Source organism: Brassica rapa, chromosome A03, assembly GCF_000309985.2.
Source record: "Brassica rapa cultivar Chiifu-401-42 chromosome A03, CAAS_Brap_v3.01, whole genome shotgun sequence".
NCBI lineage: Eukaryota > Viridiplantae > Streptophyta > Magnoliopsida > Brassicales > Brassicaceae > Brassica > Brassica rapa.
Genome location: NC_024797.2, coordinates 13,734,367 through 13,804,724, shown reverse-complemented (window position 1 = coordinate 13,804,724; position 70,358 = coordinate 13,734,367). Strand labels below are relative to the sequence as shown.

General features: G+C 35.0%; 10 protein-coding genes across 12 annotated transcripts in view; 6 read left to right on the top strand and 4 right to left on the bottom strand.

Annotated features, from left to right (window-relative positions):
* Positions 1–211, top strand: part of LOC103860094 (phospholipase D gamma 1) — a 6,758-nt gene extending 6,547 nt beyond the window's left edge. Inside the window, exon 10 of the mRNA XM_033286130.1 lies at positions 1–211. This exon is cut by the window's left edge and continues 1,490 nt beyond it. The gene's annotated coding sequence lies outside the window, so the exon portion shown is untranslated.
* A 1,887-nt stretch (positions 212–2,098) lies between these two features.
* On the top strand, positions 2,099–20,364 carry LOC103858610 (phospholipase D gamma 1). Of its 2 annotated transcripts, XM_033286137.1 has the most exons (10): positions 2,099–6,851; positions 14,233–14,352; positions 14,436–14,630; positions 14,739–14,990; positions 15,081–15,149; positions 15,249–15,396; positions 15,463–15,611; positions 15,704–15,868; positions 15,943–16,140; positions 16,349–20,364. In XM_033286137.1, exons 1-10 carry the CDS (start codon positions 6,018–6,020, stop codon positions 16,640–16,642), a joined length of 2,424 nt encoding a protein of 807 aa, XP_033142028.1. In that variant the 5' UTR covers positions 2,099–6,017; the 3' UTR covers positions 16,643–20,364. The 2 variants fall into 2 exon arrangements, with proteins under 2 accessions (XP_033142028.1, XP_033142027.1); XM_033286136.1 differs by having other exon boundaries at positions 15,943–20,364.
* A 6,419-nt stretch (positions 20,365–26,783) lies between these two features.
* On the top strand, positions 26,784–32,546 carry LOC103860093 (F-box protein At4g00893-like; the record flags this gene model as incomplete). The annotated part of the gene is made up of 1 exon (XM_009137699.2): positions 26,784–32,546. A coding segment is annotated over one exon (1,047 nt), but the record flags the coding sequence as incomplete, so codon positions are not given.
* LOC103858609 (F-box protein At4g00893) lies at positions 30,395–32,579 on the top strand. Its single transcript, XM_033286193.1, has one exon. The coding sequence runs from the start codon at positions 30,442–30,444 to the stop codon at positions 31,426–31,428; it is 987 nt and encodes a 328-aa protein (XP_033142084.1). The 5' UTR covers positions 30,395–30,441; the 3' UTR covers positions 31,429–32,579.
* On the bottom strand, positions 32,485–34,296 carry LOC103858608 (heat stress transcription factor B-2b). The gene is made up of 2 exons (XM_009135996.3): positions 33,594–34,296; positions 32,485–33,512 (listed from the first exon to the last, which is right to left on the bottom strand). Exons 1-2 carry the CDS (start codon positions 33,879–33,881, stop codon positions 32,850–32,852), a joined length of 951 nt encoding a protein of 316 aa, XP_009134244.1. The 5' UTR covers positions 33,882–34,296; the 3' UTR covers positions 32,485–32,849.
* A 1,921-nt stretch (positions 34,297–36,217) lies between these two features.
* Positions 36,218–52,478, bottom strand: LOC103858607 (putative F-box protein At4g11580). Its single transcript, XM_009135995.2, has 3 exons — positions 40,154–52,478; positions 39,522–39,917; positions 36,218–39,441 (listed from the first exon to the last, which is right to left on the bottom strand). The coding sequence occupies exons 2-3, from the start codon at positions 39,905–39,907 to the stop codon at positions 38,916–38,918; spliced, it is 912 nt and encodes a 303-aa protein (XP_009134243.2). The 5' UTR covers positions 39,908–39,917; positions 40,154–52,478; the 3' UTR covers positions 36,218–38,915.
* A 258-nt stretch (positions 52,479–52,736) lies between these two features.
* LOC103858606 lies at positions 52,737–56,355 on the top strand. The gene is made up of 8 exons (XM_009135994.3): positions 52,737–53,308; positions 54,219–54,281; positions 54,370–55,086; positions 55,176–55,307; positions 55,396–55,479; positions 55,568–55,627; positions 55,727–55,813; positions 55,905–56,355. Exons 1-8 carry the CDS (start codon positions 53,003–53,005, stop codon positions 56,127–56,129), a joined length of 1,674 nt encoding a protein of 557 aa, XP_009134242.1. The 5' UTR covers positions 52,737–53,002; the 3' UTR covers positions 56,130–56,355.
* On the bottom strand, positions 56,180–62,635 carry LOC103860092 (putative cysteine-rich receptor-like protein kinase 31). Its single transcript, XM_033286241.1, has 7 exons — positions 61,131–62,635; positions 60,773–60,901; positions 60,554–60,675; positions 59,716–59,926; positions 59,391–59,628; positions 59,160–59,313; positions 56,180–59,082 (listed from the first exon to the last, which is right to left on the bottom strand). The coding sequence occupies exons 1-7, from the start codon at positions 61,954–61,956 to the stop codon at positions 58,843–58,845; spliced, it is 1,920 nt and encodes a 639-aa protein (XP_033142132.1). The 5' UTR covers positions 61,957–62,635; the 3' UTR covers positions 56,180–58,842.
* Positions 62,636–62,939: 304 nt separating this feature from the next.
* LOC103858605 (putative cysteine-rich receptor-like protein kinase 32) lies at positions 62,940–66,359 on the bottom strand. Of its 2 annotated transcripts, none has more exons than XM_033286147.1 (6): positions 64,631–66,359; positions 64,405–64,526; positions 64,067–64,304; positions 63,768–64,005; positions 63,525–63,678; positions 62,940–63,445 (listed from the first exon to the last, which is right to left on the bottom strand). In XM_033286147.1, exons 1-6 carry the CDS (start codon positions 65,595–65,597, stop codon positions 63,122–63,124), a joined length of 2,043 nt encoding a protein of 680 aa, XP_033142038.1. In that variant the 5' UTR covers positions 65,598–66,359; the 3' UTR covers positions 62,940–63,121. The 2 variants fall into 2 exon arrangements, with proteins under 2 accessions (XP_033142038.1, XP_009134241.1); XM_009135993.3 differs by having other exon boundaries at positions 64,094–64,304; positions 64,631–66,353.
* Positions 66,360–67,093: 734 nt separating this feature from the next.
* On the top strand, positions 67,094–69,580 carry LOC117132591. Its single transcript, XM_033287307.1, has 10 exons — positions 67,094–67,503; positions 67,604–67,702; positions 67,788–67,835; positions 67,913–67,981; positions 68,068–68,142; positions 68,239–68,307; positions 68,902–69,036; positions 69,135–69,203; positions 69,297–69,383; positions 69,461–69,580. The coding sequence occupies exons 1-10, from the start codon at positions 67,102–67,104 to the stop codon at positions 69,578–69,580; spliced, it is 1,173 nt and encodes a 390-aa protein (XP_033143198.1). The 5' UTR covers positions 67,094–67,101.
* The last annotated feature ends 778 nt before the right edge of the window (positions 69,581–70,358 follow it).

Genomic DNA, 70,358 nt, shown 5'->3' with positions numbered 1-70,358 from the left:
AATAATATATACTAGTATTAACCCCATGCTTCGCATGTGAATATTCGTACTTTTAAATAAAAACAAACTTCAGTTTCATATATAGAACTAAAATAGCATGTATAGTTAACTTTAAACTGTAACTGTTAAATTGATTTGAAATTAATGGAACTAAAATAAATGGAATGATAGGAATATAATACAACAAAAAATGGAATGGAATACATTTTATTCATTCATGAACAATTTTTTTATGGAATACTTTTCTTTCTATTTTATCAAAATATTTTTGGAATTGGTGAAATAACCATTCAATTCCATTTCATTTATATCAAATGGTATTTTTTTTTTGGAATCAATGGAATCCACCATTCCACCATTCCACATCATTCCATTCCAAAATATTGTAATCCAGTTGCACCTTTAATTTATTAGAAGGAGATGCATATACATAAAAGTTTTCTTGTTTACTTTTGTGTCTTGTTCTTTCAATATTTTTTCTAATTCTTAATTTGCAAACTATGCTTTACATATTATAATTCATTCAGCATCTTTTTGTTTAATTCATTCAGCATCTATATCTAAAAAATATATATATATATCGAATGAGAACAGTAAAAAATCAGCATGTAACATAGAAACATCATCCCATGAAAATACATAACACATGGAGATACAAAATGAGAAGCATGGTATTTTTTTTTCCCTTCCAAATTTCGGGTTTTTAACCATTCTTTGAAGTTATATATATTTCGAGAACAAAAACATCAAAATTTTACCTTACTGAATATATCAAATTATTGAAAAAATTGATTGTCTCCGGTGCCTATTATTCCTGGCAGTCAAGACTCAAGAAGATGCAATAGAGTTGAAAAACGAATCTCTTATTATGGTATATTGATATATCAAACATATGAAAACGCATAGTGCAATACTTTGCTACCTTTGTTGATGATAAATTTTTGTTTTCCAAATTTATATAAAGCTCTGAAACAGGAGTATAACTAGTTTATAAGTACTTTGATGAAAAAACTATTTTATAAGTACAATATTTGATATGGAGACAAGAAATGATGATTGAAACTGTGAGAAGATAAATAAAAAAAAAACAGAAGAGTAATGATGGAGTTGAGTTGATCTATCGTAGGTTGCACTTCCCACCCGAGAGTTAGGTCTGTGTTTTTAATAGACTCGAGTTTAACCCTTTTTCTTTTGCAAAAAAAGGTGGAGTTTGAGGAATAATTTAGTCTATTGAAAATATATATAGAAGAAGAAGACAGTTTGATATTGTGGTCAATTGAAACGTGGGATGAATGTTTTTGAGAGAAAATACGAATTTAGGATGTTGCAGAAAAATAGGGAGAAAATTATTTTTGAATGAATTAGAATTTTTTTTTGTAAAGTTATGCCATGTGTCGTAATTTGATTAACTAAGTGACTTGTGATTTTGTATATAAAGAATATACATATATAATGCTTCACTGCTTCCAATATTAAAAATCACTTCGATTTGAAGAAGTGTATTTCTGAGATTGTCAGGATTAAACAACATATTAGAAACTACATTTAAAAAATAATAATTTGTATACATAAACTATATACATTAAAGTAAACACATAAATCAAAACCAATACCTTTTGTTTATTTAAAATCAGGTTTTTGGTAACTAAATCAAAACAATAATTTTATTTACTTTATATATTATATAGTTAAACTTCAATGACATTGACATAGATATATATAGTATATTTTACTATAAACATTTATTTATAAAACTTCCACTCATATTATTTTATTAATATTTGTATATTTGGTGTAACAAAATTTAAAATCGATAATCAGAAAATTTTTAATGTGAGATTTATCAATACACATTTTAAAATTAAAATATAAAGATCTCAATAATTTTTCAGTAAAATTTTTGAAACTAACATATTTATATATTTTATATCGTATATAATTTTGTTTAAACGATATTAGTATATATACATATACATAATTTGAATATCTATTAATAAGACTTCATATTCATACGATTTATGATTATTTGTGTCTTGCTTGAACAATAAAAATTAAACCATTGTTGACAAATTTTTTAATGTGTGACTTTTACCATTTTTAGTAATTAATAGTCATTTTAAAAATTTTAAAATATAAGAAAAATCTAAATTTTTATTATATATTTAATGTGATTTCTTAATTTTTTTTAATAATATAAAATTAAAAAAAAAGAGCGGATACAAAAACTATTATCAAATATATATTATTCGTAATCATTGATTGTCATATATATGTTAATCGTATTAGACTTCATATCACACAAATCTTAAAATTACATTTTTTCCAATTCTATAAATTTATTTAACAATCCCAAAGTCACATTTTCTCGTCAAGATAAAATTATGTTTTGTGCCAATATCGTCAAAATAGATATATTCCAGATAAAACCACAAAATTGTATTATATATAAAATAACATAATTATATTTTATCACAATTAAATTTTCAGTCAAAACCATTAAATCATATTTTCACTAAAATAGTACACATTTTTCGTCAAAATTAAATAATTTTGTTTTCCATGTTTTGATAAACAACGCAAGTCTAAATGCACATTTTTGTTTTATTTGATAACTTATATCATGATCTGTACGACAAAGCAGATTTTATTTTAGATTAGAAAACTTATAAATTAATTTAATGGTGTTTAGTGTTAAGACAGTAGTTGTATACTATTTATTTTTGAGTATAAGTATATATCATACTAACTACAATTTAAATAAATTCTCTTATGCTCTCGATATCTAATCTATTAAAAGAGAAGTACCAATTGAGACTAACCCTTAAACTTGCACAATATTTACAGTTTAATGCCATTGAAATAATTAAATAAACCTACTTTTAAGTAATCTTTGTCTTTTCCAAAATTAATGAAGTAATAATTACTCTTAATTTTATGCTTTTCATGTCTTTTAAAAAATTAATAAAACATTTCCTAAATTAAATTCACAATCAATTAAATATAAATCTTTTAACTTATCTATATCATATTAATATTATAAACATTCATGAATATGAATAATATACACAATATATTTATGTAACAACATAAATTACATTTTTGTCTTATTTTCTCCCACAATTTACGTTACTCTTCTTTTTTGAACAAATTCTTCTTCTTACCAATATAAATATATTACATGCACCATTACAATTATTTACAAACTTACCATGTATATAAAATAATTTATTAGACATTCTCATTAAATTTTGATCCACAAAAAAACAAAATACAACATTTGAATTGATGCAAGGATCATATTCTAAAAATGGTGGTAATACAATTGACGGTTTACAAGATAAAATAAAATTTAAAAATATAAACTATAAAATTATTATGCTTATAAATTTTATTAAATAATTATTTAACACAGGTAAAATTTTAAAATACATATTATCACTTAGACAAAATAAATATTTATTTACAAAAATAAAAGCAAACATCTACAAGGTCGTGGTTTAAATGTACACAAATTTAAACTCATTTATAATTTCTTATCGTTACATCAAATTTTATTTTATTTTTAATCTTAATTTGTATATGTTCCAAATTTCATAGAAGTTTAACAATCATTTTATTTTTTTACAAATATTATAACTAATGTTTCATTTATAAATAGCATACTAATTCATAATTGTCTATTTTTATACTTTTCATTTAAAAATTGTGTTAGCTATATATCTTAGACATGGATATTATTATATAAATGTTAGATTTTTTATATAATACCTAATATCGGTGATACATTTTACGCTAAAATATAAAATTAAGTACAAATATAACATTTACATTTAAAAATATGACTACATTAACAAATATATCATTAAATACAAACACAAATTAAATATTCGCGCGGTCGCGCGGGTCAAGGTCTAGTTTCCATTATAACATAAAGTTAATATTTTTAATTGATAAAAATGTATGTAAATTTTATTCAATTAGCTATATAATATTATATAGCTTTATTTTTGTATATATATTTTTAATGAAATCATTCAGATTTGTTTGAAAAGAATTGAGCCAACAAAAAAAGATATGGATATAAGTAGAGATTTGCCCCAATGGATTTTGTTAATTATCCATTTCTAAATTGAAGCTCATCATCTTACAGTTTTTCACGAGGAACAACAAATAAACGTTTGTGTAATCTTTTGTTTTTGTTTATGTCGGGTCCGAGCAGATTATATGTTGTTACAATTATATAAGCTATTTTTATAGACTTTTAAAGCGCTAGAATATTTTTTAACAAATGTTTTAACATTTTTATTTTAGTGTATTTGAATTTTGAGGTTATTAGATATAAAATCATATAACATTATTGAATTCATTTTTTGTTATTTAAATTTTCGTTTTGAATTTTAATAAATCTCCGTAACTTATTTTATTAATTCTATGATATATTTTGATAAATTTATTTGATGTCAATTTATTGCAATTTTTTTACGTACAATATTTAATTTAATATGCAAGTTTATTTAAATTTAAATGATGGTAAGTTTTATTTATGAAAATATAAATACAATAATCAATAAATTTAATTTATTCGATATTGATTGAAATCATTTTGTATTATTTAAACCTGCAAAAAAAGTTATATTTATTTTGATTTTTCATTAATTATTTCAACGCTTTAGTGAGTTAAAATGTTTTATATTGTTTGGACACAAGATTAATTATTATGTTGTTTGGAAACATAGATAATAGTGTAATATTATTTCCATAATTACTTTATAATGAAATGGTATATTTAATTTAAAATGCTACAAGAAAAAGGTTGGGTCTAAGAAAATATTTCATTTTTAATAAGAGTGATATATACTCATTTATGTAAATGTAACCAATTCCATATACGACTGGTCTTTCGTTTGAATCATAATCCTATGGCCATTACATAATCTGGCTCTAATACCATATTAGTGATGAGCCTAAATCATACTCAAAAGCTAACTTAATAGTGGATGATTGCTCATACACTTATATATTACCCAAAGACTGTTTGACTAAACGATGTGCGACATTTAATAAGCCTTATCAGAATACCACAGCAATATAGACCACCACATAGACATGAAACTGTTTTTGTGGAAAATCATATGTTAGGCTAAGTCATGAACTCCGATAAAAGTTAGATGGATTTCTGACCTAAAACTAATTGGTAGTAAATACACTAGTTCTAGTCCATTATATATTACTCAAGTATTTTACATATTTTCAATATGGATCTTATCTCCAACGTCAATACCATAAGATATCTCAGCTCCTACGGTATTAGTGATGAACCTATATAAGATTAGATTAATGTTATCCAATGATTACTTATATAAGAAATCTTAAAGCTAAGAGAGGTGTTATTCAATATATACAACTTTTACTACAAGTGGACATTTAGAATTAGTGTTTAAGCTCCAAACGTTATACTATTCCTGTTATAATTAATAAAATAATATTCTGATGATAGTTTACCCGTATATAATATAAAGCCAACTATCAGATGACATCTTATAAAACAGTTTCTCATAGAAGAGATTGAATCTCTCGTGCGGGAGACCTCTTCTTCAGTGCTATATCTTTCCTATTCCTTCTTACTTTTTCATTTGTTTTGATATTTTTATTAAGAGAATCTTGCTTAGAACTTTCCAAGTTACGTTTGTTATTATTATTTTCTTGACCTCCTCATGTTCGTTTTTTTTCTTCTGATAATTTGAATTCACTGTATCGTTCATACGATTTAAGTAATGTTTTACTGAGTCTGGACCACTGTTGAAGTCTGTCATTGGCTACAGTTTGAAAGGCCAACAACGTACTGCTCACTGCTTTGATTCGTCTATTTATACCTCATAGATTTATTCTGAATCTGTATCTCAAAGGTCTCAGTGAACTTTTTCTTTGTTTTGTGGGCTTGACTCGAGATTTGATCCTTTTCTTATTTATTTTTTCCCCCGAATTTTCGGTGCATCATTCGGTTTATACCGAGACCAATGTCAATGGAAGGGTCAAGTAACGCTTCTTTGAGGGTAGTGTTGTTACATGGTAACTTAGACATTTGGGTGAAGGAAGCTAAAAATCTTCCTAACATGGATCGTTTCCGGAGGTACAAGAAGAACAGTACAAGTGATCCTTACGTGACTGTCTCTATCGCAGATGCAAAGATTGGCACAACTTTTGTGATCGACAACGATGAGAATCCTGTGTGGATGCAGCATTTCTATGTACCGGTGGCCCACCATGCTACGGTGGTTAAGTTTGTGGTGAAAGACAATGACCGTTTTGGATCAAGGTCCATAGGAGATGTTAGAATCCCAACCGAAGAGTTGTGTTCAGGGAATAGGATGGAAGGGTTGTTTCCGATACTGAACACTAGTGGGAAGCCATGTAAAAAGGGTGCTGTGCTGAGTTTGGCTATTCAATACACTCCAGTGGAAATGATGAAAATTTACCAAATGGGTGTTGGTAATGAGTGCGAAGGAGTTCCCGGTACGTACTTCCCTTTGAGGAAAGGCGGTAGAGTTACTTTGTATCAAGATGCTCATGTTGAAGACGGGACACTTCCGAGAGTGGATCTCGATGGTGGAATGCAGTATATACATGGAAAGTGCTGGGAGGATATGGCTGATGCGATTAGACAGGCAAAGAACTTGATTTATATCACAGGATGGTCAGTTTACCATCCGGTTAGGCTGGTTCGTCGCAATAATGATCCGACTGATGGTGTATTAGGGGATTTGCTTAAAGAAAAATCTCAAGAAGGTGTTAGAGTGTTGCTATTGGTGTGGGATGATCCATTTTCAAGTAGCTTTATGGGGCACAGAACAGTAAGTGCCTAACTATGTATTATGTTTCTTTTAACATTCTCTCTTTTATTAATAGTATCTCTTATAAACTATAGTAATAATAGATTGAAGCTGAAAAAAATAAATAGATTGACTTCTGGATATATCCAAAAGGTTATGTAATAATAGCTTGTTCTACAAGTAACCAAACTAGTCCAATCTTCAGGGTCAGCTTCGGGTCATGCTTGGTGAAACATTTGCAACATGCTCCCATTATAGATCCTCATGAAGCAAAAATCCAAATAAATTATATATTTTAAATATTTTTTAGTGAACATATAAATCCCACATTTGTTTTGTTGTTTTATTAACTTAAAATAAAATAGAGTTTTATCCGCGCGCCCGCACGGATATTTTATTATTATTATTATTATTATTATTATTATTATTATTATTATTATTATTATTATTATTATTATTATTATTATTATTATTATTATTATTATTATTATTATTATTATTATTATTATTATATGTTTTAGCTTTTTAGTATTAATCACTTAATTGTTTAAGTTTCTATTATAAATTTGTATGCTATTAAGTTTTGACATTTATTTGTCTTCTTCAATGTGGTTAGATTCTGAATTTATAAGTTATGAGTTATGTTTATTTTTTGTTTGGGTTATTACCTTTTATTCATTTTATTTTTATAATTATTAAAATTAAAACTTAATTAGAGTAATAAAAATACTGTTGAGTTTTATTAAAATATATTATATTTTGATTTAAGGTTATATATAAATTCAAGTTTGATATTGGGATTTGTTTAAAATAAATACATAACATAAACATTAAAAAATATAGAGAAATTTCCTAGGATACTTTTTTAAAATTTTTGTCACAAAAATAACACCCAGTGAAGAAAATGACCAAATTAAGTTTTTTTTTTTTTGATGAAATTTCAAATTTATTCATCCTTTTAGGGAATTAACATTTACAAAAGAATAATATGGCTATTTTAACTACTATGACTACTTTTCTATGCTATATGTAAGCTGGAAAATTTTGAAAGTAAAGAGCCCATCTACATGGTGAGCAAGAACCATCTCTGGAGAAGCCCTGCATACTTATGTTGCCCCCTATATTTGAGAGACGAGATGCGATTTCGCATGGTCTTGTCTATTGTAGCCCGCATGGTCTCAACTGTCATCCAGCTTGTGTGATGTCTCCTTGCATTTCGCTCGCGCCAGACATGATAGATCGTCATTTGAAATAGCATTTTGATTAGGATTGTGTCGAGCGTACCAGCGCGTAGGGTCTGTAGATGATCTAGTGTCAGCTGCCAGTCTGGATCTATATGAGGGCCGAGGATGCGATTTGCCAAGCTGTGCCAAACTGTGTAGGAGTAAGGACACGCAAAAAACAAATGATCCCTTGTCTCATCTCGTTCACCACATAACGTACATCCTTGTATCATCCCCCAAGAGCGCATCCTGTCGCCGGTTGATAACCTGTTCTTGATAGCAAGCCAGGTGATAAAGGAGAACCGTGGAACCCCTTGCACAAACCATACGACTTTACTCCACCCAACCTTACCCTTACTTACTCGAATCTGTTCCCAAGTTTTAGAGCTGGAGAATTCATCGTGATATTCATCATCATCTACTCTCCAAAGCACTACATCACTACCCAGCTGAGGAGCAGGAACCGGTTCTGCAACAATGGCTGCGTGGAGCTCGTGGTAATGACGACTCCGCTCTCCTCGTATTGCCCAAGCATTCTGCTTCACTGCATCACTGACGGTGGCACGACGAGGTATTCCAATAAATGTAGTTACTGCGGCCCCAGTTATATCAATCAAGCGCCCTTTGCCCAGCCAGTTATCAAACCAAAACGAAGTTGACTGCCCGTCCTTAACCTCCACCTTAAAAAAACCATATGCCATATCTCTGAGCTTGAGTAGTTTCCTCCACATCCAAGACCCTTTTTGGGTATCCCTTACATCCCAGAAGGAGCTGTTTCTAAGCAAATAGTACTTAATCCAACAAACCCACAGTGAAGTAGGCTGAGTAAATAGGCGCCAGATCAGTTTTAGAGCGAAGACCGTAGAAGAGTCTCTCAGCCTTCGTACTCCCAGGCCTCCCTCATCTTTTGGGTAGCAAAGATCAGCCCAACTTACTTTAGCTTTATGAGTTTGTGTGGGAGAACCTGACCAGAGGAACGCACCACACATACTCTCAATTGTGTCAAGGCACTTGACTGGGAGAATAAATGCAGAACTCCAGAAATTAACCATACTCATGACAACAGAGTTGATGAGCTGAAGTCGCCCAGCATAGGAGAGGGCTTTATTGGACCAATGCAGCATCCTACTACGCACCTTGTCTATAAGTGGCTCATAATCCAGTGGAGTTAGAGATTTAGTCGTTAAAGGCATGCCCAAATACCGTATCGGAAGGGTTCCTGTACTGATTCCCAAAGCCGTTGCCTCTTCAAGCAGTGGCTCCACGTCAGGTCCTGATGCGAATATAGTTGATTTAGTTGCATTGATATGCAACCCTGACATAGTCGCAAACTCTGTCATGACCTCCATTACCCCGTGTAGAGACTCTACTGTGCCATCTGTGAAGACCACTATATCATCCGCAAAGCTCAGGTGAGTCAGTTTAACTCCCACGCATTGCGAGTGATACTGAAACCCGCCTGCCTCTGCTGCCTTATTTAGTAGCTTGGATAGTACGTTGCTCAATATTACATAGAGATAGGGAGAGAGCGAGCATCCCTGTCTTATGCCCCTTGCACTTGTGAAGAACCCCTCAAGACTGCCATTGACTGAAACCGAAAAAGCTGCTGTAGATATACAAAGACGGATCCAATGGACAAATTGTAGTGGCAGACCCATAGCTTTCAACACTGAGGTAATGAAAGACCATTTAACCGTGTCGAAAGCTTTGGAAATGTCAAACTTAATTGCACTCCTTTGTGAAGTGGTGGGTTTGTGATATCCATTCACTAGCTCCGAGGCTAGCAACACATTCTCCAATAGAAGCCGGCCAGTGATGAAAGCGCTCTGATTTGGTTCAATAGCATCAGGGAAGAGAAATCGCAATCTATTGGCAAGTACCTTGGATATGACCTTGTACAGTAGGTTGCAACAGGCAATGGGGCGGAAGTCCTTCATCTTCTCAGCGTTCTCTATCTTTGGTATGAGGGTAAGAATAGTCGCGTTGATTCCTGATGGTAGAAAACCGAAAAGAAAAAAGGACTGGATTGCTGTGATGAAATCCTGTCCTATTACTTTCCAAGCTCCCACATAGAACTCCTTGGTGAATCCGTCTGGTCCTGATACCTTGTCATTAGGAAGTGCCAACAACGCTTCATAGATTTCTTGGGCCGTAACAGGAGCTACTAATCGCGCTGATGTTTCAGTGGGACATCGGTACGTCAGTAACTGATTCAAGGAGTCTACCGAGATCTCCTCTGTTTGTTCCTGCGCCTGAAGAAACCTTTGGAAATGGGCTACAGCTTCTCTCTTGATGTCGCTTGCTGTAGTGAGAACAGCCCCTTGCTCAGTCACCAGCCTACGAATCATGTTGCGGGCAACTCTGATCTGAACAGCTCTGTGAAAGAATAGTGTGTTATGATCTCCTGCCTGGAGCCATCGGATACAAGCTTTCTGTCTGTAGAATTTCTCCTCTATGCGTGCCAGTTTATTCCATTTATCTGAAGCCTCTGCTGCCTGCATAAAGTTCTCAGCAGAAGGGTCTATTAGTACCCTGTTTTGACACTCACATAGCTCCTCAAATGCTTGCTTAGTTCTGTTAGGAAGGTCACCATAGTGCGTACGGTTGAGGGTTCTTAGCACTGGCTTCAGCAGCTTAAGCTTCTTGTGAAAATCAGACAGGGCAGTACGGGAGTGATATAGCCGAGATGAGATATTCCAAGATTCCTGGATTGCTGGCAGGAACTCTTCATTTTCGACTAGGAAGTTGAAGAAGCGGAATGGCTTCCTCGTTTCATCCTGAATCCCCGTTAGTTTAACCAAACACCGTGCATGATCAGAGACTCCTCCTGCGTCAAAATATGCATGGGAATTGGGGAACAGACGCAACCAATCTTCATTGACCAAAGCTCGATCTAACTTTTTGCCTATGGGATCCTCATCTCTCTTGTTCCACCAGGTAAACAGAGCACCTCCGAAAGCCAGATCAACTAGAGAACAATCTGTCAATACCTCTTGAAACGCCCGCATACTTGTCTGATCACTTCGATAATCCATACTTCGGGAATGTTCAGCTGAAGACAGCGAAACGTTATAGTCTCCCATCAGGATCCACGGTAAATTAAGATGTGCGTAGGCTGCCTGAGTTTCCCTCATCTCGCTCCATAGGTGGTTCCTCTCAGACGCTGTGTTAAGCGCGTAGACTGCAGAACAGATGAATTGCTCACCTGTGTGAGGGATTTGGACAGCACATGTAATCATCTGTGCACTTCGGTGCAGCAGTGTAACAACCACTCCATCTGACCAGCAGAACCAAATTCGGCCAAGCTGATGATATCCATAGTTCGTAATCACATTCCAGTTTGGCATCGCAGCATCCATGCACTTCTGTTGGTTCCCCTCCCGAACCCTCGTTTCCATTAAACAACCAAAGAGTGGTTTTTCTGATTGGATCCAACTCCGGAGAGCTCGATGCTTGCGTGACATATTGAAGCCACGCATGTTCCATGAGAAAAAGGACGTCATAACTTCCTAACGGAAGTTTTTTTGGGATTGCTTTGTCGACCGACAAACTTCAGATCCTTCGCTCGAACAATCCTCTGCTTTAAAGCCTTATGATGCGGAGAGGCTGCAGTTTTCTTTGTTCCTGTTGCCAAACGGGGTTTTGCACGCCCCGCTTCACCAGTTATCTCACCCTCCTCTACATCGTTTTCACCCTCCTCTTGATCATGGTCTGCTCCCTCTTCATCAATACCCATCAATGGACTGAACCGAGATGGAGAAATCACTATATCAGCATCCTCCACCAGTAGCTTCTCACCCATGCTACTCTGCTCTGGTGGCACAGATTCTTTACGGGCACTCTCATAAACCTGCTTCCAACTGCCTCCCTCACCTGCTGGAAAACTCTCTGTTGTTGGCTCGGAGAGAGTGATCCTCAAAACTTCCATTGATCTGGCTTCCTTGGGGCTAGAAATGTCCCCATCTTGAATGGTTCTTCCTTGTGGCAATGCTTCCAACTCCTTCAAAAGGCCCAGCATACCTCCTGTAGAACACGTAGGTTCCACATCTGGGACTTGACCATATCCGATATCCTTCGCAGCCTCTTCCACTCGCTGCAAAATCTTAACATTGTTCACTTTGCATTCCGAACCCTTATGACCCCATCCTTGACAGACGTTGCACCGGGTGGGGAGCCAAGGAAACCCTACTGCAATCTCTCGCTTCAGTCCTTCTTTATCCTGAAACACAATCTTCTCCACTAAAGGTTGATGCAGATCGATCTCCACCAGGATACGAGCCACATCCAGACGAGTACAACGCTCTGTTTGTGGGTGGAGTTTGACAAATTTCCCAACTGCTTTGGTGAGACACTTCAGCCCTTTGTGGGAAAAGAGACCATTCGGAACTCCTTTTAGATCAATCCACAAAGGCATAGCAGAGAGATCAGGCGGATTCAGAGCCGATTCCGGTGACCACTCGTTGACAACAAGCGGCACATCTGAAATATGCCAGTACTTCTTATTGATAACACGAGAGCGCATCTGGCTGTTGTCGATGCGAAACAAGACCGTGTTCTTGTCGATGAACTGCACGTCAATCTTAGATCCGGCTTTAGGAGATGACCAGATCCGATTAACAGTAGCGTGGATTGATCCAACGTGTGGGGCGTCACCGATGAAGTAACCCACCACGAAACTCTTCCATAAGAGCTCAGACTCATCGAAGATCGCGTCAGGAATTTGGATCGAAGCCACTCCTCCAACGATTTCAATCTCCGGTTGCTCTTCTGATGAACGGTTTTTGGTCCAGGGGGTTGCGGGCTGAGTAGGGGGAGAGGCGGAGATGCCTTGTTGATCTGCAGGATGCGAATCAGTTGCTGGGGCGCCGCCGCCGTCATCGCTAGGGTTTTCGCCATCGCCTTCTGTCGCCATCGCTTTTTTAATTCATCAAATTAAGTTTTATTAAAAGGTAAAAATGTATTTTTACCCTAGGGTTAACTAATAAGACTTAAGATTTAGAGTTAAGGGGTAGGGTTTCGGAGATATGACCAAATTTTAAAAAATAAAAAATAAAATTTTCAAAATAAAAGAGGCTATTTTGGTCATTTTTTTTATTAAGAGCCATTTTGTGACAAAAACTAAAAAAATGTTATTTTTTAGAATTGTCCAAAAATATGAGTAGATATTCAAAAAATATAGTTAGCCAATAATTTAAGTTATTGAATTTGGCCATTTAGCAATGATTTAAATTTGGTCCATATATCAGAATTACAATTAGATATGGATCATTTACTTTAATCTAATGTATTATTTTTTTTATGGAAATCTAGACTAAAAAATATCAAATTTGAATTTCACATTTGTCAATGAGAATATATTGTAATATAAAAATTTAAGAAGTATTCCTATTAGTTATCTACATAAATTATACTTTGTTAGATAATGTCTACATAAATAAATAAATAAATATATATATATATATATATTCGTGATTAATAGGAAGATATTCATTAATCTTAAGAATATAACATAATTTTTTTCGAATTTGAGGACTGTCTATAACCCGAGTAAAAGGAGGCAAATTGATTTTTGATGAATATTGTGAATTGTCTTGCTTAATGATTATATTGTGGTTTGTAAAGTTGACCGAACTATTGAATTGACATCATTAATTTGTTAAAGTTGTTAAAACCGGTGGTTTATTGAAGTTGGTATAGACGTAACGTTTGGTTAATTGTTGTTAAACTTAAATCTGGGTGATTTTATTTAAATGTTAAACATGATTTAGGCTAATGGCATAGACTTGTAATATTTAATGATAATTGAGGGTTGATTTCTATTTGTACTTTAGTTTTAATAGATTAGATAGATTAATGGGCTAGACAACATACACCAATTTAGTGACCTAGTAAATTGAAAAAGTCCCTAAAACTAAAAACCTAATTCAATAGATGTGGACTATGGAACTAACAGATTGTTTTTGTGAGAAACTTGTATTTTATCAACTGTTTAGCACTTTTTGTTTAAAAGTATTTCTATGAGTTTTTTTTATTATTTCTTGTGTATTATATTGTCCCTTATTTTTAATTTTGTTTCGAACCTCCAAAATTACATTACAGGGCCAACCCTGCCAGTCTCACTTATGTTTGTTACACAAAACTTCTGCTGTTTTAATGAAACTGATGTTTGTGGTATGCAGCGCGGAATAATGAAGACAAGCGATGAGGAGATTCGCCATTTTTTCAAGAACTCGTCCGTGCAAGTTATTATTTGTCCTAGATCTGGTGGGAAAGGTCACCACAGCTTCGTTAAAAAAACTGTAAGATGCTTAATAATTACTACGTCACTGCTTAAACTCGTGTATGTATAGTTTAATCATCTGAACGTCATTGTGATGATCAGGAAGTTGGAACTATCTACACACATCATCAAAAAACTTTGATTGTAGATGCTGAGGCAGCTCAGGGCCGAAGAAAGATCATAGCGTTTGTTGGAGGGCTAGACATGTGCAAAGGACGTTTTGATACTCCTAACCATCCTCTCTTTAGGACATTGAAGACGCTCCATAAAGATGACTTCCATAACCCAAACTTTGCGGTAACCATTCAAAGAATATATCATGTTTGGTTTCCGTTTTTGGAGTTTAAATATTATTGTTCTTGATTCGTGTACATAATATTTTATTCATATTCATTGACGGATTAGACATCTGTGGATGATGGACCAAGACAACCGTGGCATGATCTGCACAGCAAGATTGATGGTCCAGCAGCGTATGACGTGCTTGCTAATTTTGGACAACGTTGGCTAAAGGCTTCAGAGAAAAGGCACAGGATTTCGATACACAGATCGTCTTCTGAGGATGCTTTGCTTAAGATTGACAGAATTTCAAATATCATGGGACTATCAGAAGCCTCTTCTGTTAGTGATAATGATCCAGAGTCTTGGCATGTCCAGGTAATTCAGAAATATGATGGGACTATAGTCATATGTGGTGGTGACAAAATGATCAATCTCATTTCTTTTCCATGAACTAATTATCTTTAGGTTTTTCGTTCCCTTGATTCAACCTCCGTCAAAGAGTTTCCAAAGAACTCAAAGGAAGCTAGTGGAGAAGTAATTAAGCACAACTCTGAATATATTTTAACCTTGTCATATCTTCTATAACCAACAATGTTGCTACTCTAAATATACTAATTATAAATATGTGCACAGAATCTTTTATGTGGGAAGAATATACTCGTAGACATGAGCATACACACGGCTTATGTTAAGGCCATAAGATCTGCTCAGCATTTCATCTACATCGAGAACCAATATTTTTTGGGATCATCATTCAACTGGGATTCACATAACGACGTTGGTAAGAAAACTGTAAGCTTGTGAAGGAAATTAAATATAATATAACCAGGAGTTTCTTGAAATGCAGGTGCTAATAATCTGATCCCTATGGAAATCGCACTTAAGATTGCTAGTAAGATTAGAGCTAGGGAGAAGTTTGCTGCTTATATTGTCATTCCAATGTGGCCAGAAGGTGATCCAACGAGTAAGGGTATGCAGAGCATTTTATACTGGCAGGTAAATACTTCTTTTATGGTTTGCTGAATATCATCTGACTTGAACAACAATCTTGCATGCTTTATACTGGTATGTTTTCATCATCTCTGTAGTATAATACCATGCAAATGATGTATCAAACTATCTACAAGGCACTTGTGGAAGCTGAACTTGATGGTCAGTATGAGCCACAAGACTATTTGAACTTCTTCTGTCTTGGAACCAGAGAGGTTGCTGATGGAAACGTTAACAACAACGCAAAGGAAAATCCCACACAGGTATATGTATATAGATGACTTGTTCTTGGCTTTATTGACATTTTTTTTCTCTCTAAAACAACGAAATAATCCAGGTGCAAGCTTTGAAGAGTGGAAGATTCATGATATATGTGCATTCCAAAGGTATGGTAGTGGACGATGAGTTTGTCTTAATTGGTTCAGCGAATATCAACCAGAGATCCTTGGAAGGAACTAGAGACACTGAAATCGCCATGGGAGGGTATCAACCACAGCATTCGTGGGCTAAGAAAGGTTCTCGTCCTTGTGGTCAGGTAATAAAATTTCGGCTTCACAGGCTTAGAACTTTAGTAGCCACCACAATATATTATGAAATCTCGAGAATTATGAGATCTAGATTATATTTTCTTGTAGTTATTAGGAAAGCTAGAATTCACGTAACACAGTCCCCAAAATACAAATCTTTCTTCCCAGGTTATGTGTCTTCTAAAACATGGTTGCGTAATTCCCTATTTCTTGCAGATCTTTGGATACAGAATGTCTTTGTGGGCGGAGCATCTAGGGTTTCTAGAGAAAAGTTTCGAAGAGCCAGAGAACATGGAATGCGTGAGACGAGTTAGGCATTTGAGTGAGCTTAACTGGAGACAGTATGCAGCAAAGGAAGTCACAGAGATGACAAGTCATCTTCTTAAGTATCCAGTTCAAGTCGATAGGACAGGTCAAGTGACTTCTCTTCCTGGATGCGAGACATTCCCAGATCTCGGTGGGAAGATTATAGGCACGTTTCATAGGATCAAAGAAAACCTCACCATATGAAACTTATTTGGTTTGATTCGATTCATATGCAATATCTGCACATGAACGTATCAATGCCAATCTGAAACATTTCTTGCCATTTAGTGGTGATAATAAGAACAAATCCTCTCTAACCCAGAGGAATCTGAATATTCGCATTTTATGTCGTTCCTGGCTTTTACTTCTATGCTTTTGTGGGTTTTTTTTTTTACTTTTTCCGTTTTGTTTTGTGTAACCGAAAATGAAACATTAAGAAAATAATTTTATGTAATAATGTATTATTTTGCTTGTAGTTTAATATTTAATGTTGTATTTGTATTTATAATTTATAATTTTAATGTAAGATTTTATTAATTAATATTATTATAATATTTTTATATATGTGCTAGTTATTTATAAAAAAAATATAGATTTATATTAATTATGAAAAATATAAGGACTATAGTGTAAATTACAAATAATTTTAAAGTTAAATTTAAAATTTTGATTTTGGAGAAAAACACCTTGAAACTTCAAATATTGTATTTTGCAAACTCTATAATAGATAGTCCTTTAGAGATGCTCTTATACCAGTACACATCAAACCATAAATTTCAAAATGAATTTATGATGAGCAGCTCCAGTGACCGGGGAGCGAACTTCTCCTTAGACATTGGGCGAGTTGGTTTGCTTGCTGCTTAATTGTTGTCGGATGTAGGAATCAAATCCTGTTGGATGCAACATTTTTGCCTTAATTTTGACTTATGTTAAGTCGTAAATAACTGCCACATCATCAATACATGAATGCTTTATAATACGGTTTGACTGGAATTTTGAATTCGTGGATTAAATTGCAAAAAAAAGAATTACTATATTGAATTTTTTTTTCAAAAAACATTTAAACGAATTTAACCGAAACGGAGTCTATAAAGGTGAACCTAAAACCCAAAAAACAAATCTTACATAAATTAGGGTTAATTTGTGAACTAGCCATATATTGCATGTAAATTAAGTAACTAGCTTTGATTTTGACATAATCTAATATCTAACATTTATACCATAAACTACCCGGTTTTATCCTTTATTTTTGCAGGTACCAGGTAAAAAGGTGGAAAAGAATAACGTGGCCAGTAGAAAAAAGAGTGAGCCACGTATATTTTTATTGACCACATACATATCCACGGAGTTCTATTCTAGATAAAATAGTATAAAATTATAACTTTATCTACAACCCTTAAATAAAAACATATCTCAAATCCAATCCTTAGAAAACTTATTTCAATCCCACCCAACCTCTATACTAAACTCTAAACTCTAATTAGTAAATCCTAAACCCAAATCTAAACCATAAAACCAAATATAAACCATAACTCCAAATATAAGCACAAAATCTAAATAGAATTGAACAAAAAAATAACATAGTACATATTTGTAAAATTATAAAATTACATGGAAGAAGTTATTACTGGCCTCAACCATACTCCTTCACCTTCTAAATACTAAACTTTAAACTCTAATCATTCAACCCTTACCCAAATATAAATCCTAAACCCCTAAATACTAACCCAATCCTAATCACACCTCAACCCCTAAATCCTAAACCCTAAACTCTAATCACTAAACTTAACCCAAATATGAACCCTAAACCCAAATATCAAAATTTAAACCTTAACCAATGTTAACCCCAAAATTTCATAAACTAAACATAAATTTTAAAAAGCCAGTAAGATGCATTACCATTCTACATGAGGCATATAGAATAGAAATGGTAAAAATGTAGTTACAATCTAAAGATCATCTTAACATATTTTTCAAATGCTGATATGGTCATGCCTTCATGAAAGGTGATAATGCTTGTCCCAATGCCAACTCCAATCGTACATAAACTAAACCCTAGCAACTATCACTAAACCCTACATAAAAATGTAAACCCTAATCTAATGTCAACTCCAATCTTCCATAAACTAAACCCTAACCACTAATCACTAAACCTTATATGGAAATATAAACCCTAATCCAATGTCAACCCCAATCTTTCATAAACTAAACCCGCAAGTAACATGTATGTCCATTCTACATGAGCCTATAGAATAAAAAATGTGAGAAACAATATAGCACAATACATATATATTGTTCAAATTTTGAAGTGTCTATGATTGTAGGGATATAGGTAATGCTTAAACCAAATTCAGATTGTAGTGGCGAAAGAAACGAAGACTAACGGCATTAGAGAAAAGAGGTGGAAGAGATAACATCATATATGTATCATTCCCATTCAACGTCACATTGTATTCTGTTTTTTTTTGATGTCATAATAAATTTTATTCCATTTACGTTCAATATATTATTTCTCTTTAAAAAATCATATACAGACTAATATAAACCATATATAAACACCAATACAAAATTCATATCAATAGAACATGAAACAACAACAAACAAGATTGAACCCTCTCTTTAAAGCATCAAATGAAATATAACTTACTATATAGTACATTATATATTAATAAACATGGCAAATAAGAGAAGAGTCAAATTTGAAAGAAAAACAATATGTTCCATTTCATAAAATAGTATAAAAGTACTATTACCTTTCCAATTCATCTATGACAAACCTGAAAAACAAAATGAAAATGAAGACACACATTAGTCTACAAGTTGGAAGGAAATGAAAGCATATGAGATATGCTACTAGTATATGAATTACTTTATGCTTAAGTTAAATGTTTAGTTATGTTAATTCCAAATAGCCTATGCGAGTAAAAAAGTAACATGTGCAATTAGAATTGAACCACATGATATAATATATAATTTATAGATATGGAGTGGAACATATGGTCTGATGGAATGGAAAGCGAATAGTATATTAGTTATGATATGATTTTTCAGAAATAGCAGAGGAATGAAATGGCACATAACCAGTCTCTAAAACTAAAATTTTCCATTTCAAATAGCACATGTTCCATAAGATATTCCATTTCACACATAACTAAACTTGTTTTATCGCAAAAGGGACTTTTCATTCCAAAATCACAATCCCCCCTTTGCAGTGAAAAAATTTCAACCCTAAATCAATTTGTTTACCCCAGCTTACCAGATCATGGATGCAACAGAAACAATAAGTTAGATTTATCAACTTAGAATACATTAGGTCTGAATCTATTTCAAATAGGAGAGCTGACATAGAAATAATAGAATCTATGGCACAAAACAGAGAACTTACAATATTGCAACAGAACTCACCGTAATCGCCGATATAAAGGAGATCTGAGAAGAATCAACTTGGTGAAGTTGGAGAGGAAGGGTCTGTTACTAACCACTGCTACAACTTTAATACCGTTCGATGTCGGATGATGGCACAAATGGAGAAAGTAAAAGCAGACGGAGGCGACGTTGTGGAGAGAAATATGTGAAGTCGAGTAAGGCACGATTTATTTTTGTGTGATTAATAATTAATATTTTTAATTGTTTTTGTTTGCAGGTTTTGCCGGTAAGATAAAAGGACAAAATGGTAATATTATATAAAAGCCACACCATGTATAGATGTATTAGGGAAAATGGTCATGTAGCTAATTAGTGTTTTTTTCATAGCTATACAGCCCAATTCCCCCATAAATTATGTATATCAATTTTGAGGATTTTTCTTACAAATTAATATTAACCAAATAAATATTAAACAAAATATTTAACTTTACAATAATAAAAATCATCAAAAACAACAAACCTGATTACATAAAACTATATTAAAAATCTAAAATAAATAACTGCACGGGCTTAACTCTAGTTCGTATATATATTTGGAACACCAAGACATCTGAACACACACAACAAACCCTAATATTTTAGATTCTCTACAGATTAATATGCAACCAGCTTTGTCCCATCAAACACCACCGCCATCTCCGGCCATGACGTCACCCTCACCGTCTTCATCCACCGTCTCCAGTAAAAGGTTCGTTACTCTCAAGCAATTCTTACAAGATATTATTCAGTTGTATTGGATTTGAGAAGCGTGATTAAGTTTTTAAATCTTTTCAACGAAACCAACGTATTTGTATTCTTCAAAAAGAGAAAGAGTGTTTATGTGTGTTTCTTATTGTATTCCCGTTTTAGTCTATGACCTTGAAGTATATTACAGCTTTCGCTTTGAGAGGACTTTGATAAAGTCACAAACTTTTATATAATCTGAATTTTATTGTTTTGTAGATCAAAAACTAAGAGCGAAGAGGCATTCAAACCTGTTGGGTTCCTTCTAGATGGAGGAAACCCAAATGGGTTTGGTTGGTGATAACCAAACTTGGTGATAGGCTATTGATATTAGTCCATGAGATTAGTATTGGGCCTTGGAGGTTATTAAGGTTAGTGAGACACATATATAAAGTCTCTTAACCCAGTTTGTGAGAAGAGACACAACACAAGAAAGAAAGAAGAGTACTCAAGAAGACTCTTGACACAAAAGAGAGAAAAGGAGAGAAGAGACAGATTTTCGTCTGGGTTTGTCAAGGCAGGTTTGGAGGGTCAAACGGATCCTGATCGGACTGATATTTTGTGGGAAGTTTCGTCAGTCAGTGGGTTAAAGGTTCACCGAAGGGATTTGGATTCTAACGGTTGGATCTTCTGTTGTCTGGATTTTCGTGAAGCTGGTCGTCACAGTTCTTCAGTGGTGATGTCTTGAGTGTTTGGTAAATCCGACGGTGAGATCTTCTCTGATTGAGCTGATATTTGGCAGAGGTGTTACTGACTTGTTCATCTTGGATTTGTACGGTGGGATTAGTCTCTGGTTGCCGGAATACTTGTGAGCTGAGGTCGTTTGGTTGCTGCCGGTTTTGAAGCTTTGTGTTGCTCTCTTATTGTTGTTGTTCTTGTGTTGGAGATAGCTCTTTGAAGCTAGTGTCTCTGTTCTGTTCAGGCTGTTGAACAGGGAGGACGTGGTTGTACTCACATACATTTATATAGTGGATTGTTGAGTGGACTACGGTCCCGTGGTTTTTCCTTCTCACATCGAGGAGGTTTTCCACGTTAAAATTGCTTGTCTCATTTTATTATTGCTTATATCAAATCCTGCAACTGTCGAAGTATTCTCCTCTCAGGTTCTCACAAGGTCAGGAGAAACACGACCGCAAAGTTCCGCTGCGCCGTGTCCGTTTTCTTATTTCCCCAACAGTGTGGGTTCAGAGCTAGCGTGATTTGCTTATCTGATCCCAACAAAGTGGTATCAGAGCTTTGGGGTTTGATAACTTCGGGTTATTGTTGCTTGTGAGAATGATGGAAAATACGAGCAGGATGATAAGCTTGAATGGTGCTAATTATCATCTATGGAAGGGCAAGATGGAGGATCTGCTCTTTGTTAAAGAATTCCATGTTCCAGTCTTCGAGGAGAAGAAACCTGAGGAGAAGACGGATCAAGAGTGGAAGCTGCTGCATCGCAAAGTGTGTGGGTTGATAAGGCAGTGGGTAGATGATAATGTGTTGCATCATATTGAGACTGAGACGGATGCTCGTTCTTTGTGGAAGAAGCTGGAGCAGTTGTATGCTAGGAAGACCGGAAACAACAAGATGTACATGATCAAGAAGTTGATTGAGCTGAGGTATCAGGAGGGAACTCCGATGACGGATCACTTGAATGCGTTTCAGGGATTGCTCAACAAGCTGTCTGATATGGGCATCAGGTTTGATGATGAGATTCACGGTCTATGGCTTCTCGGTACTTTACCGGATTCTTGGGAGGTTTTCAGGATGTGTCTTTGTAACTCCGCGTCGGAAGGTGTCATTTCGATGGATTCAGTGAAGAACAGTGTTCTTAATGAGGAAGCAAGAAGACAATCGAATGCTAGCAGTTCGCGTTCAGATGTCTTTGTTACTGAGTCAAGGGGGAGGAGTTCGAGTAGAGATCCCAAGAGGGACAAGAACAGGAGCAGGAGCAAATCTAATAAATTTGCTAATATGGAGTGCTATTTCTGTCACAAGAAAGGGCACATGAAGAAAGATTGCTGGAAGTTGAAAAACAAACAGCAAGGTAATCAAGAAGAAAAGGTGGATCGGGTGACTGTCACCGAAGATCAGTTCCTCATTCTTCTTGAGGGTGATGCCATTAATGTCGCATGCCAAGACACCAGTTGGGTGATTGATAGTGGAGCTACTACTCATGCAACTTCACAGCGGGATTTGTTTTCTACCTATACTACGGGTAATTATGGTTCCGTGAAGATGGGAAATGATGCGATGGCTCAGGTTGCTGGCATTGGTGATATATGCTTGGAGACTAGTCTTGGGACTAGGTTGGTGCTTAAGGATGTTAAGCATGTTCCTGACATTAGGATGAATCTGATATCAACGGGAAGACTTGATGATGAGGGTTATTTCAGTTTGCACGGTGGTGGTAAATGGAAGCTCTCTCGTGGTTCTTTGATTGTGGCTCGAGGTGAGAAGTCTTCATCCTTCTATTGGATGCAGGCTAAGGTCTCCAAAGATGCAGTTAATGCGGTGGAGAATGATAATGCCATGGAGCTATGGCATAAGAGACTCGGTCACATGAGTGAGAAGGGAATGACTGTGTTGTCTAAGAATGAGGTGATTCCAGGAATCTCTGGTCTGCACCTGCAGAAGTGTTCGCATTGCTTTGCGGGAAAACAACACAGGGTATCTTTCAAGTCTTCTGCGCCTTCTAGGAAACCCGAGGTACTGGATTTGGTACATTCAGATGTGTGTGGTCCAATGAAGACAAGATCTCTTGGCGGCGCATCATATTTTGTGACTTTCATTGATGATCATTCAAGGAAGTTGTGGGTATTTCCTATGAGGACGAAGGATCAGGTGCTGGGATATTTCAAGCATTTTGTGACGTTGGTTGAGAGACAAACGGGGAAGAAGCTGAAGTGTATCCGCAGTGATAATGGTGGAGAGTATCTTGGACCATTTGATGCTTATTGCAAAGAGCATGGAATAAGGCATCAGTTCACGCCACCTTATACTCCACAGTTGAATGGGTTGGCTGAAAGGATGAACAGGACGATTGTCGAGAGGATGAGATGTTTGATCTCACAGTCAGGCTTAGCGATGACTTTCTGGGCAGAAGCTTTGAACACGGCGGTTCATGTGCTGAATTTGTCACCAAGTGCTCCATTGGATGGTGATGTTCCAGAGAGGGTTTGGACTGGTAAGGATGTTTCTTACAGTCACTTGAGAGTCTTTGGGTGTAAGGCATTTGTTCATATTCCCAAGGTTGATAGATCGAAGCTTGAGATGAAGTCGCGGCAGTGTGTGTTCATCGGTTATGGTCAGGATGAGTTCGGGTACAGATTTTATGATCCCGTTGAGAAGAAGCTCGTAAGGAGCAGAGATGTTGTGTTCATGGAAGATCAAACAATTAAGGACATTGACAAGTCCAAAATTCCAACTCAGGTTTATGAAGGTTTGATCGATATAGAGGCTACTCCTTCTACATCAGTCCACGGTGAGGTTGAGGTTGAGGTTCAGAATAATACACCCGGTGCAAATGCTCCCGCACATGAAGATGGCACTGGTGATCATGGTGACGATCATGGTGAGACACCAGCTGCTGAGAACCAACCTACTGTTGTGAGAAGATCCGAGAGAGGTCTTAAACCGTCGACAAGGTATGATCCTAGTGAGTACGTTTTACTTACTGATGGGGGAGAGCCTGAAAGCTATTATGAAGCTTTGGAGGATGAACACAAGGATCTGTGGTTTGGAGCCATGGATGAGGAGATGGATTCTTTTAAAGAGAATCACACTTTTGAGTTGGTGGAATTGCCTAAGGGCAAGAAGGCTTTGCTTAATATGTGGGTGTACAGAATTAAGCATGAAGATGGAAATAAGCCACCCAGATACAAGGCTAGATTGGTTGTGAAAGGTTACAGCCAGAAGAAGGGGATTGATTATGATGAGATCTTTTCTCCTGTTGTGAAGATGTCATCCATTCGGGTTGTTCTTGGATTGGCAGCGAGCCTTGATCTAGAGGTTGAGCAAATGGATGTGAAGACTGCTTTCCTTCATGGTGATTTGGAGGAAGAGATCTACATGGAACAACCGGAAGGCTATGTTAAAGAGGGCAAAGAAAATTTGGTTTGCCGCTTGAAGAAAAGCCTTTATGGATTGAAGCAAGCACCGAGACAGTGGTACATGAAGTTCAAGTCTGTTATGGGGGAGCATGGTTATGCAGAGACTGATTCAGACCATTGTGTTTTTGTGAAGGTGTTTGGTGATGATGATTTTATCATCTTGTTGCTGTATGTCGATGACATGTTGATTGTGGGCAGGAACATGGAAAGAATTAAGGAGCTAAAAGAGCAACTCGGGAAGTCCTTTGCCATGAAAGATTTGGGTCCAGCGAAACAGATTCTCGGTATGAGAATTGCTAGAGACAGAGGTGAGAAGCTGATTCACTTGTCTCAGGAGAAGTACATTGAAAAGGTACTTAAAAGGTTTCACATGGACAAGTCTAAAGTGTTGAGTACTCCGCTTACACCACACTTAAGACTGAGCAGTCAACAGAGTCCAAAGACATATGAGGAGAAGGAAGATATGGTGAAGGTTCCATATGCTTCTGCAGTGGGTAGTTTGATGTATGCCATGGTCTGTACAAGACCGGATTTAGCCTACGCCGTTGGAGTTGTCAGCAGGTTTATCTCCAATCCGGGGAGAGAACATTGGAATGCTGTGAAGTGGATTTTGAGATATCTCAGAGGGACTTCTGATCTGAAGATTTCTTTCGGGGTTAAGAAGCCTTTGCTGGTCAGTTTCACTGATTCTGACATGTCTGGAGATGTTGATTCTAGCAAGTCTACTTCGGGTTACTTGGTAACATTTGCGGGTGGAGCTGTGGCATGGCAGTCAAGGTTGCAAAAGTGTGTTGCATTATCTACCACTGAGGCAGAGTTCATTGCTGCAACTGAAGCTTGTAAAGAGTTGTTGTGGATGAAGAACTTCTGTGAAGAGATCGGTTTCAAGCAAGAAAAGTATGAGTTGCTTTGTGATAGTCAAAGCGCTATTTGTCTCGGGAAGAACTCTACATTTCATTCGAAGTCGAAACACATCCAGAGAAGATATCATTGGATACGAGATGTGGTTGCTTCTAAGGAAGTGGAACTTGCAAAAGTTCATACGGATGATAATGGAGCTGATATGATGACAAAGTCTTTGCCGAGGGGGAAGCTTGAAGTATGCCGAGGGATAGCCGGAATGGCTGTTTCCTCCACCTAGTCGGAGGGGGAGTTTGTTGGGTTCCTTCTAGATGGAGGAAACCCAAATGGGTTTGGTTGGTGATAACCAAACTTGGTGATAGGCTATTGATATTAGTCCATGAGATTAGTATTGGGCCTTGGAGGTTATTAAGGTTAGTGAGACACATATATAAAGTCTCTTAACCCAGTTTGTGAGAAGAGACACAACACAAGAAAGAAAGAAGAGTACTCAAGAAGACTCTTGACACAAAAGAGAGAAAAGGAGAGAAGAGACAGATTTTCGTCTGGGTTTGTCAAGGCAGGTTTGGAGGGTCAAACGGATCCTGATCGGACTGATATTTTGTGGGAAGTTTCGTCAGTCAGTGGGTTAAAGGTTCACCGAAGGGATTTGGATTCTAACGGTTGGATCTTCTGTTGTCTGGATTTTCGTGAAGCTGGTCGTCACAGTTCTTCAGTGGTGCTGTCTTGAGTGTTTGGTAAATCCGACGGTGAGATCTTCTCTGATTGAGCTGATATTTGGCAGAGGTGTTACTGACTTGTTCATCTTGGATTTGTACGGTGGGATTAGTCTCTGGTTGCCGGAATACTTGTGAGCTGAGGTCGTTTGGTTGCTGCCGGTTTTGAAGCTTTGTGTTGCTCTCTTATTGTTGTTGTTCTTGTGTTGGAGATAGCTCTTTGAAGCTAGTGTCTCTGTTCTGTTCAGGCTGTTGAACAGGGAGGACGTGGTTGTACTCACATACATTTATATAGTGGATTGTTGAGTGGACTACGGTCCCGTGGTTTTTCCTTCTCACATCGAGGAGGTTTTCCACGTTAAAATTGCTTGTCTCATTTTATTATTGCTTATATCAAATCCTGCAACTGTCGAAGTATTCTCCTCTCAGGTTCTCACAAGGTCAGGAGAAACACGACCGCAAAGTTCCGCTGCGCCGTGTCCGTTTTCTTATTTCCCCAACAGTGTGGGTTCAGAGCTAGCGTGATTTGCTTATCTGATCCCAACAAAACCGAGTTTCGCTGATCTTCCATCAAGTCTTATGGAAATAATAATGTCTCGTCTTGTGTTAAAAGATAACATTTGTGCATCTGCTGCTTGCAAGTCATGGCTTGATGCTGGAGTCTTTGTTCGTGTAGTGGAAAAGCATCCTTGGCTTTTTTACATGTCTAGACGTGGACATTCACTTAAACTCGTCGATCCATTCCAATGGAAGTCGTACACGCTAGAACTGCCAGAGATAGCTAAATCAACTGTGTGTTACTCAAGAGAAGGCTGGTTACTTATGCATAGATCCAACTCAAAGGACATCTTCTTCTTCAACCCTTTTTCTCGGGAGCTAATAAGTTTGCCTAAGTTTGCGTTTCCTTTTAATGAGATTGCATTCTCTTATCCTCCTACATCGGATAACTGTGTTGTGGTAGCTTTAAACTTTAACGTGCAGCATCGTGTCACTACTATCAGCACTTGCCATCCTGGAGCAACTGAGTGGATTGCTAGTGTCTTCCCTGCTAACTATCAACAGTTTTCTATGAAGACCAAGATTGTCTATCACAATGATCGATTTTATTGCTTTAACGTGGGAATAGAGAGGTTGTTTTCCTTTCACCCATCTTCCCGTACGTGGAGGTCGTATCCTCATGCAAATTTAGATCCTACTCTGACACAAGATTGGTACAAGAAAAAACATTTTTTGGCAGAGACGAAAGGAGAGCTGTTTCTCATGTTAACAAGCTTAAATGAGGAGCCAATGGTCTATAAACTAGTCTCTTGGAGCTGGAAAAAGATGAGTCCTAGTGAGCTTGATGGCTTGACATTCTTTGTCAGTTTTTATAACTCTGAGTTAGGAACAAATCTCCCATGGGTGAGGAACAACGTATGTTTCTCAAGGTTTGGTTACAATCGCAGGCATGTATCCTACTCGTCTGACCAAAGCAGGTACAATCCGTCTATTGAATGGAACAACGAGTTAGAACTTTGTCCTCCTCAGAGCCTCTGGATCAATCCGCCCAATAACGTTTTAGACTATTTGTGAGAGCTTGCGTGTAAGATTTATTAGTTTTTTGTTTCAATTTCTAAGTAATTGTAGGCCTGGGAGATTCCTAATGTAAGAATGCTTTTAGATATTAAACTTGTTTCATCTTAAACAGACGAGGTTTGTGGACAAATTGGCTATGGAGATAGCATATTCTCCTCAATTATTGGCTTGAGTTTCTAATAATTTGAAAATAACCAATTTTTTACTTTTATTGTTTCAGTTTTTTAAGAAATACACTTAAGAACCTTGCAATGTGGGTGCTTTTAGACGGGGTATTTCGTCTTCCATTTGTTGTAACAATTTCTTTAGAAATTTTGAAGCTTTTTATTTTCATTTTTAACAGTATTCACATTTCTTAAATCAAAAAAGCATAAGAAGATCTACTTATGTATTTTATCAAAAAAAAAAAAATCTACAAAAAGATCTACTTATGAAAGAGAAAAAAAAGGAAAAATGTAAGCTGTATAGATAAAAAGAATCAATGGTGAATTAACAAGTACAAAGATTGACTTTTGAACGATATATTCGTGTATATATATTTTTGGAGATATATACGAAAACTAATCCTAGGAGTTTAGATTAGGTATTACCATACACGACAACCGTTGCCCCGTCAGGCACCACCGCCGTCTCTGTTCATGACGTCACATTTGCCTTCTCCGACCATCATCCCACGTAGATCGGTGGCAGAGCCGTGCTCATCTTATCAATTTTAGGTCATTGGTCCTAGACCTCTTCTCACATTAGTACATTTTGGTGCTTCCATACTCATAAATTATATAATCAATATATAATAATATAATAAAAACTATAAATATTTCTTAATATTTTTTAATAATATGACAATTTCTACTTAGTTATTGTGAATATTAATTTTATTGTATATTTTTTATTTTGAATGTCGAAAATATTTTTTTGCATATAGTTTGAATTTGTATATACAATTTTTAGTTGTAACCAAAATATAACTTTTGCCATTAATTTTCATAAGATTAATTTTTTTTAAAAATAATTTTAAAATATAAGATAAAAAAATAATTTATTTTCTGGTTCATATTTAAAAAAATTAATACGTATATTTGATATAAAATAAATTATTTTTGCCCTAAATTCCTAATATGCTTCGCACGGCACTGATGGGTGGGTTAATTCATGAACTTTTTGCAAGTTATAATTGATATTAAGTTGAACTGGATTTGGAAAAGTATGACAAAGTTTTTATATATCTTCTAATCTCTGACCTCCGGTCGGCCAAAGCTAATGAGTTTTCTTTTTCACGTTTGTTCACTTTGGTCCGTGAGCTTTTATCTTTCTAGAAGACTGGTGTGTTAATCTCTTGGAGGTTCAAAAAAATTGTTTACTGACCTGTAATTATCACATATATTTTATTTTTCTACCTTCACTTACATGATATTTCCAGATGCGTAATGATAAGTGTTTTTTAATGATATATTTATTTTTTAAAAAATTCTATGATAACCCTAAAAAGTTTTTTCTTTAATATCAAAATAATCAAAACAGATTTTATTAAATAGTAAATATACACTGATATCTCTAATGCTAAAAAAAAAAGATTTTTAAAAGTAAATAAATACTAAAAGTAAAAAATAAATTTTAAAAGTAGTTTCTATAAAAAATTGGATTACAAAATAAATTATTTTGATAAAAATTGAATATTATTCGAAAACTATAAAGAAAATTATTATTTTTTATTATTATTATTTCTTTAGCTAATACGTATTTTTAAATATCTATAAACAAAGTGTACAATGGTTTTGTACTTCTTTAATAAAACTCTTTTTGATCATTTATCTTTTTTTAGTATATTTTGGTGAAAAAATATATTTTAAAATTATTTAAGAGAACTGTCTTTATAAATCAATTATTTTAAACAGGCTACTATATATGAGCCACAACAAAACCCTAGAAAATCTTCAGCGATCACCCCACCACAGTCGACCACCATTTCCCGTCAAATACCACCGCGATCTCTGGCCATGGCGTCACCTTCTACGTCTACGTCTTCAACCACCATCACCCGTAAAAGGTTCGTCACTCTCAACGAGTTCTACAGACTATAATATTCAGATGTTGAGCAGGACTTGTGGTCCAGTGGCAGTGGACGGGTCTTAGATGCAAACACATTCCAGGTTTGATCCTATTTCTGAGGAAACTAAGTCACATTGTTCTGTTCACTACGGGTTGCAGATATGTCCATATGAAAACCCGGGAGAGAACCTGTCGTAGGCTGCACCTCTCACCTGAGGGTTAGGTCTGTGTCTTTATAGACTCGGGTTTAACCTTTTAAGAAAAAAAAATTCAGATGTTGTGTATTTAACAAGTTTGACTGACTTTTTCATCTTTCTTGGGAAAATTGTTTTGAATGTATTTATTGATTTTTTGTTTACTTTCAACTTCTCTATGATATTAATATATTTTGAAACATATTTGATAAAGTCTCAAACAAACTTTGTAGACAAATTTGATGACGTCTCACACTTTTGCTTGATTAGAAGTTCATTTGTTGTTCTGTAGATTCAAAACTCAGAGCGAAGAGGCATTGAAACCGAGTTTCTCTGACCTTCCATCAAGTCTTTTGGAAGTAATAATGTCTCGTCTTGTGTTAAAAGACAACATCATTGCATCAGCTTCTTGCAAATCATGGTGTGAAGCTGCAATATCCGTTCGGGTAGTGGAAAAGCATCCTTGGCTTCTGAGCTTCTCTAAACGTAGCAGTTTATTTGAGCTCCACGACCCGGTACAGTCGAAGTCGTACACTTTGAATCCGCCAGAGCTAGCTGAGTCAACTGTGCGCTACTCATCACACAGCTGGTTACTTATGCACGCATCTACCACAAAGGACTTGTTTTTCTTCAACCCGTTTACTCGGGAGCTCATAAGCTTGCCTAAGTCTACGCTACCATTCCAGGCAATCGCATTCTCTTCTCCTCCTACATCTGATAATTGTGTTGTGGTAGCCTTAAACTTTATGTTGCGGCATCATTATGTCACTATCAGCACTTGCCATCCTGGAGCAACTGAGTGGATTACCGAGGCCTTCCCTGCTGCTTTACTATATTATATGAAGAGCAAGCTTGTCTATCTCAATGATCGATTCTATTGTTTTACCTTTGGTGGAGACTCCTTGTACTCCTTTCACCCATCTTCCAGGACATGGGTTTGTCATGAGGATGTATATCACTATCATCAACTGCAAGGTGGGTGGGAGAGGAGAGAAGCTTTCTTGGCAGAGAAGAAAGGAGAGCTCTTTCTCGTGTTTACTTGTGGCAAGGAGAAGCCAGTGGTGTTTAAACAAGGCTATTTGCGATGGGAGAAGATGTCTAGTACTGAGCCTGATGGCTTCACAATCTTCTTCAGTTCTTATCACTCTCAGATGAGGACTAATCTTCCATGGATGAGGAACAATCTCTGCTCCTTAAGGTTTGGTAACAAACGCATGCGTTGTCTCTCCTACTCTTTTGATAAAAGCAGGTACAATCCACATAAGGGAAGTCTGAGCTGGCTAGAACTTGTTCCTCGTCCCAAGTGCCTCTGGATCGATCCGCCGGATAATGTTTTAGACTATTTGGGTTGATTAGTTTTATTTCTTCAAATAGAAAAAAGTAGTCATCCAATACTGTTTTGTTTCATCCAATATTGTTGTTGTTTTTTTGTCTGCTTTTGTGAAAGTCTTTTTTTTTTTCCTTACTTTTTTCTTTTACTTGATAAAGAGCTGGGCTAGCCATAGCAAGTTTGGCTCATTTTACACTATTTGTTCACCCACACAAAGTTTAAAGGAACTTTTAACATTATTATGAAGGTTTGGGGGTTCCAATAACAAAAACAGTCTTCTGGAACAGAGAATTTATTTTGACATGGTGAGCATGTAAATCTTTGAGGTTAAATATAAGGCTGTGAAAGCTAAAACAAGCTTCATAAGGAATGAACTGGGCATAAGGAAAGAACAAAACCTATCATGAACACCAAACCAGCTCTACTTTGGTTACTGAAGGAAAAAGCAGACGAGAGAAGAAGTGGTCATGCTCCTCCATACAACGCAGTTCAACTAATCACGCTTCAGAATTGATTATGTAGTCTTGGATCCAAGGAAGCAATGTGTCCCTACGTAAACAGCTGTGTAATATTATTCTAGGGTTTCTAATCATTATATAGAATTTTATTGTAACACCGAAATGGAAACTAATGAAAAGCTATGAAATATTAACTTCGGCTTCATTATCTTCAAGCTTTTAAGCTTTCTCTGCTTTACTCCTTTTTGGGAAGTTTGTGTGCACAGGTGAACCATCTCTTCTAGAGAGCGCAATTCTGAAAAAGAACAAGCTGAAGGAAGATCGTTATTTAAGTTCTCTAGTATGTCCAAGGCAAACCATTGTGTACGACATATATTCAGGTCTCTAGTATTTTCACTTCAGGTAGTGCTTGGTGTGATGATCAACTTTAAGACTTACTATCTACATTTGGAAGTTCAGTTCTCTACTTATGATAAAATCTGAATATGTTTACATCATTTTGCAATGCCTAGGTCCTCGATAAGACGGGCACGCCTCCATATTCTTAAAGCGCCAGTACGAGCTTCCTATGACATTAGATAAATACCAAATAGAACACAATGAGACTACAACAGAAAAGGGCTTGACCTATATCTTCTAATCTAGAATTAAAAAAAAATTCATCATCATCATCATCATACAAGTAGACTACAAATAAAACACCATGAGCCTATAACATGAAAGAACTTTTAACTAAAAAGAACATTGCCAATAAATCTAACAAAACCAGTGCTTTGTGAAGATCCAACTTCGAATCTACATGTGTTTATCTAATATCATGCCAAGCACCTCCATCAGGTGGAGCCAAACGAGCCTGAATATTTTCAGTTCCATCAAGAAGAAGATTCAAGAAGCAACATCAGGAACACCTAAGGATAGTAGGATCAGTGCATTGGTACCCACTAACCAAACATTGCTCCAAGTCATGGCAATGGCTTTGCCTTTCTCACTTTCCAAGTTCAAGCCATGGCCCATTGTGGTCAACAGAGTTATTCTCCTCCATTGGCTCTGACTTATCATCGGAACCTTGTTCTTCTTCCTCTTGGTTATCATCCTCTTCCGCAGCAGCAGCACCCAACTCTTGGTCTCTTCTAGCTCGCTTCACCCCAATCGAAACACCAAACAACCTCGGAGTCAAGAGCTTCAGACCAGCCCCTGTTTCTATGGCTTCTTCACTCATCTCTTGTCTCTCCGGCATCAGATCCAACGGTTTCACACAATCCGCTCCACCCGACGTGAAATTCGACATCAGCTTGTAGATGTTCGAATACAAGCCTTTAAGCTTTGTCAGCTCTTGACTCAACTGAACATTCTCCTTCCTCAACCGCTCGTTCTCCTCCATCAGCTCCGGCGCTGTGGTGCAGCTCGTCGTCCTCTGCAGCGCCACACCAACCGATCCTCCTCCTCCTCCAGTACCAGCCGGCGATGAGTTGGAAGAAATGACCTGCTCTTCTCCAGAGTTAGACGGTGAAAGAACGTGAGCTAACACCGGAGCAGCCGCCGGCAGAGAGATTTTCCGGCGTTGAATATCGCGAAGCAGAATCTTCTCACCTCTCCGGAAACAGTCATTAGAGAACTCCCAACGATCGGGAACCAATTTTCGAAACCCCTAAACCGTAATAAACCGAGTCAGACTCAATTAGTAAACCGGTATTGAGATTCATACAAAAAAAAAAGCGAAAAGACTCACGTAAGTGTTGAGCTGGCGGACGAAGCTGGAGAAGTTGTTGTGTTTGAAGTATTTGGGGAGGAGATCTCTCGCGAACTCAGCTGCTTTCCACACGATGAATGTTGAACCGTCCTCGTTCCACGAAATCAATTCGTCGTAAACCGGATCATCTACAAGCTGGTACGTTTTCGTTAGAAACGGCGTCGGTATTGACCTCTGCGGTTCTCCACCTCCACCGCCGCCACTGCTTCCTCCACTATTACCGGCGCTACAACCGCCGCCAACCTCTCCGGTTTGTTCCCCCGGCATGAGTTTTAGATCCACACAACCACAATAACCTGAACCTTTTTTAAATTGGTTGCTTGAAGAAGCTTCGAATCATGAGCAAATCCGAATTACAGATAAAAAAGACAAAGATAATAACTCTTTTCGCTTTCAGAAAACCATTAAACCAAATCCGAAACACTCAGAAAATAACTAACTCTATGTCTTAACGCAATCTTTTCAGTTTCCACCAACCAACAACGAGATTGCCCTAATCCAGAAGGACTCCGTACGGATCTCAAACGTGAGAGAGAGAGAGAGAGAGTGTGTTCTAGAAGGTTCTCGCAAATACGGAACGATAAGAATGAGATAGAGAGGATGAGAGACCACAGATCGGAAGTTCCAGAAGGAAACTAAAAATGAGAGAAAAGGGTATAATGGGAATAAAAAGTGAGGGGTCTACAAGAAGGAAACGAGTCTAGGAATGTGCGAGAAGAGCGTGTGTGGGTTACTTATTTTCCAGAAGTTTCTTATTTCTTCACTTCCCTTTTATGTCCCTCTTCTCGTTCCATTTCACGAAAACGTTTAATTACTTTAAACGTTTTTAGTAATTAAACCCCTCAACTAAAGATGATTCGTAAAAAACCCCTCAACTATAAATCTTGTGAAATAAACCCTCAACTTTAGTTTCGTTAACATATGTTATCCTCCGTCTAAAAAACCGTGACGGAGGGTGACATATGTTAACGGTTTATAAGTTGAGGGTTTATTTCATTGGATTTTTAGTTGAGGGTTTTTTTTATGATTCATCTTTAGTTGAGGGGTTTTATCACTAAAAGTCATTAAATGTTATTAAATTATTTATTATCATATACATTGTTTTAGGATTTATAAGCCTTTAAAACTAATTTATAAATTTTAATATATTATAAAATTAATTTATACATCTTAAGTTAATAATTTTCAGCACTACTTACAACTTATTATAACTTTGAAATATTAAATTATTTGATATTTGGCAATAGTGATATAAAAAAATTTGTGTGTTTATATCGTCATTGTCAAATATGAAATAATTTATAGTTTCTAAGTTATATTAAGTCTTAAGTAGTGTCGAAATAATTTATCCATAAAGTCAATCTTTCTATTTAGAGTATGACGCATTTTTTTCTATTTTCATGATTTATGTCATCCGGCTCATACTTCCCCCCTCTCTCCTTCCAAAATAATACATGATTATTTTTATTCTCATTGATTTCGGAATAACTACGTTATATTTTTATTTTCTTGATCAATAATATATTTGAAACATAAAGTAATACAATAAATCAAGAACAATATAGGAAAATAGGAAAGTATGAGCCGGATGACGAAAATCATGAAAAGAAGAAAAATATGTCCTACTCCAAATAGAAAGATTGACTTCATGGATGAATTATCCTCGACACTAATTAAGACTTAATATAACTTAGAAACTTTCAATTATTTGATATTTGACAATGACGATATAAACACACAATTTTTTTATATCACTATTGCCAAATATCAAATAATTTAATATTTTGAAGTTATAATAAGTTGTAAGTCGTGTTGAAAATTATTAATTTAAGATGTATAAATTAATTTTATAATAGATTAATGTATTAAAAATATAAATTAGTTTTAAAGGCTTACGCATCAATCTAAAACAATGTATAAATGATAATAAATAACTTAAAAACCCGTTAATGACTTTTAGTGATAAAACTCCTCAACTATTTTTGAATCGTAAAAAAAACCCTCAATTAAGTTTTCAACATTATAAACCCTCAACTTATAAATCGTTAACATATGTCACCCTCCGTCACGGTTTTTTAGATGGAGGGTAACATATGTTAACGGAATTAAAGTTGAGGGTTTATTCTACAGGATTTTTAGTTGAGGGTTTTTTTTACGATTCATCTTTAGTTGAGGGGTTTAATTACTAAAAACCCTTACTTTAATTGATATAAGAAGCGATAGCATCTCCGAATTAATAATGCAAGTGGAATCAGTCCTTGAATCCAATTAACAAAACCTCCATTTTCATCCGTCAGACAGGTTTTCTCATTCCGTCCTGTACTGCAGCGGATTAATCATCAGATCACACCGGACCTGTTACGCGTAGACAGCGGTTTTCAAAATATCGACCCAAACCCGTACCACAGAATATATAGGCCTTTGCGAACCGTCCCGTGAGACGCCTCCTTATCAAACCGCCTGCTACATATTCTTTCATGAATGTTTAAGTAGAAGAGTTGTGTAAGAGAGTTGAAGAGAACTCATTAAGTTTCACTAAAACCTTATCAAAATCAATGACACAAAACTTCGTTTGTGCTTGCGTTTTTGAGTTAAAAGTCTTCTTTTGTTATTAGCATAAGCTTTTGTTAAGTTTGAATCTGATTGAGTTGTTGTATTTGTAATAATTTGGCTCAAGTGTTATATATTTTCATCAAACCATCTCTCTTTTATTATTTGGATTGCAAAAAAAATTGTGAATCACTTTGCCAAATTATACAAGTGGCGTGATATACAACTAACTTTTTTCCTAAACAACACCATTGTAACCATTTTTATTAATTTAAGAAAAACATCACTTCACAGTACTGAAAACAAAATCAATCAACTTAAACAAGAAATATCACATTGTAATAAAGCAATTCATAGTTGTGTATAATAAAAAGAGAAAACCAAATCAAAACACCACAAGAACTCGAATCGTCATCGCTGGAGCTCGAATCATCATCACCAGACCTCTTTATGTTTTCTGGGAGAAAATTCGCAAGAATCGCTTTTTCTCACTTTCTTTCTCATTTTTCAGGTAAAATAAGAAATGAAAAAAAATGCGGGTTCATATAATCCCGCATAACCTGTTTTGGCCATCCCGCAAAAACCCAATCCCACAAAAACTCGTCTCGCGAGGCTCGAAAATTTGCGGACCTAAAAAACCTCGTCCCAACACCGTCCCGCAACAATACTTTACGATTTAGGTCCGCGGTCTAGATCCATAATTTTCATCTCTACCTCCATTGTATAAGACCGCCATATACATAACATAATACACTTACTAATGACCAGAATGCAAAGTATTATTCGTTTATGACTTGCTTTGTATGCCAGAATCGAGTTAAGCTCAAAGACAATCATTTATAGTACTTTTAGCTTTGAAAACTATATTTTCAAAGCCAAAAGTTTTAGTTGTAAACTTAACATGTAGTATAACTCCTGTTTTTCTTTGAACAAAAATTTCACCAAAATGCTTATACAGTTATTTTATTTCACTTATTATTTGTATATATTTAAGGATTTTTCGTCCTCATTACTACAAAAGGAGAAATAATGTTTTTCTTAAAAGTAAATAAGATAAAAAATAATGTTAGGACAATTCTCTCAAGTATATTTTTTAAGTTTTTTTTTCACAGAACATGAGCGAATTTCAGTCAAAAGACAGAGAACTAGAGATGGTCCCAGCTGTATGTTTATAGTTTAAGTTTTTTTCAATAGTTTTTTCTCAAGGAATATATATGTTAAAAAAGTAGTGTAAATTATGATTACTATCTCTAAAAGCAAGCAATCAAGAACACTCTCCTATGTATTTATTAAAGGTCTGTAAGTGCTTTCAATATTGTAAACTATAATTACTCTCTATAAATATTTGAATGCTCTAACAGATTCAACATTTCAATTCTTATAGCGATTATCTTCTGCTCTGATGGAAGGGTTTGCAATTGGATTTGATAGAAGTTGAAGAGTGTCTGAGAACGAAAGGAGGAAGAGAGTGGGGCTCAAGAGGAAGAAAAACACTTATTGTGATAGAGTGATGATGAAAGGGGCAAAGCTAATTGGGAAGTATAATAACAAACCGCAAGTTAACTTTCAATCTTAAAAAGTTAGGGGTTTACAAGATAATAAGAATTATAACCAAAATTTTCAATCTTATAACTGAAATACTAAAACAAATATTCAAAAAAAAAAACCTAGACATTAAATTAGAGAATAATTTATTGAAAACCCACATGTGTATGCAGGGGTTCACCTAGTAATCATAAATGTTGGAATACATACACTTACGTAACCTAAATTCTAAATAATAGAATCATCTAAAGATATATAAAATTCTAGAATCTTTTTTTCATTATATCTTTGATATCTACGGATCATTTCTACTCAATTAAAAAGTTTGACCATCAAGTGGATATAATATCTCACAACCATCAAATTATAATTACCAGGAAGAAAAACTACAAAAATGACATTGAAGAAGGAAAAACATTCTAGAGTGTCCACCTCTGAATTTTTATTCGACCATCTTATATCTCCATCTCAATACAGCAACAACAACAAAAGAAAAGTTATAAAACAACAACAGATATCTAAGGACAAAAAAATAAGAAAATTGCTTACAAATATGTTCTCATACGAAACTATTAACATTTTGTCGAAAAGAGTTTTTCAAAACTGAAACTGATAAAAAGTGTATAATCATTTGAATACGTCACAAGAAAAATTAAGTGATTTGGCTATCTTACCTATTAAAATAAATTTTTAAGCAATAATAGTTTTTAAAGTCTTGTCAATGAATGTTTATAGGAAAAAGAAGAAGAAAAAATGTTAAAAGTATTAATTTTGTTTCTAGCTTTTTTTTGTAACAATGATGGTATTTCTAAGATATTTTTTTCTGAATAAGGGCATAAATTTTGTTTATCGCTTATGTATACAATTTGTAATGTAAAAGTATTATCTTGCACGGCTAAGAGCTACATATGTAAATGTAATGTTTACTAAGAAATTAAAAAAAAATGTTTACTAAGAAACTGCAAGATAATTTGATAAAGAACTTCGAAAAACATTTTTTGGTACAAATGTTAGAATTTATACCATTTTGGAAGATATATGGTTGTTGTTGAACAGCATATTACATATATGTAGAAATAAAGCGAATAAAAACAAAAACATTACACGTTAAATGAAGAGAACCTAAATAGACTTCAAGAAACAGATAATGTCGGATAGAATAGAAGCCGAGGTGGAGTCCCATCGATTTATATTTTTTTTTGAAGTTCAGAACTCAAGTTCCTTTATCTCATCATTTCGCCAACTCTCAGAACCATACGTCGTGAGCCCTTCCAACCATGGCTTGTTTCTGCAAGTACAATTGTTTGAACAAAGTATAAATCTGACACGCTTCTGAGTGGCGGCTTGTACAATATTGTCCATAGTTACCGTCTCGTCATCAAACTCTTTACAATGTGAAACATTAAGGATCGCAAGGTTTTGGAGGCCTGTAATTAGCAACAAAACTCCTGGTCTGCTGACATAAGCGCATTGCAAACTCAGCCTCTTGATGTTCTTGAAGTAACGCACGATTTCCTCAGCAGTCTCTTTTCCTAAACCACCCAAATATTTTAAGTTTGTGAGGTTACTACAGTTCTCTCCCACTACTTGAAACTCAAAAGTCTCTGTGAGAGGGACATCATGAGCGACAATCAATGTCTTCAGATTCTTCCATTTACTGAACGCAAACCCAAATGAATTCTTGGATAGGTAGCACCAGCGCGGCAAAACAAGTTTCTCTATGTTTGGCATGCTATCATGAAACAAAAGAAAATGAGACACACTACAAACACAAATCAGTTTTTTTCAATTCAGTTTAAGGATGGGATTTACCTGGCAGCAGCGAACATGAGAATTTCGTCATCTAAAGAGGAACAACAGCCAAAGACCAAATTCACCGGGGCACTGCGGCTAAACTTGGTGATATTCCTGAGACTTCTGCTTGTTTCACTAATGTCAGAATCCTTGAAGTTTTCCGTAAAAACAATCCTATATCTTAGTTCATTAAGTCTTAGGTCTTTATCTGTTTGTCGGAACTTATCAAGGTCAACAGTGTTCCATAGACTTTTATTGTGGGCGGCAAGGAACCAGGAGATGCAGACGCCTGACGCTCCCATGGTAAGGTCCTCTACGTTTAGCTTGCGGAAGATAACGGAAAGTATGCCCCTGTCCAGAGTTTTCCATTTTGAAACTTGTCTTGAGCTGTCTGCCTTGTCCATCACGGCTCAACTACATGCATACAAATGAGAACACGGTTAAGACATTATAGATAGACAGAATCTTGAGTCCAAATAAAATCTTGAACAAAAAAAGGAGGAAGAAAAACTTGAGAACAATAATAGTTTTGAATTCGAACGAAAACTATGTTATTGGATCTATTTAACCATTTTTCTAATAATCTTGACAACAGAAACACAGTTTGCTACATATTTATATCTCTCTGCAGTCTGCAGAGGAAAACTCGCCTTTTGTCGTCTGAGCTAGCCAGGAAAGTAAAAGTCGGAGAGAAGAGTAAAGAGCAAAATCCTAATTTATAGCCGTCAGTCTATGTGTGTGTTCAAGTTTGGATCTCCTCCTTAGTTGCTCTTGTCCTCCTTTTATAGATAAACATTTTCATATGTTCGCCCTAAGTTTGTTTGACCTAATGGGCTGAGCCGTGCTTTATGGGCCAAACACCTAGACCTAGCATTCGGACTGTTAAGCCGAGCTCACAAGCCGAGCTCGCAAGCCGAGCTGGTGGTGCCGAGTAAAGTCAAGCCAAGCCGACTATGTGAGGCGAATCAAATAAAGATGGCTTTTGTGAAGGGATGTAATCTTTTAGAAAATTCTATTTAAGTTTGATTTTCTATATCCTTTTGATTTTGTTTCTTTATTTGCCAAATATTTAGATTATTTTATACCTTACTAGAATTTTTCTTCTTGGCAAATACAGAAGTAAGAGATTTTAACTCTTTTTGGGTTTTAGCTTTCTTTGGTTAAAAGTTGAAATACACAGAAAATGATATACGAAAAGATATTTTTTTCTCTGGTTCTTGTTCATTTGTGACGGGAGGAAATTTCTATGGAAAATATTAACTTTTTCTTATTTGTTTTATGGTGATTTTTTTTATCGAAAGCAGGCACAGTGAAATTAGAGAATATTTCATGCTAAATCTTATGAAATCAATGAATCAAATACAAAATAATTTAGTATAGCCAAACTTAAGATGTAAAAATATTGTTGTACAATAATTTTGGTATAATTTTAAATAATAAATGTATATCTATTAGTTAATATATAAGAACTTGATAGAGGGTTTGAATCTTTCATATCTTACAAATTTGGAGTATTAGACTATTGCAAATGTTGTCTTTCCTTTTCCTAGTCTTTTTTTTTTTTGCTTTGCTCTCCATTTGTTCAAAACAAATTGATTTGATTTCGAGTTAATAATACTGAAAATCCATATTACATGTCTCTAGATTTTTCTCCATTATTCTAAAAACAGCAGAATACATTAGTAGTTTGAATTATGATATTTAGGTTAAATAGTTGGAAACAACTAATCTCAAAGACACTCAAGAACTTAGACACAAGTTATTGCCAAATGTAAATTTCATATTAATATTAGACGAGTTTGTAAATTTAAAATGTTTTAGAACTTAGTCAAGTCAGCCTTGAAAAAGAAAACAAGGTGAGTCAACATGTTGTAGGGCGTTTCGGTTTAGTTACGGGTTCAGTGTGGTTTGGGTTATTTGGGTCTAAGAAAACTTGAACGAAAGTCAATCCAAAATTAATTTGGTTTGGTTTTACTTCGGTTTGGTTTGTGTTCAGTTCGGTTTTAGTTCAGTTTTAGTTTGGTTTAATTTGGTTTAATTTGTATTTTTCAGTTCAGTTTTAGTTCGGTTTAATTTGAATATTAAGATAGTTTAAAGTATTTGAAAAGGATAATTTAGTCAATTCACTTAGTAGATAGTGTAGTTTTCAAAAACATTAATGATGGTGTATTTATCAAAAAAAATTGTTAGCTTTCTTCTACCTACGCCACAGAGAGTGATATGGTAGACAATGTATCGGTGAAAGGTGCTATACTAGTTAAATTCTATTTTGATGCAAAAAGGTTATGAATATCTAAAGTTTAATTACATCAAATGAATAGGCATGAATTCCAGTTGATACTATTCTCTTCAGATTTACCAACCCAATGAACGTTTCAAAGAATGAAACTCTGCACATAGAGGTTAGAAGTGGTGCAATGCTGCCAAGAAAGAAACAAAGCAATGCAGCCTTCTAATCAAATACATGAGCGAATTTCAGTTGAAAGACAGAGAATTAGAGGTGGTCCCAGCTGTATGTTTATAGTTATGAGTTTTTTTCAATAGTCATAGTTTTAGTTTTTTTTAATACTTTTTCTAAAGGAATATAAATGTAAAAAAAAAAGTAGTGTAAATTACGATTACTATCTCTAACAGCAAGCAATCAAGAACACTCTCCTATCATTATTAAAACTGTTAAAAGTCTTACATAAAATTTTGTAATCAATGTTTAAATTTTTTCTATAATAAGATACAATGATAATAAAATCATATAAATAAATAATTTTATTTTAATAGGTGTTTATGTTAATATATATATATATATATATATATATACTTCATATCGTTTAAATTTAATTATATATCATATACAATAGATAAGATTGATTGTTTTGATTTTTTTATCCTAAAATGATTGCGAATAAACAAGAGCGGTCAGTTGATTTATATGTGCAAGCTAATTTATTACTTAATAGTAACCGATTTCTTAGTTATTTAATATATAATTATTATTTTTTTATTTCATAATATGCAGAAAAAAATAAAATAAGCAAGAAATATAAAATATTTATTCTGCACAAGGGGCATATCTTAACCTAAGTATATATCCCTTTATTAATTTTGAATCTTAAACATTTTCTAAATCTCAAGCCAAAATAAAAGAAAGAAATGAGAATAAACTCAAAAATCAATATTTATATCGAACAATAACCAAAATGACACAAAAATGAGAAAAATATCGAAGATAAATAGGATTGACACGTGAACGTAAACTTATCATAACCATAATTAACTTTTAAATTGCTAAATCATGACATAAAACCGAGCTGGTATAGTTTCAATGTAACCAAATAGTAGGTATAAGATTTTTCGGCGTAAACATTAGGTTTTTATGCGATAAATAATTTTTTGACCTAAAATATTTTAAAAAATTGGATCAGTTCATTTGAAAAAAAATGTAATTAACAAAAAAATTTTTTAAAAAATTGTTTAAGGGCCAAAAATATTAATTCAGTCAATAATAAAATTTTATTTTTTATAAGATATTTCTTAAATAATTTTCATATAAATTTACCATGCGCAAGGCGCAGGTCTTATCCTAGTGTATTTATTAAAAGTCTGTAAGTGCTTTCAATATTGTAAACTACAATTACTCTCTAAAAATATTTGAATGCTCTAACAGATTCAACATTTCAATTCTTATAGCGATTATCTTCTACTCTGGTGGAAGGATTTGCAATTGGATTTCGTAGAAGTTGAAGAGTGTCTGAGAACGAAAGGAGGAAGAGAGCGGGGCTCAGAGGAAGAAAAACACTTATTGTGATAGAGTGATGATGAAAGGGGCAAAGCTAATTAGGAAGTATAATAAGAAACCGCAAGTTAACTTTCAATCTTAAAAAGTTAGGTGTTTACATGATAATAAGATTTATAACCAAAATTTTCAATCTTATAACTGAAACACTAAGAAATATTCATATAAAAACATTAAATTAGAGAATATTTATTAAAAATCCACTTGTATATGCAGGGGTTCACCTAGTAATCATAAAGGTTGGAATACATACACTTATGTAACCTAAATTCTAAATAATAGAATCATCTTAAGATATATACAAATCTAGAGAAAATTTCATTATATCTATGATATCTTGGGATCTTTTCTACTCAATTAAAGAGTTTGACCATCAAGTGGCTTTTTTTTTAAACTCACAACCATCAAATTTAATAACCAGGAAGAAAAACTACAAAAATCACATTGAAGAAGGAGAAACATTCTAGAGTGTCCATCTCTGAATTTTTAATCGACCATCTTATATCTCCATCCCAATGCAGTACAATAACAAAAGAAAAGTTTTAAAAACAACAATAGCTGTGATATAACAAATTAAGTCACACATTGGAGAATTAGATAAGGAGTGTCTAATATATAAAGAGATGTCCAACTCTAATATTACGAGGTCTTTTGGGATGAAAACCAAAAGTAAATCCATGCGGGCTTGCCAATTAGGCCCAAAGTAGACAATATCGTACTAATCGGATAATAGAGAGTTGGACATGGGGTTTAACAATCCCAACAATTGGTATCAGAGCGCAGTTGACGAGAAATCTGCAAGAAAGACCGAAATACCCTTTGAATGATGAATGAGTGATGAATGGGTATCCTATGAGTTAGGAATAAGAAGTGTGTAGCAGATATCGAGTTAGAAGATCCTGGAAGTCAGTTGTGGGACACGAGATGAATGTGATCCTTAGTTTGAAGGGGAGAATGTGATATAACAAACTAACTCCCACATTGGAGAATTAGACAAGGAGTGTCTAATATATAAAGAGATGTCCAACTCTAATAGTACGAGGCTTTTTGGGATGGAAACCAAAAGTAAATCCATGCGGGCTTGCCAATTAGGCCCAAAGTGGGCAATATCGTACTAATCGGATAATAGAGAGTTGGACATGGGGTTTAACAATCCCAACAATAGCTTTCTAAGGACAAAAAAAATAAGAAAATTGTGGAAAAAAGCAACAACATGTTCTCATACGAAACTATTATCATTTTGTCGAAAAGAGTTTTTCAAAACTGAAACTGATAAAAAAATTATAATCATTCGAATATGTCACAAGCAAAATTAAGTGATATGGCTATCTTATTTATTAAAATAAAATTTAAAGCAATAATAATTTTTAAAGTCTTGTCAATGAGTGTTTATCGTCTCAGGAATCTCATTTTCTTTTGTTTCATGATAGCATGCCAAACATAGAGAAACTTGTTTTACCGCGCTGGTGCTACCTATCCAAGAATTCATTTGGGTTTGCGTTCAGTAAATGGAAGAATCTGAAGACATTGATTATCGCTCATGATGACCCTCTCACTGAGACTTTTGAGTTTCAAGTAGTGGGAGAGAGCTGTAATAACCTCACAAACTTAAAATATTTGGGTGGTTTAGGAAAAGAGACTGCTGAGGACATCGTGCGTTACCTCAAGAACATCAAGAGGCTGAGTTTGCAATGCGCTTATGTCAGCAGATCCACAATTTTTTTTTTTTTGTCCTTACAAAGCTATTATTGTTTTAAAACTTTTCTTTTGTTGTTGTACTGCATTGAGATGGAGATATAAAATTTATTGAAAACCCACATGTATATGCAGGGGTTCACCTAGTAATCATAAAGGTTGGAATACATACACTTATGTAACCTAAATTCTAAATAATAGAATCATCTAAAGATATTTAAAAATCTAGAAAAAAATTTCATTATATCTATGATATCTTTGGATCTTTTCTACTCAATTAAAGAGTTTGACCATCAAGTGGCTTTTTTTTTAATCTCACAACCATCAAATTATAATAACCAGGAAGAAAAACTACAAAATTCACATTAAAGAAGGAGAAACATTCTAGAGTGTCCATCTCTGAATTTTTATTCGACCATCTTATATATTCATCTCAATGCAGCAGCAACAACAAAGAAAAGTTATAAAACAAGAAAAGCTTTCTAAGGACAAAAAATAAGAAAATTGTGGATAAAAGCAACAATATGTTCTCATACGAAACTATTAGCATTTTGTGGAAAAGTTTTTCAAAACTGAAACTGATAAAAAATTTATAGTCATTAGAATATGTCACAAGAAAAAATAAGATTTGGATCTCCTCCTTAGTTGCTCTTGTCCTCCTTTTATAGATAAACATTTTCATATGTTCGCCCTAAGTTTGTTTGACCTAATGGGCTGAGCCGTGCTTTATGGGCCAAGCACCTAGGCCGAGCATTTGGACTGGTAAGCCGAGCTCGCAAGCCGTGCTGGTGGCGCCGACTATGTGAGGTGAATCCTTTATTTGATGGCTTTTGCGAAAGGATGTAATCTTTTAGAAAATTCTATTTAAGTTGGATTTCATATATCCTTTTGATTCTGTTTCTTTATTTGCCAAATATTTAGATTATTTTATACCTTACTAGGATTTTTATTCTTGGCAAATACAGAAGTAAGAGATTTTAACTCTTTTTTGGGTTTTAGCTTTTTTTGGTTAAAAGTTGAAATCCACATAAAATGATATATGAAAAGATATTTTTTCTCTGGTCTTGTTCATTTGTGACGGGTGGAAATTTCTATGGAAAAATATTATTTTTTTCTTATTTGTTTTATGGTGAATTTTTTTAATCGAAAGCAGGCACAATGAAATTAGAGAATATTTCATGCTAAATCTTATGAAATCAATGAATCAAGGACAAAATAATATAGTATAGCCAAACTTAAGAAGTAAAAATATTATTGTACAATAATTTTGGTATTAATTTAAATAATAAATATAAATATATTAGTTAATATATAATAACTTGATAGAGGGTTTGAATCTTTCATATCTTACAAATTTGGAGTATTAGACTATTGCAATGTTGTCTTTCCCCCTATTTTCCTAGTTTTTTTTTTTGCTTTGCTCTCCATAATTCAAAACAAATTGATTTGATTTCGAGTTAATAATACTGAGAATCCATATTACATGTCTCTAGATTTTTCCCCATTATTCTAAAAACAGCAGAATACATTAGTAGTTTGAATTATGATATTTAGGTTAAATAGCTGGAAATAACTAATCTCAAAGACACTCAAGAACTTGCCAAATGTAAATTTCATATTAGTATTAGACGAGTTTGTAAATTTTAATTTTTTTTAGAACATAGTCAAGTCAGCCTTGAAAAAGAAAACAAGGCTGAGTCAACATGTTGTAGGGCATTACGATTTAGTTACGGGTTCGGTATGGTTTGGGTTATTTGGGTCTAAAAAAACTTGAACCAAAGTCAATCCAAAAATTAATTTGGTTTAGTTTGGTTTTAGTTCGGTTTGGTGTGTGTTCAGTTCGGTTTTAGTTCGGTTTAATCTGGTTTTATTTTTATTTTTCAGTTTAATTTATCAAAAGGATTAATACATTTCTTATCATTTTCTTTCCATCTTTCTTTTCTCTCTTCTTTTTCATTTTTTTTTATATTCTATTTAAGTTGGATTTCACATATTCTTATGATTTCATTTCTTTATTTGCCAAATATTTAGATTATTTTATACCTTACTTGAATTTTTCTTCTCGGCAAATATATAGTAACAGATTTTAACTCTTTTAGGTTTTCAACTTTTTTTTGGTTAAAAGTTGAAATACACATAATGTAGGTAAATATATTTTCCTTTGATTTTTGTTCATTTGTGACAGGTAGAAATTTCTATTGAAGTTTTTAATTTTTTTCTTATTTGTTTTATGATGAATTTTTTTTATCGAAAGCATGCACAATGAAATTAGACCATTCATGCTAAATATTATGGAATAAAGATATTAAATACCAAAATAATAATATATCCAACTTAGGAAGTAAAATTGTTTTTGTAAAATAATTTTGGAATAATTTAAAATAATCAATATAAATATATTAATGAATGTACATAATAAGAACTTGCTAAAAGGTTTGAATCTTTCATATCTTACAAATTTGGAGTATTTGACTATTGCAAATGTTGTCTTTTCCTTTCCTAGTTCTTTATTTACTGTCCGCAACTTCAAAACAAATTGATTTCGGTTTCGACTGGTAAAGCAGATGGCAAAGCAGTAGCATTATGCAATAGAAGCATTCTGCTACATAAACAGAGTGCTCTTATAAATACAATTAATACAGTGATTGGTATAGCAATAGATAATTTATATATAAAATTATCATATAAATTAGTATATAAAATATAATTAGTTTATTTCTGAATAATATAGATACATTATATTTATTATATATATTTTTGTTAATTTTAAATTTTATTGGTAATAATGAATTATATTTAATTAATTATATTTTAAAAGAAAAATAATTTTATTGAAAAATTTATATTCATTTAAGTTTCTTTTTAAGTAATATTTTATTAAAATTGTTTTTTTGATTTTTTTAAAAAATTTAAAATTAATTTTTTTAAAATATATAATTTTTGGATGTATATAAAATTTGTGATACTATAATATAAAACAAATTAATTCTATTAAATTATTTTAAGAATTTTATATATTTTAAATGCATATGCTCTACCAAAAACTTCATATGAAAGCATTGGGTAGAGGGCATTTGGAGAGCATTTGCATCATAAATGCTATTCTAAATGCTTTTCAAAAAATTGTTGATTGAATAATGAGGAGCATAATGCTTATGCTAATGCTATGCCAATTCAGCCTTCAAAAAGAAAAATTAAAGAAGGCTGAGTTAACATGTTGTAAAAAGTGAGTTTGGTCACTCCTAAAGGGATTGAAGTGTGCGATTGTCCTCTTCCCAAGAATCTCATCACTTATGAAGCGGTCGATGAATTTGAAGATTGCAGTAGGTGTCTGAGCTTGGTTTTCATGAAAACGCTTGTGTCCTTTCAGTCTATAGACTTGAGAGTGTCGCCTGATCTGCTAAACTTTTCAGTGTCCAACTTACAACGTTATCACGCAGAGAGACCCATTGTGAGAATGATGTCCATGTGTAAAGTGCAGTAGCATTAGCCCAGTATGTGAGACAACTTACTACACTACTATAAAATCCTTTCACTACAAAGAAAAATCAGTGTATTTCCGACGAAAGTGTATCGTTGGGTTTATTTGTTGATGTTTAATCTGAATCGGCATGTACAGGATGTGTACAAAAATTTGATGGTGAATTATTTAAAAGATTTTTATTGATTAATAAAGAGACACATTAAAAGAGTAAAAAAAAAATTTATGTGAAAAGATGATTAGCTTGGCAAGAACAAAGAGAATAGTGAAAACCCTAGCTCTTGTGTCGAGAAGCGTGTGTTTGTAAATAATGGCTTTCTCGGTCTTCTCTTTATATACTCGACTTTCTTTTTTGTCTCCAAGTTGGCATAAGCTCTTGCCAACTTACTCAATTAGGCCGACTAATATTTTTTGATGGGCATTATCCGAAGGATAATCAATCTCCAATGATAAGTCCCTTCCCCCAATTCATCCTAAGAGGAAAAACTTATCTCGATAGATTTGTAAGAAGTTTTTAAAGGGTAAAAGAACTCGGCGTTTATCTTCCAAATTAAGATGATCTTCCATCTCCGGGTGCCGAAATGAACCAATCCGGTCTAGCCCTGAACCGATTAAATCCCGGTTACTAATAACTGATGGATTAATCACAAACCGTATCATGGTTTTCATAGAGAAGTGGAATCTATTCCCTGAAATGGTAGGAATCGTGTGTCCGCCTTAGGTTTTTAGACCTAATGGTTTCGTCTCTTTGTTGTTAGTGCCATAAATTTATAAGTAGAGCTTCATTTTCTTGTTCCCTCATTTCTTCCTGCGATTGAAAGGTAGTTTCTCTCTCAAACCATCTCTTTATCTTATTCGCCTTTTAATTATTTTCCTGCCTGCTGCCGTAAATCTATCCAAATTCTCCAAAACAAATTATCTTCATTTTGTTTTGCTATTTCCCTTTCCTCGGAAATTTACAGATCGAAAACATTTTGTTTTAATTATCTTCATTTGTTCTTCAAAACCAAATGTCTTCGATCTGTAAATGTCCAAGGAAAGGGAAATAGAAGGTGTCATCACCAAGTCCAGGCTCAGATCTATTCGGTGGGTCTAGTCATGTCAACAATCCGATGGGGGTCCATCAAGAGGCTGTGTCTGATATTGTGGGGTTGGATTTTAATCAGATCAGCTAGTTCGGTTTGTTGAGACAACTTTCAGGCATATGGAGATGGTCAGTCTGACATAAATGAAGGGAATGATAGGAATACCGAGAAGGATATCGGTCGTCAGACCCAAATAATCAATTCCAGCATGTCACACAATAATTTCGCTGAAATAGGGCCTTCTTCCAATTAGGTGCAGTGAAAATGGATCTTTCATATGTGGAGCTGAAATTCCAGAAGAAAACGTTATGATGTTAAGAGTCGAAGGCCAAAAATGGATAAACAACTTTCCCACTCGGTCAACGGTCAAAACCATCAGAAGTCTGCTCACCCGTATGAACGTAGGAGCATGATTTACGTATCTGATTCTGAAACCACATCAGATACTGTGCAGGACATCGACCTTCTTCTTCTACGTAGATGACTTGCAGCTTCCAGGCACATTTTCCTGATGTCTATGGGTAAAATGGAATTTGTTTTTATTAAAGAGAGATATTCCATATTTTCGGGATATGGAAAGGATCTGACCTAGATTTATACTACAGTTTCCTATAAAAGGGACTATTAAACCCTAGAATAAGAAGATCGACTATTACACACTTCGATTATAAAATCATACAACTAGAACTAAGGTTTATGGACCAATATGATGTACTCCTGCTCTATAAAAAATTATTTTGATATATTCTTCTTGTTTATACAACTTCTTATAAGATTTTGGGAACTTGTTAAAAACAAAATTTTGCAAAACCATTTTTATTATAAAATATTTAAAACTTTTTTTTTATTATTGAAAATATTTATAAAGAATTTAATAAAATTTTAAAATGTAAACAATGTTTTGAAATTTTTTTGAAAACAACATAATTAATTCATATGGAAAGGATCTAACCTAGAGATTTTTTTTGGGCAAAGGATCTAACCTAGATTTATACTACAATTTCCTACAAAAGGGACTATTCAACCCTAGAAGAAGAAGATCGACTATTATACACTTCGATTATAGAATCATACAACTAGAACTAGGGTTTCCGGACCAGTATGATGTACTCATGCTCTATTGATCAATAAAATATTACTTTTGATCTATTCTTTTTGTTTATACAACTTCTTAAAAGATTTTGGGAACTTGTAAAAATATTTTTTTTGCAAAACAATTTTTATTATAAAATATTTACAACATGTTTTATTTATTGAAAATATTTATAAAAAATAAGAAATTGGTAAAATGTAAACAATGTTTTGAAAATAACTTAATTATTTTAAAATCCAAAATATGTTTAAATTTGAAAAACAAATTGCATATTTCACAAAAAAATTAAAATAACTAATCCTAAAATTAACATCTAAATCTTAAAAATAACATCTGAAAGCTAAATTAACACTTAATCCTAAAAATAACATCTAAATCTCTAAAAGTATAAAACTCATATAAAAAACCAACAACCTAAAATAAAATTACCCGCACCCGTCTGGGATTTTTCACTTTATGCGTACATGGGAGAAGACATATTTCCTCAATACATGAGGGAAACTATGGAAGAGAAGGACATTTCGTAGCCATATCATGATAGTGTTTTTGAAGCACTTGAAGCGGCTAGTCAATTGATTTATGATAGATTTGAAGAATAAATTTCTTAGTTGTATGTTGCTTCGCGTATGATGAAAGTAAAGACAGATTAAAATTCGACGTAAAAACGTGTTGATGAGATATTTGATCCGCAGCCGAATAAAGCTCCATCATCATATTACAAACCAAAGACGCTGACATGAGCGTTTGGGTTACCAGTCAAGAAGATTGATGCCTACGAGAAGAATGGTACACTATTTTTGAAGGGAGAAATTCGAAGTTGGTCTGTTGTCAGTTTTGTGGTGAAGATTGATACCATCCGACCAATGGCAAAGGAAAATAACATACCAAAATACAGAATGTTTCACATGCCAATTTCAGATCGTCTGAAGCGTCTATATCAACTCGAGGCAGTAACTTCCAATATGTGGTGGCATAAGGAACATGCGTCTCCAGAAGGCGAGATGTATCACTCATCTGATGCCATAGCGTGGAAGCATTTTAATGAGGTATATCCAGCTGTGGCTGCTGAAAGTCAGTAATATTTATCTGTCGTTTTCAACATATGAGTTTAATCCGATTGGTATAAATGGTGAAATATATTATGTTTGGTACATTATTGTAATTTTGGGAATGTGCATGAAAAAAAAAGTTTTTTTTTCTTTTGGTACTAGTGCCCGATCCCAAACAACCAAAGAAAAACCTACACATTTACCTTCAACCGTTGATGGAAGAATTGCATAGCTTATGAAAGGATGTTGTGGAGGCGCTTGATATTTATAGGAAAAAAAAATTCAAAATGTGAGCAATGTTAATGTGGACAATAAGTGATTATCCAGCGTATTACATATTGTCAGGTTGGATGAATCATAGACAAAAACATGGTTGGTTTGATTATGACAGTTTTTGGATGCAGATCATCCCTATAGGAGAAATGGTCAAGCATTTAGACGGGGAAAAACATTAGGATAACATCTTCCACCATGGTTGACTGGAGAAATAATATATCAGATTTATCGAAAACCGTTATTTATCGAAGCAATGGACATGAAAACCCATCATAGACAATATATAGATACAAGGTTAATCACAATTTTCTAAAGATGAGTATCTTCTGAATGTTACTGTATAGTGAAACTCATGTTCACCAACATAATCTTGATTTCATGCTCATTGAAAAAACCGTAACATACCAGTTTGTGATATATGAAAAGGTTTAAGAGCATTTGTTTTGCTACTAATATCATCAAAATGCGCATATCTTTTTTGTTTCACACATGTTTCGAACTCTAGAGTTAAATGATTTGTGATATTATGCGAATGAAACCAAAGCACCAGAAAAAAATTGTATAATAATTACAAGGTCAGTATACAAATATTAATTAAATCGTCCCTTGCATGGAATGGATCCACAAACCGAATGAGCAGGAGTGAGAAGTTCATTAGCCATGGATAGTCGGTCTTTACTAATTTATTTTCAATTTTTTATATAACAGTTTTATATTTGGAAAAAACCTTATTATATAAGGATTGACTTAAAAAAAATTAAAAAAAATTAAAAATAGAAAAATCCATTAAAATAGTTCATATGAAAAAATAAAGTTGAAATAATTGTTTTTATCAAAAGTGGATCCATATCTAAATAGATAATCCATAATTTGTTTTATTCTAGTAGACAAAATTGATTGGATTAATAAATTGAAAATATTATAACATAAAGAAATAAGAGGATCCATCCATCATTATGAAAGAAAGGTTATAAATATTCCTACAAATCAACTCCTCCTGTTTTCTCAATTCTCGGCGCAGGCAAAAAAAATGGTGGTGTCTCGGCGATTTGCTCAAGTATCGAGCGACGAAGAAGACGATGTCCCTGCGAGGAGGGCCAAGGTACGGAACTCGAGGAGCCCTGAGGAAGCAACGGAGGGGAAGCGGAGGAAGCGTAAGACGGTGAAGCTTTACGAAGATTTCGAAGATGATGTGGATCAGGAGGAGGAGGAGGAGGAAGAAGAGAGGCCCGAAGACGCGAATCCGGTTGGTGAATCGGTTAAGGTTACGGGTAAAGGCAGAGGGCGAAGGACCCACTTCGAGCAATTCGAGTATGACGGCAACAGATACAAACTGGTGAGTTGTGTTCGCTTCCTGTTTGGAATTGAAAGTTTTGAAATTTAGGGATTTGGGATTCACTGAGTGCTGGTTTAGTCCTGTATGGGTCTGCAGTGCACCTTGTTCTACTGCTTGATGTTGTGTACATTGTTATTACAACGAACTGGTCAGTTGTGTTTTGTCTGAGTTTGCGGTTTTGTTCATGTTTTTGATCCGGTCTGGAATTGAAAGTTGTGAAATTTAGGGATTTGGGATTCATGGTGTATAATATAGAACGCACTCAGTGTTGGTTTAGATTTAGTTTTCCTGATTGGTTCTGCAATGTACCTTGCTCTATTGCTTGATGTTATTACATTACAACGAACTGGTCAGTTGTGTTCTGTTCACTTTGGGAAACGCTGTTTCTAGGGTTCTGGTTCTACCTCGATTGATGGATCTTGACCGATTTGTCTTCTCTGATTCCAATCTATAGGTTTGCAATTGAAAGTTGTGACCTTTAGGGATGTGGAACTCATCATGAGTGTTGGTTTTGGTTTTTTTAATTCGTAATTGGGTCTACAGTTATTACCTTGTTCCATTGCTTCCTGTTATTACATTGTTGTGGACATTAAAATCTAGAGTCTTGTAAGGAACATTGATGTCTACGTGACATGATTAGAATCAATTCCTGTCTTGGGTTTACTTGGTTGTTAGCAATAGATATTATGGTCTTTGAACAGATTCATCTGTATAAACTGGTCTTATACTCTCATGGTTGTAGTCACTTCATTTGATACCCATTGAGGCGTTTGATGGATGCTTCTCTCTGTTTTTTGGAGTTTAGATTTCTAGCGGCGTATAGCCATTGTGCAAATATTATAGCTTCTTACTGCACATTGCTGAGAGACCCTTAGAGACCATTTGTTCTGACATTTCCTTTCTTGGACAGGAGGACCCGGTGCTGTTGGTTCCAGAAGACAAAAGTCAAAAGCCATATGTTGCCATTATCAAGGTACTAGTGTGCTGCTAGATTGTGTATATGCTCACCAGTCACCAGTTCTTGTTGTATCATCCGCTTGACTTGTTTTCTTTTTTGGCAGGATATTACCCAAACAAAAGATGGAAGCATGATGATTCTGGGACAGTGGTTTTACCGTCCAGAAGAAGCAGAGAAAAAGGGTGGCGGAAACTGGCAATCAAGTGACACACGAGAACTGTTCTACAGTTTCCATCGTGATGAGGTGCCAGCAGAATCCGTTATGCACAGATGCGTGGTCTATTTCGTCCCAGCCCACAAGCAGCTTCCCAAACGCAAAGTCAACCCTGGTTTCATCGTACGGAAGGTGTATGATACCGTTGAGAAGAAGCTTTGGAAGCTGACTGATAAGGACTATGAAGACACAAAGCAGCATGAGATCGACCTCCTTGTCGAAAAGTCGATGGCGCGACTGGGCGATCTTCCTGACCTTGAACCTGAGGAAGTCCATGCTGATCTGGAGAATCTGTTGAAGACTAAAAGATCTTTCCGGAAAGTGAGCTTGGCTCCTGTTGATGTCAAAAAGGAGGAAGATGCATATTTAAAGCCTGAGACACCTGGAAGCGCTGCTATTTCATCAGAGTATCATTATGTCTTACAGAAGTTTGATTCGCTGACTGGTGATGCTCATCGCGACAAGTGGTTGGCGAAACTTCTGGAAGCTGTTCAGAACATATGTTACACCGCTGAGAACAAAGAAGCTGGTGATGAAGCAAAGGTGGGTTCAGATGCATCCCATCTTGAACAGGCTGATAATGGGGCTCACAAAAATATGTCAAAGGTCTCAAACTAAACGTTTATATACTTTTGATCACACTCCAAATATTAAGTAGTTGCTAGAATAACCTTTTGGTTTAAATTGCTTGATAGGATGAGAGTTTCCTCTGGCCAGATGCTGCTGTTCCTCCGGTGTGTGCTCTTGAGCTGGCCTTACATGCTTCTCTTGCATCGGATTATGTTAAGTATAATCAGAAGATGAGAACATTGGTTTTCAATCTAAAGGTAAGAATCTGCATCCATGACATAAAAATTACTATTAGCGTTTCTTCCAAGTACTTCATAGTAATTCCATTTTTTGTTTCGTCTGCAGAACACTGCACTGCTGGCTAGACGATTACTCAATGGCGAGTTAGAACCTGCAAAGATTTTGAACATGTCACCCACCGAGTTAAAGGTTAGGGACTTGTTATGGTACAGATTTGTATACAGATTCTCCTTCCATGTGATTGCGAATAAAGATTTGTTTTTTTTTATGGGTTCAGGAGGGTCTAACTGCTGAGGAAACAGAGAAGAAGGAGCCTGATGATGCGGAACGAATGCAGGTTTTTTATCCATTTCTGACAATCTATGTTCTATCTAGTTTGTTTGATTTCAGTTGGGGAATGTCTTTTGACCATGTCATGTCTTGGTTCTGGATGCAGATGACTGATGCAAGATGCCCGAGATGCAGTGAAATTAAAGTTGGTCTGAGGGATATCATCCAAGCTGGGCATGGAGATCGCTACGAGGTTCTTTGTGCTTTTCCATAGTCTTCTTCTCTTAATGTGCATTTCCATGGATCCTAATAATCACATTCCTGGTTCTGTTGTATGCATTTAGCTGGAGTGTATTGCATGTGGACATTCCTGGTACGCCTCGAGGGATGAGGTATCAACTCTGACTATTGACACTGCAAAACCTGCCAAAGGCAAAGAGAGTGAGGAGGTAGATAAGAATTTGACCAGTCCTCGTGAAGGTGAGAAGAAAGCGACAGAGGAGTCCTTGAAGACAATCAACGTCTCCAGTGCTAACAACAACCCTGAAGCCACCAAGAAACCAGAGTAAAATAGTATGTTCAGGGTTTTCAACTTTCAACAGGATGCTTATGATTTGGGTATAAATTGAACTTGGTTTCATTATAACATATGATTAACCGTATAGTTAAGTTTGGTAAAGCTTATGCATGAGTCATGCAGCATGACGATAAAACTAAGACTTGGGTTATTGGCATGTAACGATTGTCTATGAAACTTTCTAATGTGTACTAAGCTCATGGGTCCTCTCTTTGATTTGTCAACAATCGACTTTATACGTTTATCGACAATACACAATCCGAGTAGGGAAGTAAATAGACACAAGTTAATCTTCTAGACTAGGCCTGCACATTTTGGGTATCAGATATTTCGGATATTGGTTTGGGTTTGGTATTTTGGATTGGGCCTACAAACTTTTGGTTCAGATCGGTTTGGGTAGTTTTGCGTTTGGGTTGGTTTGGATAGTAAATCGAGAAACCATCTGATACCCATAAAATGTTATCTGATACCCATAAAATGTTTGGTTCCCTTTTGGCTTTGGTTTTAGTTTTGATTATATTGGGTAATTCAAGTAACACTTCGGATATTTTGGATAAAATATCAAGTAATTAAGTATCATTTGGATAATTCAGATTATTTTTAGATATTTCAGATAAAAATATTTTGATGTTTTTGAATAATTTTGAGTAGTTCGAATATATTTTGATATTTCTTAAAAAAAAATTGTATACTTTAGATAGATTTTTAAATATTATGTACATATATTTAGTTATGTTATATGTATATATAATTAATGTTTGTATATATTTGGATATTTGTTCGGTTGTCAGTACTAGGGGAGGATGGAGAACCGATTTTAGTATGGGGCATGCAATCATTTTTATACTAATGTTTAATTCATAGATGTTTTAATAAATTTTAATGCTAATTATTAATGAAAAATAAAAAAAAAATAGGATGGGGCATATGCCACACCTCCTCATGCTCTAGGTCTGCCCTGCTCAGTACAGTTTTGGTTTGGTTTGGTTGTGTCAGATATAGAAATATAGAAAGATATTTGAGAGTTTTTGTTCTGTCTAATGTCGGTTATTTCGGTTTGGTTCAACCTATGGGATGGAGCTTGCCGTTGTCATCAGAAGCAGTGGTGGACTCACTTGAAGAGGAGGGGGTCACCTGACACCACAAAAAAAACATGTTAAAGTATGTTTTACATAGAAAAACAGTAAGGAATTGGTAGCAGAGTTGGTTAAGTACGGTCCTTGACTCCACAGAACCCGACTTTGAAGCCCAGCAGAGTCACTTTAATTATTTTTTGATCCCAGTCAATTTCACTCATGGGTCCGCCACTGAGCAGAAGTACTTTCGGGCAATTACATTCTTGTGAAGAAACGATGTCAATTATGCTTATGAGGACATCAATAAAGAAATTTTTCTTGGCCTTTCTAGTGGTTGTACAAATGATTTTGTGTTAGTATATGCATGCAAATACACTCAGTATCAGTTTCATAGTATTTGAATTAACTATGCAAGTTGCCAAACTTAAATGTCAATGGAATTAGAAAAGCTAAGTAAAACTCAGAGAGGCAATTATATTTGTTGTTGATTATGAACATATTGTTGAAGTTCCAAAGTAAAAGTTCATGATGTGGGATGCACTCAGACACCACGACGTTTGTTGTTGAATGAATCACATAAAGTTAATAAATAAAAACTTTATAAATTAATCACAAATAAATTAATAAATATATTAAACTAATAAATTTTGTTAGTTCCGAATTAAACCGATTCAAAAATGTTATACAAATCGATAAAATAATAAGATAATTTTTTTTTCAGCAAATTTTATGTTGATATATAGTTTCATTAAAATAATAAATTAATCATTTATATATGTAGCTTATATAAGTACAAATAAAATATTATAATGTTTGCTTTATATTCACGATGCAATTTATTTCTATTTTTCTTCACAGATATTTTATAATACTTTGTAAAATTATATTTAAAACTCATCTAAAATTTATGATGATACATATCTCATACACACTAAATAATATAATAAAAATATTAAAATCATATTTATAAAATTTAGTTCGTATATAACTTTACAATAATTATTTTCTTATTTTAATAATAAAAAATAATTATAAAAAGGAAAAATATTGTAAATTAATAATCCATAAACTAATACAATAAATATACACTAAAAATCTCTATAAAATAATATACTTTATAGTTCCAAATTGAGTTTTTGGTTCAATTAGTATATCGATAAATTAATATCTATAAATTAATATAAAAAAATTATAGTTTTGATATAGTTTCAACATTATTAATTTATAGAGGTTTCAATATACGTATTGATGATCATATCAGTTATAGAATAGGAATCACTAATAAAGTGTGGAACTTGTAGTCAAATTAATGATTCAAGCTAGCCAATAGCTTTACAATAACAATATGTTGGTACCTTCATTTGGTTATTAATAAAATTGTAACCAAATCGATCAACCTAAAGAAGCAAAACTAAGCCCTTTTTCAAAAAAAAAAAAAAAAAAAAAAAAAGCAAAACTATTACTATACTTTACGTTATATTTTGACAATTTCAACGTGAACGATTTTAGTCACTCCAATCAGCAAAACGCAACATCAGTCACCTTTCAAACAAGGATCTAAAAATACGTAACACACACAAATACAGTTCATAGCCTCTAGAACAAAGGAACCAATTTGCCAAAATGACATCAAGCCCTTCGACTAGGTACCAAAAATCCAGGTTCATGTGGCGCTGGAAGACTAATTTTGCTAGAAGTGAGCATCGAGTTGATTTTACAGATTTTTGGTCGATCTGCATGATCGGCTTGATGACATAAAAGTGCTATATGAATGCATCGAGTCACTTGTTCGATTTGATAATTATCCCCGAAAGTCGGGTCCACAAACTCTTCTGCGGCATAGCTGCCTGTCCTCCAGATCTTCCAAGCCTAGTGATTAAAAGAACAGGACAATTCTTCTAAGAATTTGACCTTAGTTGAAAGAAAAGAATCCAAAAACTACTCACATATGTGACCAGATTGCAATCAGTATCACCAATCCTGTAGAATCTACTACTGGTATGGCCGCTAATGATCTCAAGAACCAAGACTCCAAAGCTATAAACATCAGATTCCATGGAGAACTGACCAAGATTCATATACTCAGGAGCCATGTATCCGCTGGTCAAATCATTCAGCAAGACTTGAGTTTACATGTGACAGAAAAATGGTAGATAAAAGTGCATGACTCCACTTACTAGGTTCCAGCAATCCTGCTAGTCTCGTCTCTAGTTTGCTCTACTGCGAAAATCTTTGCCAGCCCAAAGTCCGCGATTTTGGGGTTCATACCAGCATCTAGAAGAATGTTGCTTGCTTTGAGGTCACGGTGTATGACTTTGGGCCGTGAATCTCGATGAAGATATAGAATCCCTCGAGCAATTCCTTCGATGATATTGTAGCGTTTTGGCCAGTCAAGCTGTGGTCGACTTGTAGAGTCTGTGCATGAATATATTAGCTAATTAATCAAGTATGGGATATGGATTCATCGAGACTGCGAGTTGGGAACTTGGAATGTTAACAAACCAAAGAGGAACATATCGAGGCTTTTGTTACACAAAAACTCATAGACGAGTATCTTTTCTTCTCTTTCCATGCAAAAACCTAAAAGCCTAACAAGATTATTATGCTGAAGCTTTGCCACCACAACCACCTCGTTCTTGAACTCTTGGAAGCCTTGTCTTGAAGTTCTTGTTAGCCTCTTAACCGCAATTTCTGTTCCGTTTGAAAATGTACCCTACAGTCCAATGTATATATAAATGGAAAAATCTTATAAATTGCACATTTTTAGTTTTTGTCACAAAAAATAACACTATAAAGAAAACTCCAAAGAGTTTTTATTAATTAATAAAAGTACTAAATTACCTTACTTCATAAACCCTAACCCCAATTCCACCTTCTAAATACTAAATTCTGAACACTAAAAATAAATAAAAACCTCAATAAGAAAATTAAAAAAAAACTTTTAATTAATGCTAGTTTGGTGATTTTCTTTTTGTGTGCTATTGTTTGAACAAAAAACTCATTTTTTTTCTTTTGATGTTGAACGGCCATTCTATTACTCAAACTTGAGGTGGTCTGGGTAACCAGACCGAAATAGAACAACCAATGAAAAATAACTCCCTACGAAAAGTCCTAGCAGTCTTAGCTAAAAAATCCGAAAACTGATTGCGCACTCGTGGGACATGGGTGATCTTGAACAAAAACTCGTTTTAGTGATATCTTAGAGTATTTCTCATATACATGTATGTATATATATATGTGGATTGTTTCATAATGTTATTTCATAATGTTGCACTTAAGCTAATAAGGAATGCCGTTGTCAAAAAAAAAGAAGCTAATAAGGAATGTAAAGAACCCATACCTTGTAAACTACACCAAATCCACCTTCACCAAGTTTGTTCTCGTCCGAAAAATTATCTGTAGCGGCTTCAATTGTATTAAGATCATACTGCAGCTGATGTGTATTTGTCATGTCATCATCGGCTGCAAATATATCATTGGCTGCAAATGAATGTGTGGTGTTGTTATGCAAGGAAGTATATAAATCTTCAGCTCTGAAATGGATAAAAGTATAACTCACTTTGAAGTTTCATTGGTTTGTATGATTTTCTCCTCCTGTAAAATGCAAAGCCTAGAGCAAGGAGTAGCACAATTATGGCTACTGGGACAACAATTGCCACTATAGTTCTTGTGGAGATCGTTTTGCCATCTGCCAAAGCAAGTCAAGATTTGGATAGTCAGAAATGAGATTCAAAGGTACTTTCAAGATTCAGAAGCGGATGAAGCATATATATAGTAAAAGAAAATATCCTCTAAAACTCTTTTGAAGAATATAATTAAAATATCTAAAACTTATTAAGTAAAATATCTTAACGAAGCCTAAAATCGTTTGACGTTGTCATGTATCAATATATAAAAGATTACTATACAAATGATACCTTTCTTGGTCAAATCCCCTAGAGGAGGCGAGGTACGTGGGGCTTGAGGTAGAGGGCCTTGAGGAGGTGGGGACAACGTTATGTTATCAAAAGCACCAAAAAAGGGAGAAGTATCAGTCAGGGAATAGCAGACCGGCCTCCTAACGCTACCTCCTTTGTACTTACTGCAGCAATTTTGCTGCCTACGGACATTTTCTAGAAGACATTTTTGGCAGTCCTCCGAAGATATCCAAGGAATACACTGCATCAGGGCATATATATTAACGAAGCCTGTAAATGGGATCATATCGACAGTATAATGCCTCCGTGCGGGCGACCCAGGAGTTGAAGATGAGGTTGCTGTTATCATACGCCTCATGAGATCTTCCCATAATCTGTTAAACTCTGTTACGTTCCCAGGGATATCTCCAGTGTAGTACTCTGCGTATTGCGGCTTGAGAGTAATCTCGTCGTAAAACGAGCTGTTGGAATAACGAACATAGCAGAAAGGAGGGCTCCAGTCATATGAGTCTGTCTGGTTCTGGCAGTCTTGTAATAAATATTTGGACGAGGCCTGGATACAGTCTGAACAGGTCTGTGGTTCAGTCCCTGGGATGCACATCCCTAAGGCATATATCATTCCGGGGCCTTCACCAACAGAGACGTTGTAGTAGCCGTCTTGAGAGATGACGTTGGAAGCAAGAGTTGCGAGGACGAGACGGCGGTTGGTATCGTAAGTACCGTTGGGTGTGAAAAACATCGAGTCCCCACATACTACTGCAGACACGTAGTCGAAGCTAACGGCCAGGACCAAACAGAGGATTAAAAACAGACTGTTCAGCCACATTTTTTGAGAGAGAGATATGATGTGTATATGAATGTCAATGCTTTAGTTTATAACTTTATAAGGAAGTGTGTAAACCTCTTTAGCCTTAGTTGATATATCAATTCGGCCAATAGCTTTATAAAAACAATACGTTGATACTTTCAATTCCCTTTAGTTTTAACATTCTAAACCAAATTGTACTACGTAAAGACCATAAACAATAATTCTCGTTCCTTTAATAGCTGTCTCATAACGTTTTCAACTCAACTAGTTAATAAGAACACATTTTATAAACGAATCATTTGAATAATGAAATAATCATGGTTGACAAATGCCGTTTCCAAACCGGCAAGTGTGACTATATATAAACAGAGTAAATAGACAATTAGCACAATCAATCCGTTGTCAAAATATTATTAATCCAGGGATTGAACGTATTAAGTCTAAGTCTCACACAAAACAATCTTACAAACTATACTAATAAGAACCAACCAGCAGTATGACATAATACTCAGTAATTCAGTATGATCAAAACATTTTTGGGATAAGATATCTTTTTTTTTTAATTGATTGGATAAGATATCTGCCGCCTGATTCTTCTCTCTATTACCGTGACCTAACGAGCATTCCGGAAGAAGAGACATCCAATGCTTGACGATCTGCATGAGTTTCTTGAACTATTGCATACATGATTCTGGACGATCTGCATACATGATGCTGGACGATCTGCATGAGTTTCTTGAACACACAATAGCCCGGCATATATGGATTAATCTAATGACTTCATCATTCTCATAGCTTACCTTAAAGGCAGGATCTATGAGTTCTAAGAATGAATAGTTGTTCCAAAACCCCAATCCTGCCAAATTGATAAACAGTTATTGAAAGGCGATAAGTTTTGAGAATTTGACTTAATCCTGTGCTCACGTACGTGAACAAGTTGCAAAGTGAACTGTTCATTTGGCTGTTTATATAGCACCGGTTTATTAAATACTCGGCCTTGATTACATACAAACCAAATCGCTCTGGTTACATTAATAGATAAACATTAGAAGTTTAGAACACACAATGAGGAAACTATATAATAATATCATAACCAAAAAAGACAACTAAAGAAATATAAATAAAATGAGGAAAGTAATATCATATCCATTAGTTAATAAGAAACTATATAATAATATCATCTTCAACGAGGATCTAGCTCTGTGATGGATGCGTCATTAACAGAACAATGAATTTGTTTTCCAAATGAATCCAAGCCCTCAGCTTCCAAATCTTGGTCCAGACTACTTTGGAAGTAAAATCCAGGTGCACGAGGCCGCTGTAATGTGATTTTGCTACTACTGAGTAGCAAAATGATTTTAGACATCATAGGACGATCTCCGGGATCTTTTTGAACACATAAAAGCGCAATATGAATGCATCTTCTAACTTCTTCGCTCTGATATCTCTGCCCAAAAGCTGGGTCCAAAAGTTCTAAAGCCGAACCTTTTCTCCATAGTCTCCAAGCCTAACATTAATATATGGTATTACAAAAAAGTCCCATAATATTTTATCATAGTGTTAAAAGAGACAAAAAAAACACTAACATGTGTGACTAAATTGACAGCTGAATCATCTTTTTCGTTGAACCTACTATTCATTTTTCCACTTATGATCTCAAGAACCAGGACACCAAAGCTGTAGACATCAGATTTCATGGAGATTCGACCGTGCAGGACGTACTCAGGAGACATGTAACCGCTGAAAAAAAATCCAAACTGAAAATATACTTTACACTACACGATTGGCGATCAAAAGGTTTCATAGAGTTAAAAAAAAAAAACACTTACAAGGTGCCAGCTATCTTTCTAGTATTAGCTTGAGTTTGGTCCATCCCAAAAATCCTTGCCATGCCAAAATCTGCTACTTTTGGATTCATGTCATCATCTAGAAGAATGTTGCTCGCTTTGATATCACGGTGTATGATTGTGAGCCGTGAATCTTGATGAAGGTATAGAATCCCTCGAGCAATACCTCCAATGATATTGTACCGTTTTGTCCAATCTAATTGCTGTCGCTTTATTGGGTCTGTGCATACGATATGATACCAATCAGGAGTCTAGGTTTCAACAATGACAAGCAAAAATACCAAGAGAATTAAGGATTAGAAACAAACCGGATAGTAAGTAATCAAGACTCTTGTTCGGAACAAATTCATAGACAAGTATTTGTTCATCTCCTTCCACGCAAAATCCAAGAAGCCTAACAAGATTCCTATGTTGAAGCTTCGCCACAACTACAACTTCATTCTTGAACTCTTGTGTGCCTTGTCCTGAATTCTTTGATAGTCTCTTCACCGCAACTTTAGTTCCATCTGGTAATGTTCCCTACAAATATATATATATATATATATATATATATATTATTTTATTAACTTCAGTAAGAAAATAAAGCAATCATAGATATATGATCAGAGCTTAGATCTACCTTGTAAACAACACCAAATCCACCTTGGCCGATTTTTTTGGTCTCCGAAAATTGATCAGTTGCGGCTTCAATTGTCTTGACATCAATTTGTAATGACTCTAAGCTTATAATATCATCATCATCTGCAGCAATATATATATATATATATACGATATCATTAGAATTTATATGTATACTATCTCTGTTTTGAAATGGAAAAAAAAAAGAGAAGGTAAAAGCAACTCACTTTCAAGATTTAGCGTATTGTATGATTGTCTTCTCTTGAAAACAAACAATCCTAAAGCTAACAGCGCGATAAATATTCCTGTGGATACAATAAGCGCCATTCTGACTCCTGTAGATATCGTTTTGCCATCTGGAGGAGGAGGAGGTGGTGTTGTGGGTTGTAATTCTTGACCATCTTGAGAGCTTTGAGGAGGAGGGGACGATGCTATGTTATGGAAAGCATTGCGAAACCAATAGAGATCGAACCGGAAAAAGCAAACTGGTCTCCTAACGCTACCTCCTTGCTTCCCACCGCAACAGCTTTGGTAGTAACGAACATTTTCTTGAAGACAAGCATTACAGTCCGCTGAAGAAATCCCCGGGATACACTGCATCAGTGCGTATATGGTCCGGGAACCGGACAAAGAAGTTGTATTCGCTGCATAATGTCGGCCTGCAAGCGACCCGGGACTTGAGGACGAAGCTGCTGATATCATACGTTCCATGAAACCTCCCCATGTTCTCTTATACTTTGCAACATCTCCAATGAAATCTAAATCATAAATAAACTCTTCTCTTGGCCGTAGATCGATCTGGTTAAAAAACGAGCGGTTTGAGTACCGAACAAAACAAATCGTATTCGTATCGTCTTCGGATCTCCAGAACCATGAGTTGGTCTGGTTCGGACAGTTCTGTAATAAACTAACCGACGCTAGTTGAATACAATCGGAACAGACCGTTGGATCAGTCCCTGGGAGACAGAGGCCTAATGCATAGATCCTCCCGGGGCCTTCACCAACGGAGGCGTTGTAGTATCCTTCTCGGGAACTGACGTTGGACGCAAGAGTTGAGAGAACGAGGAGACGGTTTATGGCGTAAGTACTGGTTGGTCTGAAAAACAGTGACTCTCCACATATTTGTGCAGAGACAAAGCCGAAGCTAAAGGAGAGGACAAGACAGACAATTAGCAAGAATTTTTTCGTATACATTTTAGGAGATTAGTTTTGCTCATAAATTTGTTTTGCAGTATCAGGGAAGCTATATTTAAATCAGATAAACTTCTAACGCTGGGGAACGTTGATTTCGTCAAAAACTTGCGTGTCTAGAATTTTAATTGAACGTAATTGAGTCAAGAATATTAAGTCAAGTCGAGTCTGTTAGATGTTTTGGAGTATTTTGTAAACGCTTTAAATTTAGGAAAGTTGCAGGAAAGTTGCAAAACTGACTCAAAACATTAGTCAACTGCAAAAGTAATTCTTTGAAAAAAAAATTCAAAGGTATTTTTTAAAGGGCAATTGTCAATAATAGCACCTTTTGAAGTTTTCCTTCCCAAACTAGCACTCAGGATTAGAAGTCACAAAAATAGGTTTCATTAAAGGGGTAATTTACCTTTATACCCTTTGTTATAAGAATAGAAAAAAAAAAACATTTCATTTCATTCGATCGCGAATCTGTCGGTCTCCTCTCGGGAATCTTCAAACCCTCACCGGCACTGTCGTCTCCGACTCGGGAATCGTCGTCTCCGGCTCGGGAATCATCTTCTCCGACTCGGGAATCGTCGTCTCCGGCGCTCGGGAATCATCTCTCTCCGACTCGGGAATCGAAGTCTCCGGCTCGGGAATCATCTTCTCCGCTCGCTAATCGTCTTCCGCTCCGGCTCGCTAATCATCATCTTCTCCGGCTATCTAATCATCAGCGTCACACTCTCTACTCTCAAAATCGTAACTTTTTAAAATTAGGGTTTTTGAATTAAAATTTGGGAAGCTTGCGTTTTGATTTTGATTTGTGTGTTACTCGTTCTTATTAACAAGCGAAGCAAATGAAGACTTTTGTGTTGTTTTGTATTTGTGTTTAGTTCAGGAAAGCCTTCCAGAAAAGTTTGAAATTTTTTTTTTCCTTGTTTACGCAGGATAGAAACAAGATGGGAGATTCAGTACCTCTAAACTAGCACTGCCAGAGCTGAAGTATCCTATTGGTTCACAGCCAAAAGAAAAGTCAGCAATCAACCAATACTCTGGTTCAGATTATATCTCTATTGTCAAAAGCATCCTAAAACCAGATGAGATGATAAGAGTCCGAGATCATTTCTGGGACCTGTAATGAAGCTCAGTGAGAGAGGATTGAAGTTATCAGCAAAGATAGTCTACGCCATTCTCACTAGAAGCATCGTTTCTGTCAAGAGAATGAAGGCTGGTTCCATTTCGGTGCGCAGCCAATGAGGTTCTCTATAAGAGAATTTCATATGATGACAGGCTGAAATGTAGTGGTGCATTAGAAGGACCACGAAGGGAAACCGAGAGATTTAATTGGGAATTGCTAAAGGGGCGTAGTCATAAGTTAAGTGACGTGGTGGACCAGCTCAGAAACACAAGAGAAGATGCTTCTGAGGAGAGAATATGCCTCGCAATGCTCATCCTGGTAGAGAGCATATTATTGCGGAAGAGCAAAGGAGGGAGTTGTTTCCTTTGGAATACATGCGAAAATGCACAGGATATGACATATCCATGGGGAAAAGAGGCTTACATTGTGCTCCTGAAGTCAATTCAAAACGCTGTCGCGAATCATTTGGAGAATAAATCCAAATTTGAGTTGCAAGGTTATCCTCTAGTATTCCTTACAGCCGATGACTGGGAAAATAGGTGTGTAGACACATTTGACACATTGGATGCTCTTATTCAAATGATGGCAAATAAGGAGACTGGCCAAGCTTCTACTCCGATTGATGAGGATTCAGTAAATGAAAAAGTGAACAGGATCATCACGGTAATGGAGGAGAATCTGAAGAGCATGAAGGATCGAATGTCATTACTGGAAGAAGAAAACATACATCTTAGAGCTCGTGTGTCAGAGTTGGAAGGAAACAGCAATGTTTTTCCCACTAACGTGACACAAAAGGTAAATTCTCAAAACATCTTCTTTTACATTTGCATTTTCAAGTATTTTTTGGAAGATCTTGTACATATTCTTGAATGCCTTCCTAATATTTGACAAACAGCGATCCAGTGGGACACCTTTATCTCCAATGTCTCACACGCAACCATCGAGTGAGACACCTTTATCTCCAATGTTTCAACAGCCTAATTTGACACATGAGGTATGTAACCAATAAATATTGTTGAGTTTTGAAGTAATATTTGGAAAGCTTTTGTACTTCTTGAATGCATTCCTGATTTTTGCAGGAGACAATGATTGAATCAGCTGCATCTCCAAAGTCTCAACAAAATGAGGTATATGCTCAAAAATTATTAAGAAAATATTTGGAAATTCTTGTACAAAATCCTGAATGCCTTCCTGATTTTTGCAGGATTACACGCAATCATCGAGTGAGACGCCTTTATCTCCAATGTCTCAACAGCCTAATTTGACAAATGAGGTATGTAACCAATAAAATATTTTTAGTTTTGAAGTAATATTTGGAAGCTTTTGTACATATTCTAAATGCATTCTTGATTTTTGCAGGACACAATGAATGAATCAGATGATGAAACTCCTGCCCTTGATACTCAAGTATTCTCTCCTAATCTGACAAAAGAGGTATATGCTCAATGATATTGTTTTCACAGTTGGAGTTTACAAATTAGTTTTGGGTGATTTTTTTTTACATATAAAGGCTTTTCTGATTTTTGACAGAAAGAAACAGAAACGTCTACCGGTGAGAGGCCATCCAATCCTAATCAAGATGGAAAACCAGATGATGAGGTAATATTTATTCTAGAAATTATAGTTGAATGTATTCATGATGGCCATTCCTGATATTTTTTTGCAGATTGTGAGAGAGAAATTAACAAGTGAGTCACCTGCTAGTCAGAGTCAAGTTTTGCAGAAAGAAACAGTAGAAATGAATGAGACACCTTCTTCTCCAATAGCTCCAAAGAGTATTGAAACTCCCGTTTATACTCCAAGTCAGACTCAGCAGGTACATGGTCAAAAAAAATCTTGGATTTTTAAGTTAATGTTTGAAAGCTTTAGAACGTACTCTGGATTGACTTCGTGATAATTTTTACAGATTGAGAGAGAGCCATCGGATGACACGCCTGCCCTTGATACTCAAGTTTTTACTCCTAATCTGACAAAAGAGGTATATGCTCAATGACAGTTGGAGTTTACAATTAGTTTTGGGTGATTTACATATATAGACCTTTCTAATTTTTGGCAGAGGGAAACACAAACCTCTACTGATGAACGCCACCCAAAACTAATCAAGGAGAAGGAAAACCAGATGATGAGGTAATATTTACTCTAGAAATTATAATTGAATGTATTCATGATGGCCTTTCCTGATATTTTTTGCAGATTGTGATTGAGTCACCTGCTGCTCAGACTCAAGTTTTGCAAAAAGAAACACTGGAAATGAATGAGACACCTTCTTCTCCAATATCTCCAAAGAGTATTGAGGCTCAAGTTTTTACTCCAATTCAGAAACAGCAGGTAAATGTTCAAAAAATCTTGGAGATTTCAAGTAATGTTTGAAAGCTTTTGTACGTGTTTTTGATCCCCTACCTGACTTTTTTTTGTTTTTTTTGCAGACGGTAACAGAGGAAACGTATGAGGCTACACAGCCATTGACTGAGATCATTTCAGCAAACAATAAAAAGGTAAGCATAGAAATGTCTTTCATAAGTACAACTTGAATTTTAAATTGTAGAAACTTCTTCATAACTACCTCTTTTATTTTACTGTTATTACAGGAGGATACACATGCTGTGCATTACAGACCTTCCTCTCCATTGTCTTCACTAATTGCACTAGTTATTGAAGAAAATAAGAATGCTTTGGTAAGAAGAAATATTTAAAATGTTTAGGTAATATTTTTCTATTCAACTAACTCTTACCATTTACTTTTGTCTTATAGAGTGAGACAGAAACTGCGACCCAATATTTTTCTACAAGTGAAGGAGAGCATTCACAATCAAGCAGAAAGAATCAAGCGGAAGAATATCTCAAGGATACTACAGACCTACTACTGAGCTAGTTTCCACAGATGTTTCGAAGACACAGCCTCTTACTCCGCAAACACAGCACCTTCAGACAAGTGAGGGAGATCAATCCGATGAGACACCATCAGAGCAGAATCAAGCAGAAGAAAATCTCAAGGATACTACAGAACCTACTACTGAGCTAGTTTCCACATATGTTTCGAAGATGCCGCCTATTACTCAGCAAACAGAGCATCTTCAGACAAGTGCTATAGATTTTTCAGAAAAAAACGAGGTATGCATCGAGTATATTTGATCTTTAAATTATTATTCTAACAATTTAAAACCGCTGATGTTACTGAATCTTCATTTTTAATAGGTTGAAGTAAGCAGGCTTCTAGCTCACTTTCAAATAGGCGCAGAGGTTGAAATTTTGTCTACTGATGACGAAATATGGTATCCAGGAAAGGTTGTTGATCTTAAACTGTGTGAAGGACTAGAGGAGCTGACAGTTGAGTACACGACACTCTTCACAGACCAACATAGACTTCAGAAACTTCAGGATACTATCACGGCTGACAAAATACGTCCTGCAACACCAACTAGTGACCAAAAATCCTTTGAGATGATGGATAAGGTAGAAGCCTTCTACAACAATGGCTGGAGCAGCGGACAAATTAGCATGGTACTTGGTGATAACACATACTCGGTGTGTCTCTATACTTCTATGGAAACTATTCTATTCAAACATTCAGATTTGCGAATTCATAGAGAATGGAAAGATGGAGTCTGGAAGATGGCAGATAAGGTAAATCATAACTAGAATTATACTTC

Coding starts and splice junctions, on each gene's coding strand:
- LOC103858610 (XM_033286136.1), top strand. CDS start 6,018: ATGTCAATGGAAGGGTCAAGTAACGCTTCTTTGAGGGTAGTGTTGTTA. Junction 14,353..14,435: donor ACAGCTTCGTTAAAAAAACT/GTAAGATGCTTA, acceptor TGTGATGATCAG/GAAGTTGGAACTATCTACAC. Junction 15,397..15,462: donor GGATTCACATAACGACGTTG/GTAAGAAAACTG, acceptor CTTGAAATGCAG/GTGCTAATAATCTGATCCCT.
- LOC103858609 (XM_033286193.1), top strand. CDS start 30,442: ATGTCTCGTCTTGTGTTAAAAGACAACATCATTGCATCAGCTTCTTGC.
- LOC103858608 (XM_009135996.3), bottom strand. CDS start 33,881: ATGCCGGGGGAACAAACCGGAGAGGTTGGCGGCGGTTGTAGCGCCGGT. Junction 33,513..33,593: donor TCCGCCAGCTCAACACTTAC/GTGAGTCTTTTC, acceptor ATTACGGTTTAG/GGGTTTCGAAAATTGGTTCC.
- LOC103858607 (XM_009135995.2), bottom strand. CDS start 39,907: ATGGACAAGGCAGACAGCTCAAGACAAGTTTCAAAATGGAAAACTCTG. Junction 39,442..39,521: donor CTCATGTTCGCTGCTGCCAG/GTAAATCCCATC, acceptor GTTTCATGATAG/CATGCCAAACATAGAGAAAC.
- LOC103858606 (XM_009135994.3), top strand. CDS start 53,003: ATGGTGGTGTCTCGGCGATTTGCTCAAGTATCGAGCGACGAAGAAGAC. Junction 53,309..54,218: donor ACGGCAACAGATACAAACTG/GTGAGTTGTGTT, acceptor TTTCTTGGACAG/GAGGACCCGGTGCTGTTGGT. Junction 55,480..55,567: donor TGTCACCCACCGAGTTAAAG/GTTAGGGACTTG, acceptor TTATGGGTTCAG/GAGGGTCTAACTGCTGAGGA.
- LOC103860092 (XM_033286241.1), bottom strand. CDS start 61,956: ATGTGGCTGAACAGTCTGTTTTTAATCCTCTGTTTGGTCCTGGCCGTT. Junction 60,902..61,130: donor AGGGGATTTGACCAAGAAAG/GTATCATTTGTA, acceptor TTGCTTTGGCAG/ATGGCAAAACGATCTCCACA. Junction 59,629..59,715: donor CCTCGATATGTTCCTCTTTG/GTTTGTTAACAT, acceptor ATTCATGCACAG/ACTCTACAAGTCGACCACAG.
- LOC103858605 (XM_033286147.1), bottom strand. CDS start 65,597: ATGTATACGAAAAAATTCTTGCTAATTGTCTGTCTTGTCCTCTCCTTT. Junction 64,527..64,630: donor CAATACGCTAAATCTTGAAA/GTGAGTTGCTTT, acceptor ATATTGCTGCAG/ATGATGATGATATTATAAGC. Junction 64,006..64,066: donor TCTAATCCTTAATTCTCTTG/GTATTTTTGCTT, acceptor TCGTATGCACAG/ACCCAATAAAGCGACAGCAA.
- LOC117132591 (XM_033287307.1), top strand. CDS start 67,102: ATGACATATCCATGGGGAAAAGAGGCTTACATTGTGCTCCTGAAGTCA. Junction 68,143..68,238: donor CTCCTAATCTGACAAAAGAG/GTATATGCTCAA, acceptor GATTTTTGACAG/AAAGAAACAGAAACGTCTAC. Junction 68,308..68,901: donor ATGGAAAACCAGATGATGAG/GTAATATTTATT, acceptor TATTTTTTGCAG/ATTGTGATTGAGTCACCTGC.